Consider the following 72,089-nt stretch of genomic DNA (forward strand, 5'->3'; position numbering starts at 1 on the left):
CCTCTCTTCTCCCTCTCCCGTTCGTGTTCTACCCCAAGGGAGCTCTCCCTTCCCCGTCCAAGGGAGCTCTCTCTCCTTCAGTGTTTTCCTTTTGTTCTCTCTCCTCACCTTTAGCTTTCTCATTCTAATACCTAATAACCCGTGTACTTAAGTTAAGTCACTTTCCTTTCGCTCCGCCTCTCTGCATATAATTAACAAGGCACGTGCGGATACATATGTACCTGATCATTGCCCTCTCTCAGTTACCATATATTATTGTCATCGAGGCCTACGTCACTGAGCTCTGTATCAGGGTCTACACACAACCTGTCAATCACAGGTGTTATTTTCCCCAGTCGAGTATTCCATGCCTTTTGACCTGCTGTCTGTGATAATTACTTATTTTAAAGAATGTATTAAACTTATACATATTCTAAGCCTATTTTATTACCATCACGCTCCCCAAAATATTGCATGTACTAAATATGTGAGTCATTCGCTTTTGTGTCATTCGACCGATTCACAGTGATAAGTGAACTAATTCATACGGGATAAGTAAACGTTTTATCAAACGTTAGATAACGTCTGATGAATGTATAATTACACCTAAATTGTTTAATGTCAAGTGACCGATACGTTACCACTGGAAACGGACATACTGCTGTGATTTAAGGTGTTTTACAAAACAAATCAGGACCTACCTGGCGAAATTCTTGAGCTTCCTTAAGTTTCAAGATCATTTCAAATGCGACAGTGTGATCTATATACAGTTGGGATAAAACAAAACTTAATAGTCTACTGCACTGGAGTGCATAGGAAAAGTGAACTAGCTTGTGTACTGGAATTAACACTGCTGCGCATGTGAGTTTAGACCGTAATGAACTAGAATGATTTTGATTATACACTAGAGCTGTTGTATACTAGTACGTCTATACATTCGTTAATTATATATGAATGTATATTGAACAGTTTTATACATTATAGTAACACCAATATTTCAAATGAATACAACATACGAACAATGTTACTTAAAAGTACATACTATCACAGAATATATGATGAACTACAGACCCGTGTACGTTCGCTGTTCCGTCTTAAACGCAAACGCTACGGAAATGCTACGGTAATGCTACGGAAGTGCTACGGAAATGCTACGGTAATGCTACGGTAATGCTACGGAAATGGCTACGGTAATGCTACGGAAATGCTACGGATATGGTACGGTAATGCTACGGAAAGTGCTACGGTAATGCTACGGTAATGCTACGGAAATGCTACGGTTGACGCTCACAAATAATCGACCGTTTCTGAATAAATTGTCTGGTTCTTATGGTTCTTGCAGTGAAATGGTGTCTGATGGAGTGAATGTTGTATCGGGAAGTGGAAGAACGTTTTATCAAGCTGTACTACTATAGAAAACCTCAGTATGCGAAAATTTGTACAACTTTTAGAAACCGGAAATATTAAGGTCATATAAGGATCTTTCAAATTTAGGAAAATTTATTATTCTCGGCAACAAAAAACGATAGCATTTAATTTTAAAATAAAATCACTCTCTACACTAGCGCTGCGTGTTGTCTCTGTGTGTCCGAACTTTATTGTTTTGTTTTTATGTATTTATCTATATTTTCACTGCATTTATTCACTGCATTTGTACTGATAAACCGTAAGTTTTAAGTAATAAACTAATTTAATTGAAAAACTTGTATCAAAGTGTTAATTTAGATACAGGTACACAGATCAAGATTTCTGAACACAGATTGACCAGGCTATGAATAGACCCCCTATAGGGCTAATTGTAAAAAGGAGAAACTGACCAGGTGTGATGATGACTTACACACCTGAGCCCGATGACTCCTAATCAAGTGTATATCCATGGCCATCAGGTGAAGTTGATGGTGGTGGGGAGGGGGGATTAGTACCCATGGCAACAAGTTAGGGGGACAATTTAGTCAAGTACATGTACATGTCTGGCAAGTCTATATATAACAATCACTGGTACATATTACTGGTGTGTAAGCATTGACGATTTGTTTAAAAGTCTGATGTCGGATCAGAGGAAGCTCTGGCTGGGGAGGGATAAAAACTAAAAACAAGACATCAATAATTATATAATTACACAATGTACACGTGCAATCAGATACGTGAACATCACACGTCTGCAATGGAGCAGACTCTGTGTGTTTACGTGATAATGGATAACACTCTGAAAATCTTTATTAATGGACTTGTTTTGTGATCTAACCTTCAGTAGAGTGACAATCAGTTAACCTTTGCACCCTAGGAGAAGTGAGGAGTGCACGAGATTTAAGGTACTGAAGTAAACGTATAATTAGCGCACAACAGTTTGTTTTAAAACTTATTATCACAAAGGACATAACCCGGTAATACATTGTTTCAATATATATAGACTTCAACAGTGTAGAGTGAAGAATCTACTTTTGAAATTAATTTTGATGCTGTTGCGATCATTTTAATCATTTACATGCTTCTATTACAACACATCAGTTTGTCTCAGAGGCCTAATAATGGCTGACTCAGGTGTACATGTACTTCATGTAAATATTTTGTCAGACAAAATATTAATATTTTAAATTTTTATTGAATGTTAATTTACTAAAGTTTCTTTTACATTGTTATTCTAAACTTAAAATTGTCTTTTACAGTACATGTCATCTGTATGATATCATACATTGTATGTTCTGTCGACAGATCTTGAGACATGTACATGTCCAGACTACATGTACATTACATTGAAGCCAAACATCTAGGAAAGGCCTGTTGCCAATGGCCAACTGGGCGCAATATGCAACCCCACAGCCTTGATGACATGCATCCTATCACACCTTACCTGTAAGATGCTGACCAGTCTAGCTCTTTTGTGTCTGGCACATGGTATACCTGGCCGGATGACCTGTCCCCAATTAACCCCGCGGGGTCCAATTATGGCCCATTCTCACTTAGCCAACGTACCGAAATTTACCTGTATTACCTGGCCAACATGTCAAATTTTACACCTGAGTGAGTTTAAACTATAGCAGTAGCCTGTTCTTACTTTCATGAAAGAAAATATAAAAATGTCAAGTTGAATATGACTTATAAAATAATGATTCAAATGAATTTATGTAGGCTACTTATCATAACAAATCTTAGATATTCACGGTAAAAACCGAAATTTATTAAGTCTACATATATCATGAAACCATCGTCTCAAGAGTTTAAATTACAAATGTATGCTTTTAATAATAGAAGTATTAACAAGTGTCTTCAATGACTGTTATTTAAATCTGTGTATATGTGTGAGGGTGTGTGTGTTATTTTTTTTTTAATTTTTTTTTTGTACAAAATACCAATTTTAGAAAAGACACCAAAGGAAATATTTTTTTGTGCATACAAATAATTATAAAATTATATCAACTAGCAGCGGATGTGTTTCTTAATGAAGTAAAGCAACGTTGCCACGAAGAAACAAATTTGCTATTCCAACTTTGACGAGGTATTCGGCGAACTCCGCGATAGAGACTTTGATGATGATGTTAGTGTGATGATACAAAAAATACCTGTATAATATCAGTCCTGAAACTACGCGATTCCAATGATTCAGCCTCTCTTTTACATTTTTTCAAAAATTTTCCTTTTTGCCGATGATTTGTCGATAAATTTTGTAAAGCAGCACGTTATATTCAAGACCGTGGTGAACTCCTATCCGATATTGACAGAGTCTACGACTGGTGTAAAACTTTAAAATGTACGTTTTATATAACGAAATATTGTTATATAACGTTTAGCAACAAAAGATATACAACTGAGTATCCCGACAGCTTGGGTGAGGAATCTCAAAAGAAAGAAACACATGCTAGAGACTTGGGTGTATGGCTCACTCCGAATCTTCACTTGTTATTACATATTAGATAAGTGGTTGGTAAGGTCATGCCAATCTACATATTTGGATTTTCAAGATGTTATTCGCTCTCTGGACATTAGTGCAGTCAGTTAGATTACTGCTCTGAAATATGGTCACCATAGCAAGCAACACTCGTACACCAGATTGAAGTTGTGCATTTTTTTTTATTTCTATGTTTTAAATAAAAAATAAACGATAATAGTCTATATTACATGTAAATTTGTACACAATTAAACTTACATAGTCTGGTATGTAGGCATTAATACATATATTTTTATTCAAATCTGTACATAGCCTGCTTGATCGAACTTTTACAGGATAATTTGACTTTTTAGTTCAACATCTTTTTTTGACTAGGTCGAGTAGCTCAACCTTGCTTTATCCCTGTAAATGCTGGATTATTATAAGAAATTGGAATGTTCTTAAAAGAGTCCGAATTATTTCTAACTACCTTCGTCATGTTCCTGACAGCTTTTTAACGTTTCACTTGAGAAATTTATGTCGGACGAAGATTTGTTTTCAGAATTAGGTCTCTTTTTTACTGTTCATAACAAGACTTACTTGATTGTCTGGATGATTTCTATTTAGTACATCAGTTCTATTTCACATGTGTATGCACTTCATATACCGTATTTGCTCTTACTATGTAATTAATTTACTCTTGTTATACTTTATCAGAGACATATATATATATATATATATATATATCACATATGTGATATATACGTCTCTGATTTTATCAATTTGTTATCAATTCTGTGATTAGACCTTTGGGTTTTAAAATTGAAATAAATAATGAATAACTCCATAGATCACGATGACATTCTCATTACAGTTGGACGTGTTATGAAGCAGTCTTTAGCCTTACCTGTAGGCTATAATTATCTCTTATTGTTCTACCTTTCACACCTAGTATCACTTGGTCCTCAAAATACTTACCTTTAGTTTACCTGTATACAACATGCTGTGTTGTTTGTATCATTGCTGGCAATTAAGTCTAAGTACCCTAGTTTACCTGTGTGATACTGTCTAGACCATTTGTACCCTATACATGTAGCCTGACCAGTGCATAATATATGTAACTGTTTTAAAGGTTAGACTATAGCACAGTAAAGGTAATATTGTTTATTTGACACGATCTTCATCTTGGTTTCTACGTAATGCGTCGACTACTACTAGGATCCGCCATTTTTTATTACACTAAAGATCGATGGACCATGTGACTTGACTTGTTTTTTGTGAGAGTGTTATTTTTTCTATACAAAGATACAGACAGATTTATAGCCGTATCTATGTAATTCTCACCTCCTTATAAAATTATTTGCTGTCGCTAAATTTCTTTTTTGACGTTCGGTAAGTATATCTAACTAAATTTCGTTTCGATAAAAATACACTCCGCAAAATTTTCTACCGAACGGTTATGAGACGGTCTGCGAGTGAAAATAGGTAGACGCAAATGCTACGGTAATGCTACGTTGAGTGAACGCAAACGGTACGGAAAATGGTAATACTATGGAAGTGCTACGGAAATGGTACGGTTATGCTACGGTAATGCTACGGAAATGGTACGGTAATGCTACGGAAACGCTACGCTTAAATCGGAACTACGAACGTACACGGGTCTGTACATGCCTAATATCAAGTCTCTGGGCCTCTGGGTTATTGTGAGGAAGTCGTTTAAATATTTTAGACTGTTTGACCCCTTTGACCTTGAATATCACTACCAAATTTCTAGCAAAAGAGTCTCTCAGCTATCCATTTCATTTTTATTTATATTTCTTCATTTTAAGTTTTTACCAAAAATACTTATAACATTCTGAAAGATCGTACCCAGTTTTGGCAAACTGTAAGTTTGCACGCAATATTGCTTTACTTTGATGGTTATGTGATTAACGAATTAATAATTTGCCAACAAAAATGACGTAACTTGATTGACGTTTGAAATGGCCATGATTAAACTTTAAACATCCGAGAAAAAGAAGTTTTTTCAACAATACTTTGAAAAAGCAGAGAAGAAATCAGTTTTCATGTACTTTGATTTGCACCTCGACATATTTTATCATTTTATCGAACATACTGTACTTTTTGTTGCCAGGTCACATTTTCATACAAAACTAATTCACTGCATGACGTTACGACTGTCACTGAAATATCATTAATTGTTCAAGGCTATTAGAAGTGATATTGCTCTCCACCGCCATAACATGGCGTTGGTTCGTGGTTTGCAATATTTACGGTGATCCATGAAAGTCTTGTATGAACTAGCGAACAATGACTCGATACGAGTAATCGATTTTATTTTCTTACTTGAATGACGATGGTAGGTCCGCAGATAACGACGATTATATTGGATGAATGGGATAACAGTTAGTTTTACTCTACACATATATAGTGTTGTGGTGTTGTAATTAATAAATATTTTCTTATATGAACATCGAAGAGTGTTATTTTAACCAAATCCTGGTTATTGTAGGAGCCTGAAAACGTCTGAACAATTCTAAATACACAGGTAACTGAGTATGCCTAGAGTTAACAAAATTTAAGACCCCTGTGCTGAGGTAGACGGAACCATTTAATTGGTTGAGGTGTTTAACATTTTCTTGTTTGCAGGTTATTAATGGCAAATGATAAGCCTGGAGGGTGGCAAATCTGCTACATTGTTACAAAAGGCCTGTAAGCCTAGTCTACAGTACAGTAACGGAGTGCTCAGACGATTAGGACTGTCAGGTCTGTAAACACGAGCAGGAGACGTTGTAAGAGCTGTACCTCTTGAATGCATATAACACCGCGCGCGCAAAATACTAGATTGATCTTACATAGCTTTCTTAAATTGGCAAATTCTATCAAACCTGCCGAGATATGACAGAATAATAATGTTGTTTACGGACGTGTTGCTAGGATATCCAAACAAGTACACTACATTAATCATTTGAAGTTCCTATATTCAACTTTAATACAGAAATGTACCCGTCTCAAAGCGGTTCACTAACTATTATCTGTTGTAAGTGTTCCTTAGAAACAGACATTTTCTTTATCGATTATCTTGTGAACGTACAAGTGGAGTGGGGCATAAACGCTATATTACATGCGCTATTATCGCACTACTATAGCATTTAAAGCTGAGTCGACACAGCAAGTGAAAAAATAACGATCCGACCATAAAATACCACCTATAATGATATTGCATATGCTTAATATGTCAGTCTTTATTATTATTTTTTCTGTCATTTGACCGATACACGTCTGATAGGTGATAGGTGAACTAATTCGTACGGGATAAGTAAAGGTTTTATAAGACACTAGATAACGTCTGATGAATGTATAATTATACCTAAATTGTCTTTGTGTCTTGTGGCCGATACGTGTACACTAAAAACAGACACACGGTCGCTCTGTTAGGGCTATTTTACAAAAGCAAAAGGACCTACACATCAGCTAACATCTAGTGCACTCGGTGTACTTCTATGATTAGTATATAGTATGGTGTTTACTACAAGTGCATTACCAAGTACCAAGTTTAGCTTGCTCCGAACTGCATGCTTAACCATACATTATTAACATGCCAGTTGGTTAGTGATACCCGATTCCAACAATATCCACCTGTCGTGTAGTTAGTGATTACCGAACAGAATATGGGCAATAATACCTGAAACATGCTGTAACACTATATCGAACACATTTTCAATAAATTTTTGATCACATCGTGTTCTGGTAAATATGACATTTTGCTTACTTCACATAATCTATCAATATCTACGTGAGCAACATGTAAGTTGATTGCCTCATATTTTCAGTAACACTTTATGCCAACAGTGTAGTCTATCCAGGCATACTTATAAAACGGAAACATCGGGGCTGAAATTTCATTCTGCATATTTTTATATTTCCTTTAAGGGATGATGTTGTTCTTTTTTACTCGAACCCCTTACGTAATTTATTAAAGGTTTAAACACCGATATGTTATATTTGTGACAATGTAACTCTCAGTCTGAATACCATTGAACATATATAAACAGATAGTTGTTCCACTTCAATTTATGATAAAACATACATTTTCCCCAAGTGGAGCGAAGGAATCTCAATCAGTACGTTATGATGCATATATGTTCACACGTTATGTCGGTGCGAAATCCCCGATCAGTTAATTATTAAGCATTCATTGTTAACGTAAGTCACGTTGTTATTTATCTCCGAAGTGTCTATAATGAGGAATAAAAGCAGCATGCTGTGTCGTGGTATCGGACAAATGCTCAATTTTGATCTCAAAGAATTTAATTGAAACTGGCCTTACTGTTAATTCAAATAATTGCGCTGTATCTAAGTTGGCAGCGTCGTAACTGGGTGTCTTTCGTTTCTATTTTAAATCCAGCGGTAAAGTCGAGTTTGACTTGTTATAACAAATTTTAATTCGAAAAATTATTTGTTGAATGTAAAATAACCGTTATCAGATAAAAGCATTTCCATAAACTAGCAAAAATGAAAGCACGATAATGAACTGAAGTGGTTATAGACCACTGTTTTAAATATTTCCATTTAAACATTGAATGATATAATTTGCCGAAAAACGAAATGTGACGAGTTTGAAATTATTGAAGTTTTCACATGTTGTGAGCAAGTTACAATTAAACGAAGGGGTTCTGGACGTGTTTCTCTTATCCTGATGATGCATGTTTCTTTAAATATATTGATTTACAGCAATCTTCAGACTTAAGTAGTTTAGTAAATTTGTATGGATATTGCATTTCCCCCGATTTTTTTTCGAAACTATTTATGGATTTACTGTTGTTAATAATGCCATACATAAAATGTAAATTTTCATAACTCATGCTTTCTTAAAGATAACTTTTCCATCAATGTTAATTAAATAATTATTGGATTTCCAATGGTATTTGTCTTGTGTATATTACACATACATAAAAATGTATGTGTACTTGCAATGGTAGTTTTATACCACGATTCCTTTGTTAAAATGTGATTCAATAATATCATTTATAATCATTTAAAGGAGTTATTGGTGGACGATTACTAATTTGTTACGAGGCTTATTACATGTTCGGATGCAAATTAGAATTCCTTTTTTGGAGATATTTAACGTTCTGATACACTGAAATTTTAATTTGATTGTTTTAAGATAAACTTACCAAATTTTCCCCAACATATTTGTTTTTAAAATCAACCATGAACCAATTTTAACCAGGACCTTTATCATTTTTTTTTCAATTTTGAAAGTGTATATGTTAATTTAAAGTTATTGGACTTTCAGTATTCAACGATGCATATGCATCTTATTTGGTATTATAATTAAACATACGTTATTCACATACCAGGAGGTTAGTGCTCCCCGACTGATTTATGGTTAACAATTGCCAAATCATGCTTTAACACTATTTCCATTGTTCGCTCTCCCCTCACCTCCGCGTGTCCTCTCTTCTCCCTCTCCCGTTCGTGTTCTACCCCAAGGGAGCTCTCCCTTCCCCGTCCAAGGGAGCTCTCTCTCCTTCAGTGTTTTCCTTTTGTTCTCTCTCCTCACCTTTAGCTTTCTCATTCTAATACCTAATAACCCGTGTACTTAAGTCAAGTCACTTTCCTTTCGCCCCGCCTCTCTGCATATAATTAACAAGGCACGTGCGGACACATATGTACCTGATCATTGCCCTCCCCCAGTAATCTATTATTGTCATCGCGACCTACGCCCCTGAGCTCTGTATCAGGTTCTACACACAACCTGTCAATCACAGGTGTTATTTTCCCCAGTCGAGTATTCCATGACGTTTGACCTGCTGTCTGTGATAATTACTATTTTAAAGAATGTATTAAACTTATACATATTCTAAGCCTATTTTGTTACCATCACGCTACCTATGATATTGCATGTACTAAATATGTGAGTCATTCGCTTTTGTGTCATTCGACCGATTCACAGTAATAAGTGAACTAATTCATACGGGATAAGTAAACGTTTTATCAAACGTTAGATAACGTCTGATGAATGTATAATTACACCTCAATTGTTTAATGTCAAGTGACCGATACGTTACCACTGGAAACGGACATACTGCTGTGATTTAAGGTGTTTTACAAAACAAATCAGGACCTACCTGCCCATATTATTGAGCTTCCTTAAGTTTCAAGATCATTTCAAATGCGACAGTGTGATCAGTATACAGTTGGGAGAAAACAAAACTTGATAATCTAATGCGCTGGAGTGCATAGGAAAAGTGAACTAGCTTGTGTACTGGAGTTAACACTGCTGCGCATGTGAGTTTAGACCGTAATGAACTAGAATGACTTTGATTATACACTAGAGCTGATGTATACTAGTACGTCTATACATTCGTTAATCATATATGAATGTATATTGAACAGTTTTATACATTTTGGTAACACCAATATTTCAAATAAATACAACATACGACAAATGTTACTTAAAAGTACATACTATCACAGAATAAATGATGGACGATTACCTTACATTTACCTGTATATATTTATTATTGGTGTAATTATCGTTTCTTTTGAGTTTTACGTTACTCAAAGTAAATTATTTACTATCTGAAATATTGATCGCATTATGGCTTATTTGTTTCATTAAAATCACACCCGGCCCCTTCCGGAAATTCCGCATTTTTTTCTCCAAACAGAAATTCCTGTGGAGGTAAATTTCATAGAATCAAGCTTTTTAATTTGCCTGATTTCGGAGGTGGATGAAAGCCGGAGTACCCGGAGAAAAACCACCGACCTATGCTATGTACCAGGCAACTGCCCCACGTGGGTTGCGAACTCGAAATACATGGCAAGAGGTGGAGGGATAGTGATTAAATTACAAATTAAGCAGGAATTTATTTTGTTCCCCAATCAGGAATATGATGTTCATACTTTTCTATGTGAATAATATCTATAATTGTACGTAAAGAGTGTGAATCATCTATTTACTTTACACGACTCACATAAGGATTCATTTGCAGTTCAAGGTAACCTAAGTGTCTTAGTAGCACTGACTATACAATTGTATAGGATCATCTAAATGTCACTAATTTGCCTTGAAAAAATGTTTTATTGGTGTACACAGAGGAAGTGTTACAATCTGGTATGGGACAGACTCAGGGTCTACCTGAACTAAATTTTGATAGTCTCTTGATAGTCATTAACCTTCAACGATAATAATATTTATTAGAATAAAAACAGAAAACAATAGAAAATTAAAGATATTTATAATACTTTTAAATAAGATCTTTAGCCACTAATACATGTAATATTTGTTATCGTCAGAATAAGGGCGTTAGTGCGCCATAGATATCGAACTGTTTTACTTATGTTAAACTCGGCCTTTCTTAAAAAAACGTATGTTCTTTCTGATCATCTTTTTTCCTTGTATGTCCATTGAAAGAATAGCTTTTTTAAATCAACTTCCTTTCTGTGATTGAGTTGCAATTAATCTAAAACACTATATAAAGCCTTGATTATCAACATTTGGCCAGAATGACGTCATAGTAACGCAATTAATGTCAATCATAATCTCGGCGCTGCGTTTGATTACAACTTAGTGATAGAGGCAAGATAGATATAGGAACCGAAGGGTCCATTACTCCGGAACCTATACCTGCCGGTACCCCTGATGGGGCCCGGATCGCATGATTGGTCTTTTCAGTGGCTATTCCACTAGCAGAAATGGTTCCTATGATAAATGGAACAAATTACAAATGCAAAGAGAAGGAAAAAACCCACTGCAATGCAAAAAAAACACTTAAAAAACGAAGCTCAAGTCCAAAACCCTTCTGGAATAATGGCTGCTATAAGCGGAAATGAGGTTTGTGGTCACGTGCTGAGCAAACGTGTCGGGCATTAGTGGGCCTCTTACGGGATATTCAGTTTCTTTTCTGTAGTGTTATGGTCTGCCGGAGGCGATACACTATTGTCTATATAGCGGTGGGCTTCTATTGAAATAATCAATATCATTCGCAAGACAACAAAAGTACATACATTTAAGCATTGAACTGTTTTTGTGTGGTATTTATGATCTATTTGCAAGCCACAGCTTTGCATGCAAACAACACAATGTGCGTAAGCTTATATAAACAATCATTTAAATTTTTACTATAAGTGGTATTCTATACAGTCAGCAGATTTTTTTGTCAATCGAACAGCCGGAACATGGTTGCGTGCTTTTTCGGAAACAAAATAGTACATGGAAAATTAAAAAAACAATTCAATTTTGTTAATCATTTTATTGTCAACGTAACGCACAAATGGCGTAATTTTCCGGTCTGTGTTGTATTAATACGCTGATAAGTGTAGCGCGTGATGATGGATTGCATTTAAACGTACATCAATACCAGAGCTCTCGAACAGAGTATATAGTGACAATGCCAGAAACATGTAAATATAATAATTATTTGAAAAGTTTGAAAATTACCGACTTACTGCACTAAGTTGTAGTTACGGTAATTATTTGTAATATTCAAGAGGGAAACATTACAAAAACTTTAAAACTGAAATGGAAGTTACTAATGTATTCTAGTTTTAAGAAAATAATTACGGAATTGCAATCGTATATCAATTATTAATGGATAGTGTCATTATCATTCGGATAAAATAATTACGTCGTTGTCGTAAGCCTAAGTATTCCCCGCCCAGTTTATGACTAAACATATAATTTAAATGGGTCGTGTGAGTAAATTGACGAGGCTGTTTTATGATTTGTTTTATATAAAATCGGTCAGTATGTACGTGGGGAACATCATTGTTGAGTGTCTTAGAGTTTCAATTTAATTTTGTAATTTGACAGGTTATACTGGGAAAGATGACGATCGAACAAAAGGGTGTCCTGAAGGGGATTATTGACCAACGTTTGACCTGTCTCCATTTCAACATTGAAAAATATCATTTCCCAGACAACTAGATACGTTAGTACATGTATCATTTCGCTTTGACGAGATAAGAGACAGGTTGCGATCAAGATATTGTTGTACCAATGAGTACTAGACGTGACCCTCTCGTAGCCTGATTCGGTCTGTTTGTGATGATTATTTTATCAGTAGTAAAGCATCATGATCACAAATGAAAAAAAAAATCAAACTTGAACTCGTGATCTTTAACTAAACAAAATACCTCGAATGCCTCTTCTCCGTAATTTAAGCCAGAGTTTATCACGGGAAACATTAGCAAATGACTTATTTAAATCACCGATACACAGTAAAGCTTTTCATTCGCTTGTAAAGTATTTGTAATTATCCATGATATGCAAAGATTGCATCACGTGGACCAAACCCAGACTTAAACCTACATTGTGCGTCTGTAATGACCTGTTCAGATTCGCTTCATTCTGACAATGTTTGTTTAAAAGACTACTAGATAACTTAGCCATATTACTAACAAAGGTAATACCCTTGTAATTATTTACATTAGTTTATCTTCCTTTCGCTGCAAGCAAATGTTTACACCCTGTGTCTTACCTTGAGGGAAATATCCAGCTTCAATAATAATATTGAATAACTTAAATAAAACATGGGGGAACATTTATTTTTATTCAGTTAAATCCTTATCAACTGACTTGTTTCTAGACATAATTTTAATAACATAATTACATCTAAACTGAATTCCAAATTAATTTCAGGAAATACACCTCTCCTGAAGTTGGCCAAATATCTTTAATTACTAGTTACCAGCTTTTTTGTTTTCTGTTGAAGTTCCTCATTTGTAACATTGTTGGGATACATATTAAAATAGGTAAATTATTGAATTTTCTTTTAAAATAAAACAACTGTGAAACACTTTACATCTGATTCTATTGCAATTTGAATAATGAATCAATTCTAAATAATAAAATTATAAAAATTTCTTAAAATTACCATCAATTATATCATATACATAATTTTTCTTTTCATTTATCTATTTATTTACTTTTTGATAACTGATGTAGTCATTAAAAACACCTTAATTTTCCTGTACAGGTAACAGGGACAATGCTTTAAAAGTACAGGTAATGTAGGTATACTGTTAAAACAACACTCCATCTTTATTATTTACGTTTTTTGGGACCACCTAGATAAGTTTTGTTCCCAGTTTTTGGAGAAACATAATTACAACGTAAAATATAGCTATATGACTGGTCACAGGGCAGAACTCTTAGTTTACCTGAACAAAATTGAGGTAAAGTATATTTCAATACAAAGTATACAACGTCATCAACCTTCAACCAACGAAATATTAATTCAACAAAAAATATTTATCATCAGAGTAATAAATTTATTTATAGTTATATTAAATTTTAGAAATAAGTTTTCCCAATGAACAAAGTGCATTTATGTTCTATTTGTGGCTATTTATTTGTATTCATTCTTCTTACACCGCTTGTGAATTGTTGCTATTCTGTAATATTAAATGGTGCACGGTTTAATTGCAAGGATATATAACTTGCTCTGGCAAGGTCATATCATGGCAGTGTCATGTAGTGGTAAATATTAAATCATAAACTGAATGCAAGGTTATAAGATCTGGTCTGAATTTGAAAGTTGAAGACATTGCTTTCCTGTATTGGATAACGATATGTTAACAGTACACCAAGGATCAGTGCTACGACTGTCATTGTTTCATTTCTGTAAAACATTTAAACACATATGAAGATAATCCTAACTGTAGGTATAGTTGCCCTTCAAAGAGGATGCTTTTAAGTGTCTCTACCTCTAAGAGCACTGATCAGACCATAACATAATTTTCCATCGAGTTGTTATCGTTCAAGCAATATTATAATACAACATCACCATACAGCTTTCGTTAAAAATGTTCAGTTAACTAACCTGATTAACGTCGGCTCCCTTATCCAGGAGTATCTTAACAATTTCTGTATGACCACCTATAGTTGCATGCCACAGAGCATCTGACTGAAATAAATGTAAACATCACAAATTAGAAGTACCGAAGAATGAAACTAAACATGAATGACAGTATCATGCATACATTTTCAACGAATTTGGTTCAGTCAAAAGCAGATTGTGGTGGGGTTGTTTTACATTACGAACAATTTGAACATATTGCAAACACTTCATATGTAGTCATATCTTTTGATGTCCCTTTAGAAAAAAGTCCTTGTACAATTATTGGTAATTGAAGAAATTATTTGTAATATTCGGGATGGAAGCAGTATACCAACATTTAAACTGAAATGTAATTTTACTTCATTCTTATTTAAGAATAGAATCACAATCGTATTTTAATTCTTTATCGGAAATTATGACGTCATGGGAGTGACGCAAAGTAATCCCGTCATATATATGACTAAACCTACACTGCTAACGTATTTTGTGTTTAAGTCAAACCAGACCATTATCATGATTAAACATACATTGTTCACATGTTGTGAGGCTAGTCATCCCCGACCACTTGATGATTTTTAATAATACACAAATGCTGCAACACTACATGCAACACATTTCCAAAATATCTTTATAATATCGAGTTCTGTCGACGCTGATGTTACGGTGGTTTCACATAATCGATCAGTATATTTGTGTGCAAACCTGATTAAAATGAATTTGTATTTAAATTTGATTCATAATACGAAAATATAAAACATGTTGATTTACAACACCGAATTATGAATTCATATTTGTTGAATGTACAATGACACCAAATCAAGAACTTCAGAAAATACTATCTCAACATCATCAACATAACATATCGATGTCATGGTGATTACTTTTTATCTGCTCTTCGAAATGTCTTAATGGTAAACAATAAATACAAAGATTAAACAGCGGTTCATGTTGACGTGAAAACCGTATCAGTGGTTAGTATTTGTTAAAGATGCAAGGCAGATTTATATCAACCCAGTGGTATACAATTAGCTATATCAATTGATAGCATGCTATTCTGTTAGCATACTCGGGTCTGTTTCCGATGATGTATTGTTTCCGAATAAAAAAAAAGTTTTTAATTGTGATCAAAAACAGATTTGAAAAGTCGGCTTAACCACGGTAAACACAGATATTTGAACAATTAATTGATATATCTATCCATGTCTGGTGTAACGTTAATAATATAAAATCAACATACAATTTCAAAAAGAAAATTGTTTGGTAGAGTGACCAGTAACAAAATCAGCAATAAAACAATTTCATTGACAAACATTATCGCAACCTTATATGTGTCCACATGTCACGTGGCGTGGTTGTTGTCGATCATTATATAAAAAAAAGAATAATTAAAACATACCCAACGGTATAATGTACGTATCTTATACAGATAGTGTAGTGTTATATATATATTTAGTAGTTTCAGAACTTGACATTTGTCTATCTAATACTTTATTCAATAGAAACTTATGATTTTCTTTTGACTGTTTCTTTCAAGTTACGATGTCTCAAAACCCAAATGAAAATATGTAAGTTTGTGTTTTTCGTAATTGTATAAAATGTTGTCTTTCACCGTCTCGGTAAACTCTGAAACACTTACAACTAATTAAGTCATTGAATCGTGAGTAAAGTCAATAATTCCATTTTGTAATCTGATCATGTTCTGCTTCGGTCAAAAGATCTGACTTTCACCAAAGGAAACATAAAGAAAAGTATGGACCGACAATATAACATTAACATTGTTATGTAACATATAAACTATATTATTTGCACTGTTTTTCCTTTATCGGGTTTAGTACTATAAAAAATATTAATGATTTTCTTAATACTGTTACTTGTTATTCCAAAGAATAGAATGAAAGAAAGTGTAATGTGATCGATTGAAATTTAACATATGAAAAGAAATGTAATGCTACAATACTGCAAGTAAAATATTTTAACAAACACTGCATATGATGTATATTCAATTGACGTTATATAGTAATCATTTTGCGGGATACTTAAAGTACCTATGTGTAAGTATGCGTTCTGCGGCGTTTACATCACTGTCTATATGTTACGTTTATAAAACATTAGTTAAATAATAACACTTTGTTTTCTATCAAAATTATGATTAATAGAGTGAAGACTAACCAATAGAATCCAAGATTGATATTTAACATAGCTCCATAAATCACCATATCTTTCGAAAACAAAGTGCCATGCTATTTGTTTTGTATTTCGTTATCAAAATAAGAGCATATAATGCGTAAGCGCAATGCATAATGTAGAAGGTCATGCCATTCAAATCACATCTGATTCCAAAATATTTAGAACAGCTTCAGAAAAAATGTATCTTTGATAAAACGTCATAATACATTAACGGCTACATAACAGACAAATCTGATTGGCTGAAATTACGCGACGTCACAGAACACTCACACTGACTGACAATAATGTCACAGGGTACATTTCGATGTAAAATGAGATATCACGTGATAAGATTATACAAATTAGTATATGATGCAAAAAAAAATGTACATATTCCGAGTTATTTTAGTAAACAATATTATGGAAAAGTATAATGTAACCAAATGAAATATTTGACATAGAAAGTATATAAATAGCGGGTATACAGAAAAATTATTTAACCTGAATTGTTCACGTGTCGAGTGAAGATGTAATTACCAATGAATTCATGACTGAATATATATTTTTCAAAGTCGTGTGGCTAAATAATTCCTGATCTGTATATTACATTAATAATTTGAAGTTATTATATACTACTTCATTTCATCAATCAACCTTCCTCAAACGGTTTACTAATTTTTCATTAACAATTGAGTATATCAACTAGGTCTTCTTATTGGTTGCAATTTAGATAGTGAGCGATTTTGATGAAAACTGCTGGAACAGAATTATCGCCCCTTACTACACTTCATTCCATCTGTGACATCCTTCAGGTGTCACCCTCTAGTATGGAATGAAGTGCAGTAAGGAGGAGAATTTTTGTGTGGAGGTAAAACAAAATGTGAAATTTCCAGAAGGGCTCCCCGGTACGATTTTAATGTAACAAAGAATCCATTACGCAATCAATATTGTAGATCAGAAATAATGGAATTTGATTAGGATGTCCACAAGAAACCATAACACACAGCAATCAAAACATATATACAGGTAAATATAAGGTAATCGTTCATTATACATTCTGTGATAATATGTACTTTCAAATAAAATGTGCCGTATGTTGTATGTATTTGAAATATTCAAACTCCAGTACACTAGGCTACCTTGTCTAGTTTACACTCAACTGTATAATGATATCATATATATCTATATATATAACAAAGCTGAGTATTACCAAAACAGATTTACCATTTATCGTGTTACTTGTATTATTTTTGAATGACAAGCTTGATGGGTTTCAGAATGATAATCTGCATTTGATCTACTGTATCAAATGTAATCATTCTTGTGTTCATAGTGTATTTGATATGATTGTTGTATTTTAAAATTTGTATGTGCCTTAAGTTTGGATTTCTTGAATATTGTAGAAGTAATAAATAATTACTAAAGTTTAATACAATTCTTTTTAAATTACTGAAATTAATATCATTTGAAATGCAGCTTAATAACTTGTATTTCTGTATGTGAATTTTTTTTACCCATACTATTAGGTCTGCATCCTTGTATTTGTCTTCCAGGAATGCGCAGCTGGAGGGTAGCTATAGGTATGATGGAGACTTGGTGTTGTGTGAGGGAGGTTTTCTTGCAGATTTACTCGTTTTTTTATATATAGTTTTCTGTATATTCATGTCATGTAATCAGATATCTCACGACCAGTTGTTAATTTCACAGGGTTCAATTTTTTAAGGGGGGCATGTTATGTATATGGTGTTACTGGTCTGTGAGATATCTTATAATTGTACAATCTAGGGGAGATAATCTAACTCCATATGTATTTCAGTTATTCTCCTTTGTTGTAATTCTTTTCGTTTGTAAGATACATTCTGATTATTCATATAAAAGACTTGGAACTGGAAAGACGTGTCTGGTTTTGCTTGCGATAATGTAACGTACAGCGAGTTCCCCATATCCCACAATATTACACATTGTACTCAAATAAAATCAAGAATATGCAAGGATCAGATTAAGATCAAGCACACGGGTGAATGGAAGAGGATAACTGACCCAGGTTTGAGCTATCACCATCTGAACAATGAACAATATCATTTGCCAGACAACAAAATAACTGAGTAAATGTACAATGATGTGACGACAGTGTGACGAGTTTGAATTTATTTAGGTTTTAAGACGGGTTGTGCGTTATTGTTATACGAAAGGGAACTGGACGTGCTACTATCTTTACTTGTTCAGACTGTTTTTCTTTTAATGACCCCCACAAGCTATGAAGGATTGTAATCCCAAAGGAAAAAATGGGGTTTTTTTTTGTTCAATTTCTCAATATACTACTATTAATATCTAGTGTATAATATGTGTTTCACTGAAATTTTGAAATCTTTCTCTCCAGTGTATGGTCATGGTAAAAGAAATACATATGTTTATGTATAACTGTGAACTTGGCCATATACGCGGAGATTTTATGCTTGTTATTGGGAAAATTTTCCCCGCGCGTATTTGAAGTCAATTTGCGTTATCTCGAACAACAAACGAAGCTGGATCGATCGCGAAAATTACACTCACGTGTATAGTTTACATATAAAACACCTGCAAAAATAACTATATTTATGGTATATCAACTTTGTACCTCGTGATTTCCATTAAACCAATGTTGACATGTATATATGTATCCTAAATCCTTGTCATGTCCCCGGCGCAGTTTCAACAGTTATTATAGTTACTAAAGAAAGTTACCCATGTACATCTCTAACGACTTGTTATTTAGAAGTAGAGTCTGACATGCATATATGCTGTCAGAATGGTTAGGGAGCATATCTCTGGTAGTTGTATAATTAAAGCACTCTGTTTTGATAATACCAACAAAACACTCATTATCGCTAAAACAATTAAATCGGAGACATGCGTTTGTCTTCAGTTTTCACCAGTACATGTGTCTCGTACATGCACCTATGTTGGTGTTCCTTCTAATTTTTCGAGCTGTGTTTATGTCCATAGTGCTATAAATACCAGCTATTTTTACTGTTTTACATCTCTAATTGCAGACGCACAAGAGCATCAGATCTGTTTCCGTGTCATTTGATCGATACCTATCTGATAGGTAATAAGAGAACGAATTCATACGGGACAAGTTAATATTTCAACAGTAGTACCTTAGCCATTTTACGTTAGACAACTTCTGATTAATGTCGTTATATCCACGTTTGTCTTTATTTTGTTTGGCCGATACGTTTTGACTAAAAACGGACACAAGTTCGGGGTGTTTAGGGATTGTTTCACAAATCCAATCCGGACCTACCTTGCTAAAATCTTAGTTCAGCTTCTAGGATTGATAAAACCATTTCAAATGCAAGAATATGATCAGTATACAGTTGATAATAAACTAGACTTGATAGTCTAGTTCACTGGAGTTCACAAGAAAAATGAACTCCACTTTACTGGCTTGTGTACTATAGTTAACACTGAAATACACTGTGAACGTGATTAACAAAAGTCAATATGCTTGTGCATTAGAACTGATGTACATGATATTAATATCATATATGCATCAATATTGAAAACGTGTTTAGTAAGTTAGTAACCCAGATATCTCAAATAAATACAGGATACGACACATTTTACTTAAAAGAACATATTATCACAGAATACATAATAATCGATAACATTACATTGACCTGTATATATTTATTATTGGTGTATATTTTGTTTTCTTTTGGACATTTTTTCAGATTTCATTATTTCTAATCAAAATAGTTATTGCATGATGGATTCTTTGTTACATTAAAATCATACCGGGCAACCCACTGGGAAAGTTTTTACCTCCACACAGTTATTCCTATCGGAAGTAATTTTCCTGGAATCTACTTTTTTTTAAAGTTCAATGCAACCACAAGAATCGGAAAAAAATCATTTGAAAAACACGAACTATTCTTTTACTTATATATGTTTATATATATTGTCTGTATACGGTTCACATTATGATTCTTTCGCAGTAGCCGGTATTCCTACTTTATATAGCAGTCCTGACTACAAAATTGTATAAGATCATCTAAATATCACTAATTGGCCTTGATAACTTTTAATTGGTGTATACACATAAGGTGTGAACCATCTGGTACAATAGGATTTAAATCGTTTCTCGAAAAACTGGAAATCCAGGTATACTTTTGCTTCGGACAAACAAGATGTATTTACACAGGGGTCAGTTTTTAAGTTACTATAGAAGGCTTTTGTATCGCTCATTCATTTTTGCAAAATCCAGGTAAATACAAATAAAACATGTAGATGAATGTACACTACAAAACGTTCAATTTCATTTTCATTTTGCATAAGCGCGACATAGAAGTATACAATTCAACAAATCTTTATTTTTTTTTTTTTTAACCGCATTACAGCGCTCGGACTCAATATAAAGAGTCTGTGCCCGTATACGAAATCTAATTAGTATTTTTTCTGTTTTCGCTTTAAGACATTTATCAGATAATATTGAATTTTAAAACTATCAGCAAGGTATTTATGAATTTGGCATTTTGAAGAATTATCGAATGCATTGTGTAATTCCGGAAAAGATATGTCGTGCAAGCATTGCATAAACGTTTCAAATAAAGGCTTTTGTTATGAACTTTTAAAGATATTGTAAATTCTTTTAAAAACTCTTAGACCCAGTCCAAAATGTTGGATACAGATAATTTTTAAAGAGGTAATGTATAGTTAGAAGTTTTTGGTTGTACATGCAAATTTGCAGATTCAAAAATGTGGTAAAACCACCGTCCTCGTCGTTGCCATGACAGCCGATCAAAGCTGCGATCACGAATGCACTGACAAAGTGAAAGTGGAAGTCTTATGCACAACATGCCGTTTGTTTAATACTTTACATTTACACCTCATATTGAATAGGGTTGTTTTACCATACCTGATCAATTGAAATATAGGAAAACTAACAAAAACACTGAAAAACACAGAATGAGGCCTTCGTGTCAGGCAGTGCAGACGTATTGCAGGATTTGTAGACAATGTGATGTCATCGGAATGTACAAGTTGCAACAATGTGCACAGTGTATATTTTACATGAATCCACTAATGAGCAGCAAAACGGGACGCAACATTAACACACATGCGCATACAATGAACGAACACACAAATGATACAGTGCATTCCTATGTACATTTGTATGTCATGTTGCATTTGTCAGACAGAAAGATGATATTAACAGGTATGTGACATTAATAGAAACGTGTTTTTTTCAATCAAATCTAGTGCATTCAAATCTCCATAACTACAAGTAAGCAGTTCAATAGTAACAGTGACCTTGACATTTTATCTTTTAACATCGAACCTGATAGCAATCCTAAGGAAGAATGTCCTGTAAGAAAGCAATGCATGAAGTTTGCGTTTAACGATTTAACGATGATTTTTTTTCTAAATAGTGAAATATATCCGTGTAACTTTCTGCTCGAGAGAGGTAACATGTGTTTCTTGTAGGGAATTTTAAATTTCAAAAATTGTTTGGGACAATTTTAAATTCCCTAATAACGTGAACGCTTTAGCTTCATTATATCATGATATATTGAACGGTAGCCTATTTGTAAACTATTTGGCCTGTTTCTTATGATTATCTTACAAATTAAAAAGTATCATGATCCCGAATGAAAATTGCTATATTAAAATGGAGCATCAACATTAAGCTGTCTTTAAATGTTTGGTTAACCAACCTGATTTACGTCGGCTCCTTTTTCCAGAAGTATCTTCACAATGTCTGTGTGACCTTCCCCAGCTGCACCGTACAAGGTATCATACTAAAACAAAAGTAAACGTCACAAATTACATGTACATTCGACAATGTCATTGTCATGCTACAAGTACAGGTATTGTAATGTGGTTAATTTATTTCCGATCGGTATATTAAGAGTGAAGCAAATCATTAATGACCGTAAAATGTATATATTTTTGATATCTTTGGTTTAGTCGGAGCCAGATTGTAGGTTGTTTCACAATATGATCATATTGAAAACATGTATTATGCAGTCAGCATTGAGAGGTTCAGAATAATCAAAGCATGCTATACCACTCTATCCAACAAATCCGATCAGTATTATAACTGGAAATCTATTTACTTATTTTGCGTGATTATTTGACTCGTTATCAATATATTATCGTGTTCTGTCAAAGCTTGTAATATGATTGTTTAATATAAGTGAACAGTATCTACGTAGGAGTGTCCAAGGGGTTTCAATTAAGTTTTTTTATCTGACATTGCAGTAGAAAAAGTCGGCTTAGCTGAATGAGTTAAGAGTTAAGAAACTTCTTGATGAAAAAATGTCGGTTTAGCTTAATAAGTTCTGAGTTAAGAAACGTATTGATGATTGTCAAAATCATTGTACTCAGATAAAATCAACAGCATATACAAGGATCAGATTAAGATCAAGCACACGTGTGAATGGAAGAGGATAACTGACCCAGGTTTGAGCTAGCACCATCTGAACGATCAACAATATAATTTGCCAGACATCAAAACAACTGAGTAAATGTATAATGATGTGAAGACAGTGTGACGAGTTTGAATCTATTTACGTTTTAAGACGGGATGTGCGTTATTATTATACGAAAGGGAACTGGACTAGCTACTCTCTTTACCTGTTTATACCTGTTTCTTTTAATGACCCCACAAGCTATGAAGGATTATAATTCCAAAGGAAAAATAGTTGTTTTGTTCAATTTCTCAATATATTACTATTAATATCTAGTGTATATTAATATGTGTTTCACTGAAATTTTGAAATCTTTCTCTCCAGTGTATGGGCAGGGTAAAAGAAAAACATATGTTTATGTATAACTGTGAACTTTGACATTTATCCGGGGGGAATTTAATGCTAGTTACACGGATAATTTACCCAACACGTCTTATTTGAAGTCAATTTGCGTTATATCGAACTACGAACGAAGCTGGATCGATCGCGAAAATTATACTCACGTGTATAGTTTCCATATCAAACCCCTACGACAGTAACTATATTTGCGGTATATTAACTTTGAACCTCGTGATTTCCATTTAACCAATGTTGACATGTATATATGTATCCTGAATCATCGTCATGTCCCCAGCGCAGTTTCAACAGTTATTATGGTTACTAAAAGGAAAGCTGCTCATGTACATCTCTAACGACTTGTATTTATAAGTAGAGTCTGACATGTATATACACTGTCGGAATGACTAATGCACTCTGCTTTGATAATTCCAGCAAAACACTCATTATCGCTAAAACTATTAAATCGGAGACATGCGTTTGTCTACGATTTTCACAAGAACATGCGTCGCGTACCTACATCTATGTTGCTGTTCCTTCTGATTTATCAAACTGCATACTTTGTTCATAGTGCTACAAATTCCAGCCATTTGTACCGTTTAGCATCTCTAATTGAAGACGCACAAAAGCATCAGGTATGTTTAAGTGTAATTTTGTCGACACACAGCTCATTAGGTATTATGTGAAGTGATCCATACAAGATAAGTAAATGTTTTATCAGTAGTACCTTAACCATTTAACGCTAGATAACTTCTGAGTAAAGCATCCTTAAACCTACATTGTCTTTATGTCGTGTGACCGATACCGATAGACTGAAATGAACGCAAGTATGAGGTGTTTAGGACTGTTTTATATATCCAATCAGGCCCTACCTGGCCTGGCCAAAATCTTATTAGAGCGTCTAGTAGTTTCAAAACCATTTCAAATTTGATACTGAGATCAGTATACAGTTGAGAGTAAACTACACTAGAGTTTTTTTCTGTGACATACTCAAACCAATTTAAAGAGACCTTGAACTGCAGCCTATTACCTCATGGTTATCTTACAAATTAAAAAGTATCATGATCCCGAATGAAAACTGCTGCTTTTGTTCAATTCATGTTTGAATTGTTTCTACTTCAGTAAACGCTGATCTGACAATAATTTATTAATTCTTTGAATTATGACTGATCAAGCAATATTAAAATGGAGCATCAACATTAATCTGTCTTTAAATATTTGGTTAACCAACCTTATTTACGTCGGCTCCTTTTTCCAGAAGTATCTTCACAATGTCTGTGTGACCTCTCAAAACTGCGCTGCCCAAGGTATCATACTAAAACAAAAGTAAACGTCACAAATTACATGCACATTCGACATTGTCATTGTCATGCTACAAGTACGGGTATTGTAATGTGGTTGATTTATTTCCAATCTTTATATTAAGAGTGAAGCAAATCATTGATGACCGTAAAATGTATATATTTTTGATATATTTTGTTTAGTCGGAGCCAGAGTGTAGGTTGTTTCACAATATGGTCATATTGAAAACATTTAGTATGCAGTCAGCATTGAGAGGTTCAGAATAATCAAATCATGCTATAACACTATATCCAACAAATCCGATCAGTATTATAACTAGACATCTATTTTCATATGTGAAAAATATAAGTGAACAGTATCTACGTAGGAGTGTCCAAGGGGTTTCAATTTACCTTTTTTTTTTTTATCTGACATTGCAGTAGAAAAAGTCGGCTTAAATGAGTGAGTTAAGAGTTAAGAAACTTCTTGATAAAAAAAATTTCGGCTTAGCTTAATAAGTTCTGAGTTAATATTGATGATTGTCAAAATCATTGTACACAGATATATCAACAGCATATACAAGGATCAGATTAAGATCAAGCACACAGGTTAATGGAAGAGGATAACTGACCCAGGTTTGAGCTAGCACCATCTGAACAATCAACAATACCATTTGCCAGACAACAAAACAGCTGAGTAAATATATAATGATGTGAAGACAATGTGACGAGGTTGAATTTATTTACGTTTTAAGACGGGTTAAGTGTTATTATTATACGAAAGGGAACTGGACTAGCTACTCTCTTTACCTGTTTATTACCTGTTTCTTTTAATGACCCCACAAGCTATGAAGGATTATAATTCCAAAGGAAAAATAGTTGTTTTGTTCAATTTCTCAATATATTACTATTAATATCAAGTGTATATTAATATGTGTTTCACTGAAATTTTGAAATCTTTCTCTCCAGTGTATGGGCAGGGTAAAAGAAAAACATATGTTTATGTATAACTGTGAACTTTGACATTTATCCGGGGGGAATTTAATGCTAGTTACACGGATAAGTTACCCAACACGTCTTATTTGAAGTCAATTTGCGTTATATCGAACTACGAACGAAGCTGGATCGATCGCGAAAATTATACTCACGTGAATAGTTTCCATATCAAACCCCTACGACAGTAACTATATTTGCGGTATATTAACTTTGAACCTCGTGATTTCCATTTACCAATGTTGACATGTATATATGTATCCTGAATCATCGTCATGTCCCCAGCGCAGTTTCAACAGTTATTATGGTTACTAAAAGGAAAGCTGCTCATGTACATCTCTAACGACTTGTATTTAGAAGTAGAGTCTGACATGTATATACACTGTCGGAATGACTAATGCACTCTGCTTTGATAATTCCAACAAAACACTCATTATCGCTAAAACTATTAAATCGGAGACATGCGTTTGTCTACGATTTTCACAAGAACATGCGTCGCGTACCTACATCTATGTTGCTGTTCCTTCTGATTTATCAAACTGCATACTTTGTTCATAGTGCTACAAATTCCAGCCATTTGTACCGTTTAGCATCTCTAATTGAAGACGCACAAAAGCATCAGGTATGTTTAAGTGTAATTTTGTCGACACACAGCTCATTAGGTATTATGTGAAGTGATCCATACAAGATCAGTAAATGTTTTATCAGTAGTACCTTAACCATTTAACGCTAGATAACTTCTGATTAAAGCATCTTTAAACCTACATTGTCTTTATGTCGTGTGGCCGATACCGATAGACTGAAATGAACGCAAGTATGAGGTGTTTAGGGCTGTTTTATATTTCCAATCAGGCCCTACCTGGCCTGGCCAAAATCTTATTAGAGCTTCTAGGAGTTTCAAAACCATTTCAAATTTGATACTGAGATCAGTATACAGCTGAGAGTAAACTAGTCTAGTCCACTGGAGTTCACAAGCATTAGAGCTGATGTAAATGATACTAATATCAAATATGCATTCATATTGAAAACTCGTTTAGTAAGTTTGTAACCCAAATATCTCAAATAAATACAGGATACGACACATTTTACTTAAAAGAACATATTATCACAGAATATATATTAATCGATAACCTTATATTTACCTCTATATATTCATTATTGGTGAATGTTTTGGTTTCTTTTCGACATTTTGTTCAGATTTCATTATTTCTGATCTAAAATATTGATTGCATGATGGATGTTTCGTTACCTTAAAATCATGGAACTCTTCTGGGAATTTCGCATTTTTTACCACAACATATACATTCCCGTCCGAAATAAATTTCATAAAAATATGTTAAGTTATATGTAACCACATGAAACGGAAAAATCTTCATTTGAATCACATTATTTATTCAGATAAATACTTATTGGTGTATATATTCTATTCACACTTTCACATGACGATTTCTACGCAGTACCCGGTACACCATGTTTATATTAGTCTTGACTATAAAATGGTATTAGTTAATCTAAATGTCACTAATTGGCTTTGATAACTTTGTTTAATTAGTGAACACTAAGGAGGTGAAAACCATCTGGTCAATAGGATTGATCTTGTTTCTCGAAAAGACTGAAAATCCGGATACTGTTTTTAGGACAAACAAGATTTGTTTACAGAGGGGTCTAACTTGTTTAAGTTAACATAGAGGGCTGTTGTCTCGCTCATCCCTTTATTGCAAAATCCAGGTAAATACAAATAAAACATGTAGATAGGTGTAACCCTAAAAGTTTTTGTTTGAGTTGTTTATTTGATCGCATACTTCATTCCCTTGAAGCCCCATATGAGTGTCGTGTTAGTTTAATTATCTCACTTAAAAAAAGACTGACTGGGTTTAAGTAAATGTCATCTCTTAACCAACTTTGATCTTTCCGGTTACGATGTTTTATACCCTAAATGAAAAAAAATGTAACTGTATAAAATGCCGTCCTTTACTCTGACTGTAAACATTGAAACATTTAAAACTCATTGAATCATTGAATAGTGAATGATGTCAATGTTTGAATTAACGATATATATAATGCATATTCAATTAAAGCTTTATATTAATTACTTTGCAGGGTAATTAATGTACAAATATGTAAAGATGCATTGGGCGGTACAATACTGTTTAGATCCTACGGTTATACAATATTAGTGGCATATTTTTCTATTGAAATGACAAAGATTGATAATGTGATCCTAGTTCCGTAAATTATAATATCCATCAAAACAAAGAACCATAATTATTATTATTTTTAAATTCGTTATCAAAACTAGAGCACATAATACGTAAGCGTAATGCATAATGTAGACTGTCATAACATTTAAATCATATCTGATTCCAAAATATTCACCGTAGCCAAAACAAGGGCTCAATAGGCCCAAACCGTTCACCTGTTACCTTGAATGACGGTCAACATCATTCATTTCAACAAACTGTGTAGCCCGTCATCATAACATGCTACAGGCCTTATACCAGGTCTCTGGGCCTTTTGGGTATCAGAAGAAGTCTTTTAAAGATTTAAGTACATTTGTCCGTTGTGACCTTGAATGTAAGTCAAGGTCATGCATTTGAACAAACTTGGTAGCCCTTTACGCGAGCATGTCACACACTCAACTCATGGGACTGTATACATGTTGAACAAATTTGGTTTTGTCAAAAGCAGATTTTTTTCTGCGTTGTATCACATTACGAACAAATTGAACACATTGCAAACACTTCACCTGTAATCATTAGAAGTCAATATTGATTTTGATGCCCCTTTATAAACAAACCGTCCTACTACAATTATCGGTAATTAACGGAATTATTTGTAATATTCAAGAAGAGAGCATTAAACAACATTGAAACTGAAATGCAATTTTATTTATTCCTATTTAAGAAAATAGTCATAATCATATATTTAAGGTAAGGGAAATGATGACGTCGTGGTAGTGAGGCTAAGTAATCAACGTCCAGTATATAACTAAACCTACACTGCTGACGTATTGTGTGATTGAGTCAAAACCAGATCAGTAGTACGATTAAATTTACATTGATGATATGTCGGGAGGTTAGTGACCCCCGACCACTTCATGATTTTTAGTAATAAAACCATGCTGCAACACTATATGCAATACATTTTCAATATATTTCTATATTTTCGATTTCTGCCGAAGCTGGTATTATGGTGGTTAACATACTCGACCAGTATATAAACCTTATTAAAATGACTTTAAATTCAAATTTTACTTATAATACGACAAACTAAACAATGTTGATTTACAAAAACGACACAATTAATTGTGATAAAAAATTGTTTGAAACGTCGGCTTAACTACGGTAAACACTGATATCGGAACAGCGCTAAATTCCGTCAATTGCCTTTTCACTGTAGCAAATGGAGGGACATATTTCTCTATTGATGCTACCATATCATGATGGGTATCCTCAAGGTGTTAAACCCTTTTTGATCATTACTCTTAAACCGGTTTTGTCCATTTTGCAAAAGCCGCTGTCTTGTTTATTTTAGGGTGCAACCTAGTCGATATTAACTAACAAATCATCCCTATCTCTATTATATTTCTTATTCAATGTGAACCATATATTCCATATACACAGTTTAACAGAATGATTCCTAAACAGTACCCGGTAACCTAAGTTTACATAGAAGTCTTGAAAACAGATATTGGTTCACATGAATACAATTTAGGAAGTATATTTTAACACAATTATACAAAGTCACCAGCCATCAACCATAGTAGTTTTTATTAAGACAAAGAAAAATTAAATAAGAAAAAAGCAAAAACAAAAATCGCATATTTACAATAGGGCGCCATGTATATATATATATCTTTAACACACCGCCTTTCTTGAATAAATGTATTCTTTCATTTCATCCATTTCCTTGTAAATTCATTTGAAAGAATATAATTTTAAAATCACCCTCCTTTCTGTGATTGAACTGCAACCTCTCTAACTTACTATACAAAGCCTCGCCGTGAAGATGATCAACATAGCGTTTGTATAGTAACACAATTGTTCTAAATAATTAACTAGCTGCTTTTGATTCATTCTAAGTGCATAGCAAAGCATTTCCATCACGTTGATCAAAATGACGCAACAATCACGTCGTGCGATCTTTACTGCATCTATACGTTCATTGATGCAACCAAGATTAAAACTGAGACAATGCGAAACTCGGGTGCTAAATGTGAATATTTCCCGTTAAAGCTAAGACCGATCATATCATAGGTCTTTGGTTTAAGTGTTTAACGCGACGATAACTTTGGATTTCATACTCATTTAACGATGATTTTTTATAAATAGTGAAATACGTCCGTGTAACTTTCTGCACGAGAGCGGTAACATGTGTTGAAGGGACTTTTAAATTCTAATGTTTTTCAAAAATTGTTTCGGGCAATTTTAAATTTCGTAAGTACGTGAACGCTTTAGTTTCATGATATCATGATATATCAAAAGGCATTTTTTTTCCGACAGTGATTGTTTACACATATAGTCGATTAAAGGATTTGTATCGTATGTGATTTTCGATAATAATATAATGTTATAGGTTTTCTGTTGGTATATAAAAGATACCCTTGATATGAATAAACAAAGATAAGTAATCACTGAAGAATCGCCGTTCACCAGTATGTTGGCTATCCTACACTACTGACATCATGTCAATGGTGTGTCAGTCACAACACCTGCAAGTTCTCTCTATGTTTTTGAAGTTAACATTTGGTTATGATTTCAAGGATATGATGTATGATGTTTATCTTTTGAAATATAAATTGTCATTTGAACCAACTTTCCAACTCAACAAATAAATAAAAATCACATTAGATGATTTTTTTTATATGAATGAAACCATTCAATTTCATTTTTTTGTAACATATTCAAACCAATTTAAAGAGACCTTGAACTGTAGCCTATTTGTAAACTATTTGGTCTGTTTCTTATGATTATCTTACAAATTAAAAAGTATCATGATCCCAAATGAAAATTGCTGCTTTTGTTCAATTCATGTTTCAAACTGTTTCTACTTAAGTAAACATTGATCAGACAATAATTTATTAATTCTTTGAATTGTGACTGATCAAGCAATATTAAAATGGAGCATCAACATTAAGCTGTCTTTAAATGTTTGGTTAACCAACCTTATTTACGTCGGCTCCTTTTTCCAGAAGTATCTTCACAATGTCTGTGTGACCTTCCCAAACTGCATCTGAGCAAGACATTATCCTAAAACAAAAGTAAACGTCACAGATTATATGTACATTCGACAATGTCATTGTCATGCTACAAGTACGGGTATTGTAATGTGGTTAATTTATTTCCGATCGGTATATTAAGAGTGAAGCAAATCATTTATGACCGTAAAATGGATATATTTTTGATATATTTGGTTTAGTCGGAGCCAGATTGTAGGTTGTTTCACAATATGGTCATACTGAAAATATGTATTATGAAGTCAGCATCCAGAGGTTCAGAACAATCAAAGCATGCTTTAACACTATATCTAACACATCCTATCAGTATTATAACTACACAACTATTTCCATATGTCGCGTGATTATTTGACTCTTTGTTAATATATTATCGTGTTCTGTCAAAGCTTGTAATATGATTGTTTAATATAAGTGAACAGTATCTACGTAGGAGTGTCCAAGGGGTTTCAATTTAGTTTGTTTTTTATCTGACATTGCAGTAGAAAAAGTCGGCTTAGCTGAATGAGTTAAGACTTAAGAAACTTCTTGATGAAAAAATGTGGGCTTGGCTTAATAAGTTCTGAGTTAATATTGATGATTGTCAAAATCATTGTACTCAGATAAATCAACAGCATATACAAGGATAAGATTAAGATCAAGCACACGTGTGAATGGAAGAGGATAACTGACCCAGGTTTGAGCTATCACCATCTGAACAATGAACAATATCATTTGCCAGACAACAAAACAACTGAGTAAATGTATAATGATGTGAAGACAGTGTGACGAGTTTGAATCTATTTACGCTTTAAGACGGGTTGTGCGTTATTGTTATACGAAAGGGAAAAGGACGTGCTACGCTCTTTACCTGTTTAGACTTGTTTCTTTTAATGACCCAACAAGCTATGAAGGATTATAATCCCAAAGGAAAACATGGGTTATTTTGTTCAATTCATCAATACACTACTATTAATATCTAGTGTATATTAATATGTGTTTAACTGAAATTTTGAAATCTTTCTCTCCAGTGTATGGCCAGGGTAAAAGAAATACATATGTTTATGTATAACTGTGAACTTGGACATTTACGCGAGGGGGAATTTATTGCTAATTACACGGAAAATTTTCCCCATGCGTATTATTTGAAGTCAATTTGCGTTATCTCGAACTTCAAACGAAGCTGGATCGATCGCGAAAATTACACCCACGTGTATTGTTTACATATCGAACCCTTGCGAAAATAACTATATATACGGTATATCAACTTTGTACATCGTGATCTCCATTAAACCAAAGTTCACATGTATATATGCATCCTTAATCCTCGTCATGTCCCCAGCGCAGTTTCAACAGTTATTATGGTTACTAAAGAAAGTTGCTCATGTACATATCTAACGACTTGTTATTTAGAAGTAGAGTCTGACATACATATATGCTGTCAGAATGATTAGAGAGCATATCTCTGGTAGTTGTATAACTAAGGCACTCTGTTTTGATAATTCCAACAAAACACTCATTATCGCTAAAACAATTAAATCGGAGACATGCGTTTGTCTACAGTTTTCACCAGTACATGTGTCGTGTAATTGCACCTATGTTGGTGTTCCTTCTAATTTTTCGAGCTGCATTTATGTCCATAGTGCTATAAATACCAGCTATTTTTACTGTTTTACATCTCTAATTGCAGACGCACAAAGGCATCAGATCTGTTTCCGTGTCATTTGATCGATATCTATCTGATAGGTAATAAGAGAACGAAGTCATACGGGACAAGTAATTATTTAAACAGTAGTACCTTAGCCATTTTACGTTAGACAACTTCTGATTAACATCATTATATCCACGTTTGTCTTTATTTTGTTTGGCCGATACGTTTTGACTAAAAACAGACACAAGTTCGGGGTGTTTAGGATTGTTTCTCAAATCCAATCCGGATCTACCTTGCTAAAATCTTAGTTCAGTTTCTAGGATTTAGTAAACCATTTCAAATGCAAGAATGTGATCAGTAACAGTTGATAGTAAACTAGACTTGATAGTCTAGTTCACTGGAGTTCACAAGAAAACTCCACGTTACTAGCTTGTGCACTATAGTTAACACTGAACTACACTGTGAACGTAATTAACAAAAGTCAATAAGCTTGTGCATTATAACTGATGTATATGATATTAATATCATATGTGCATCAATATTGAAAACTTGTTAAGTAAATTAGTAACCCAAATATCTCAAATAAATACAGGATACGACACATTTTACTTAAAAGAACATATTATCACAGAATATATAATAATCGTTTACCTTTCATTTACCTGTATATATTTATTATTGGTGTATGTTTTGGTTTCTTTTGGACATTTTTTTTCAGATTTCATTATTTCTGATCTAAAATATTTATTGCATGATGGATTCTTTGTTACATTAAAATCATATCGGGCAACCCTTCAGGAACGTTTTTACCTCCACACAGTTATTCCTATCGGAAGTAATTTTCCTGGAATCTACCTTTGTTTTTAAGTTCCATGTAACCACATGAATCGGAAAAAAATCATTTGAAACACACGAAGTATTATTTTACTTATATATGTTTATATACATTTTCTGTATACACTTTCACATTGTGATTCTTTCGCAGTACCCGGTAACCCTACTTTATATAGCAGTCCTGACTATACAATTGTATAAGATTATCTAAATATCACTAATTGGCCTTGATAACTTTTAATTGGTGTACACAAAGAAGGTGTGAACCATCTAGTACAATAGGATTAATTTCGTTTCTCGAAAAACTGGAAATCCAGGTAAAATTTGTTTCGGAAAAACAAGGTTGTTTACACAGGGGTCAATTCTTTAAAGTTACTATAGAAGGCTTTTGTCTCGCTCAACCATTTTTGCAAAATCCAGGTAAATACAAATAAAACATGCAGATCAATGTACACTACAAAACGTTCAATTTCATTTTCATTTTACATAAGCGCGACATAGAAGTATAAAATTCAACAGATCTTCTACATTATTTTTGTTGTTTTGAACGGCATTACAGCGCTCGGACTCAATATAAAGAATTTGTGTCCGTATACGAAATCTACTTAGTATTCGTTCTGTTTTCGCTTTAAGACAATTTATCAGATCTTATTGATTTTTTAGAGCTATCAGCAAGGTATTGATCAATTTGACATTTTGAAGAATTATCGAATGCATTGTGTAATTTCGGAAAAGATATGTCGAGCAAGCATTGCATAAACGTTTCAAATAAAGACTTTTATTATGAACTTATAGATACAGTATATTGTAAATTCTTTTAAAAACTCTTAGACCCAGTCCAAAATGTTGAATAAATATAATTTTTAAAGACGTAATGTATAGTTGGAAGTTTTTGGTCGTACATGCAAGTTTGCAGATTCAAAAATGTGGTAAAACCACCGTCCTCGTCGTTGCTATGACAGCAGATCAAAGTTGCGATCACGAATGCACTGACAAAGTGAAAGTGGAAGTCTTATGCATAGCATGCCGTTTTTTCTTAATTCTTTACATTTACACCTCCTATTGAATGAGGTTGTTTTACCATACCTGATCAATTGAAATATAGGAAAACTAACAAAAACACTGAAAAACACAGAATGACGCAATGCGGGATTTGTAGACACGTCATCGGAATGTACAAGTTGAAACAATGTGCGCAGTGTATATTTTACATGAATCCACTAATGAGCAGCAATATGGGACGCAACATTAACCCACATGCGCATGCAATGAACGAACTCACAAATGATACAGTGCATTCCTATTGATGTCATGTTGAGAACTTTTAATTTGTGTACACAAAGGAGGTGTGAACCATCTGGCACAATATGATAAAAACTTGAAATCCAGGTAAAATTTGTTTAAGACAATATTTATTTACTTGGGGGTCTGATGTTTTAAGTTAACATAGAAGGCTATTGTCTCGCTCATTCATTTTTGCAAAATCCAGATAAATACAAATAAAACATGTAGCTAGATGTACGCTACAAAACGTTCAATTTAAAGAACTATTTTGATATGTGAAACAACATATTTAATTTGATATATTTAATAATATTCATGGCGAAATATTTAAAAAAAAATTACACTTTTTGCATGCTGATAGTTTTATTTGCTTATAAACGCTCGGATGTCTATAATAATGTTGTTTTATAAACTTCTTTTTGCATAAGCGCGATATAGTAGTATAAAATGCAACAGATATTCTACATCATTTTTGCTGTTTTTAATGCCATTACAGCGCCCCGACTCAATATAAAGAGTTTGTGTCCGTTTACGAAATCTACTTTGTATTTGTTATGTTTTAGATTTAACAGATTTTGACAAATAATATTTAAATTCAAAGCTATCAGCAAGGTATTTATAAACTTGGCATTTTGGAGAATTATCGAATGCATTGTGTAATTCCGGAAAAAAAATGTCGTGCAAGCATTGAATAAACGTTTCAAATAAAGGTTTTTATTGTGATCTTGTTGAGATATCCTTCTGAAATTCTTGAAAGCCGAATACATTTTGATTGATTTTGTTGTCTTATTACAGAACGTATTTGCGTGAATACCGTTAAAACACGGGTAGCCTACGCCATTCCCTTATCCAAATCAGTAGCGTGTGTACCTATCCCTCGCATCAGTCGCTGCGCTTACTCTCCGTAACAATGACCCCAGCAAACGTGAACTTGTGAACATGTAACGAATCAACACACTCCGAATTCCTCACCACAGTAATCTAAGCCAGAGTTTACCGAGGGTAACACTATCGCATGACTTACTATAATGAAGATATACACAGTAAAGCTTTTTATTTTCTTGTAACGTATTATACTATATAATGTAAATAGTTGATAACGTGGAGCTAAACCAGGCTTATATCCAAATTGCGCATCTGTGATGACCTTTTCAAATTCGCTCCATTCTAACAATATCTATTCAGAAGAGTAGTTAATACATTTGCTATATTACTAATAAAAGTAATGTATCTGTAGTTATTTACATTATTTCATCTTGCTTTTTATGCAAGAAAAAAAAAGTCACACGGTGTCTTAGCTTGAAGGAAGTATCCAACTTCCAAAATGATATTGAATATCTTTAATAAGATAGGTGAAAATAATCTTTATAGTCAAGTGAAACTTTAATCATCTTATTAAGTTGCACATTTTCTTTTACTTCAAATTGCGTATATGGATCAATATAAAAGAAGTCAATTATAATCCAGTTTTGGATTTATCATGAATTATATTATATATATATATTATGTTTTTACTTTTTTTTACCTGTGCATGTAACGGGTAGCTTAACTGTAAACACCCGACCTTATATAATTTTTTGGGACCACCTATATATATATATTTTCTTCAGTTTTGAGAGAAACAGTATGACACCGCGCATTATAGCTATAGGTCTGTCCCCAGGTTAAAAACCTTTGTTTACCTGAACAAAATTGTGGTAAATAATCAACCTTCATCCAAAGTTATACTTGAAACAATATAGATATTTATTAAACTTTTGAAGTAGATGTAATATTTATTGTCCTCAAAGTAATTCATTTATTTAGTTTGAGTTATATAAGGTTTTAGAAATATTGTTGAAAAGTCATGCCAATTAACTAAATCCATCTATTTACTTTTTCTTTATTTATTTATTCTAAAACGGATTGTACATTATTGTTGTTCTGTAACATTACACTATGCACGGTTTTGTTGCAAAGATATGCAACTTACTCTAGTAAGGTCGTATCTTGGTATTACCAGGAAGTGGAAAATATGAAATCATAAACTGAATGTCATGTTAAGGGAATGAGTGTGAAAGTTGAGTACATTGCTTTCTAATCGAAGAAAGGTATGTGTATAGCAAATCCATGATCAGTGCTAGGACTTTCATGATCCAATTTAAGTTAAATATTCAAACCAATATAAAAAGACCTTAAACCGTACGTCTCTCAATATGACCTTCAGGAGGAGACGTACAATATACAATGTTTATGTTGATACTAGAAATATTGATTGATATAAGTAAGGAGTTGTACATTGTAAGATAGAGACCTGGCGTGTTGTGTCACGATGAATATCATATATTTATTACAATTGTAAAGATGTTTTTTTCCCGTTAAAGAAAAGAACATTTACATTATAGGTATCTGGTTGAATAGACTAAACTGTAAAAATGTTCTGTAAATATATGTCTTCGGATTCAAAATACTGTTTATTAACTAAACTGTAAAAATAATATGTAAATATATGTCTTCTGCTTTTAAATACTGTATATTCAGTTTGAATGTAAAAATGATCGATGATTGTATACAATGTTACACGGGAAAATCAATGCGTGAATTGGGTGCATGTGACGAGTCCGTGCACCGTTCTGATCATAAGCGGTGTTACACAACACCCACGACTATCATCACATTAATATATGTTTTTCCAGAGTCGTCTTTACTAGCGTTTATTACAATGTGTGTAACCGAGCCAACCCTCGTCTATGACTGCCTAAACTGAGCTCTAGCGTTTGCTTTTACTGTTCCTATCAGATTAATTACTTATAAAAAATTGGCGTCCTGGGAAGGTCAACTCTGAGGTACACTGGTCCGTAGCACATGCCACATCAATTTGATAAGGCCCCTTACTTCTCCAGTATACACTAATTAGATGTTAACAGACCCCACCGGTTATCTATTGATATATGGAGACTGTCTCCGCATCACTTCTACACATAGTCTCTACTGGCTATACCGTTACATTAAGATTAAATTCCTGTATTAAATCTAACACAGAAAATTTTCTAATTTCTAACCTTTAACAGCAATATATGTTTTTTGTAAGACCTATTGATTTATAATGTTATTTGTTTATACTGACTCATGTGTTGCAAAAAACATGGTTTCGGACTCTTAATTTTTGTAATTAAGTGAATGAATAAGTTTTATGAAACATTATCAACGTATTTTGCAAGATAATGTTTCCAACAGTTATTTTTTAGGGTAAAGCCGCTTTAAGTATTTATATTATATTATTGTGATTTATAATGGCTATATAAGATATCTCCAAAAAACGCATTTCCACTTCCACATTAGAAATAAATATACTTTATGCGAATCACACACCTAACAAGATAACATGTGTCAGTCCTGTCAGTTCTTTCTGTCTTTTTGGGTTTACCTGTTTACCTTAGATATATCATGAAAATATATTCAGATAAATAAAATTTACCAGCTGAAATTTTGAATGTTTTTTTTTCATTGTAATGAAGAAGTTTTATAACATGGAAAAAAAAGATAAACAAATGTAAAAACCGATTACAAATAATCATGTTAAAATTTCAGCAACAATTGGTCAATTAAATTTGGTTTTCAATATCATATGTATATCGTAATATCGGTTAATCAGTTTCTGTTTTAAGACGGAGTTTTGTTCATGTCTAAATAATGAATTGAAATATATACCAATATATCAATACCCCGATATCATAATGGATAATAACATAAATATTGCATTAAATCTTAAAAAAGAATATTGTTTAAGTGCAAATATTTTTAATCTCAAAACTTTAGTTGTGAAATAAAGTGCACGTCGTAGTACACTGTGGCTAACCTGTAGTGCACTCGGTGTACTATGATAATAGTGCACTACCGTGTTTACAGATAAGTTTGCTCCGAACTGCATTATTAAACATACATTGTTTACATGCCCAGTAAGTTTCCACGAATGTTGTGAGCAAGTTACACTTAAATGAGACGTGCTCCTCTTATGCTGATCATGCCTGTCTCCAATAACCAGTTATAAAGAATCAAAATCTTACCAATGGTTTATTTCTTCAATAAATGATTCAAATTGTCTCAATCTAAATAAACACTGATAAAATAATGATTCATTTATTCATTTAATCGTGACCGATAAAGTAAAATAACTGGTATAAGTTATCTTTACAATGTTTCGTTAACCAACATAATTTACATCGGCTCTCTTATTCAGAAATATTTCAACAACTGTTGTATGACCACCGCTAACTGCTTACATTATAAACAAGAATTCCAGGAAAGTGGATGTGTCGCCTCCGCATCAAGCAATGATATGAGTTTAAAAACAAAAACAGTTTGGATATTCATTGTTTCTATTTCAAGTGTAATTTTATGCATTTATAATTAAACAAAACCAAAAACGTAATGTTTTTAGATTACTGTATTATTTGATACTTTCCCACTGATTTCTGTTGGTTTTCTCGACAGGATTTTAATGTTAGGTGTCTAACGTCCTTATCGGAATGTTTTCGTCGGTCCTCGTGTTCTTGCGTGGTCATGTGACCGGCATGAAAGACTACATTGACACTCGGTAGGTAAATATGGCCAGAACACCCGACTTACGTATTTTACAGTTCAAACAAACGTGATATGCATGTTCATTGTACTTGAAAACAAGGAAAAGTGCTGTACATTCTTCTATGTATTCACGTACAGTTACATAACGGCGTTATAAACTGGCCTCGAATTGCCGATGAATTGAATATGTTTTAAATCATTTTGACGATGTTTGTCATTTTCGAAAGCACTTTTCGTTGTTCTCGTACAAATACCTTCGCGCTCTTAAATGTTCATAAGTATTGATTTTGGGTACTCCGGTGCTCTACGACGATTTACAGAGCAAGTGTTAATGTTCATGTTTCATTATTAGAACTCTTCAGTGTTTGAAGTATCGAAATCGGCATATAGTAACAAACAAAATTTGATAGATGAATACAATGGATCGTAATGAAATTAATTAATAATTTAAATGTGCTTTTTAAAGACATAAGGTATAGTTGGAAGTTTTCAGTTGTACATGCAAGTTTGTAGATTCAAAAATGTGGTAAAACCAACGTCCTCGTCGTTGCCATGACAGCCGATCAATGCTGCGATCGTGAATGTACTGAAAACCTGAAAATTTAAGTCTTATGCGCCTCATGCCGTTTTTTCTTAATGCTACATTTACACCTCATATTGAAGGAGATTGTTTTACCATACCTGATCGATTGAAATATATATGTATAAAAAACACTGAAAAAAACACAGAATGGAGCCTTCGTGTCAGGCAGTGCAGGGTTAGGAAATGATATAGATAAATGATTGAACTGCGGTATTTTTGAATTTTTTATAACAACTATTTGACCAAGTGATTTAAGTATTACTCTATTCCACATAGATATTAAAGACTTTAGTTTTGCAAGTTTTTGTCAAAAGTCAGTTAAGTAATTAGCTATCTATACTACCTGGGACCTGGGACCTGGCGAACATTTCAAACCAGATATATTTGTAAAGTAAGTGAGATCATTTAATGTTATCTCTTGCATTTTGTTTAACCATTTAAAATAACGGTCGTTTCATCAGCAAATGGCGATAGCAATATTTCGTTGTTTTTTTCTCCAACAATGATTCCTTAGATATCATTATTATTTTAAAAAAAAATATAGATAAATTGTCGGTACATAGGTTAAAGATGAAAGAGGAAATAGGATCGCCCTAACAACAATCAAGCTCGATATTGTTTCCAATATTTTTTCTGCTGACTGTGTTTTGTTTCCATTCTCCAGGCCTAGACCTACGTACTAATGTGACTGCAGCCGCAATCGGAAGTGACAGCGGTTTGGGCAAATTATCCAGGAAGATGGCACATTTTTTGCTACAATGCCAAAGTGACAATACGGCCAAGGCATATTACTACAGTTTTAAAAGGTGGGAATCTTTTATCAAAGGACATGGCTTTAATCCTTTACCGGCGCAGCCCATACACGTAGCGTTATATATCACGCATTAATTAGACAATAATTTTTCGTATCATTCCATTAAATCTGCTTTTTATGGGATCAAATGGGCAAAGATTCAAACAATCTGGTTGTTATCAGCGATTAGTGTATGGTACTGCTGAGTTTTGCAGGTTTTTTGAGATATGACGAAGTAAGTGCATTGCGCGGTGTCGATATAAAAGTTAGCGATAGTCATTTATTGTTGTATATTGAAAAAAAGCAAAACCGATCAATACGGGAACGGTATCGAAGTTCTCATAGGCAAAGGGCATACTTTAGCCTGTCCTTACCAAATGTTTCAGAAATATATGGAGCGATCTGGCTTTACTCTCGATAATGAGTTTTATATTTTCCGTCCAATTTTCAGATCAAAAGACATTTGCAAATTGGTTTATAAAAAACGATTAAGTTACACGAGAGCCAGGGAAACGATTATTACCAGGCTACGTTTGGTCGGACCAAACTTTAATCTTGGTTTACACTCTCTGAGATCAGGCGGCGCTAGCGCGGCGGCTAACTCTAGAGTGAACGAGATATGCTGGGAGAGACACGGGCGCTGGAAGAGCGAGGGTAGTAAAGACGGTTATGTGGTGGACACGGTAGAGAAAAGGTTAGATGTGTCTAGGTCCTTAGAGCTGTAGAGTTTACCATTTGGTCCCAGCTTCACATGTCCGGAACCCCCAATTGTTGCGTTTTCTACTCTACGCGACAGGCTAGTCGGCAAAATGTAGTATTTGTGTCGGTGTTGTTTATAATGGAGTAGATAGTGGAGTTTTATGCTTAAATTTTCCAGCGTTTCGCTAGTATAAGCCGGGGAAATGTTGTATAAACGGCTCGTGCTACGCGCTCCGAACGTGTAATAGATCACGTGATACAGGTGAAATAGGGTATTGTAGAAAGGTGAAATATTATTATCTAGCTGCCCACAGTACGGTTAACACCAAAACTTGATAGGTCTTCAATGCACTTGTATTCGTTATATATATATATATAAAAAAAAAAAAAAAAAAAATATTCTGAAGAGTCACCTAGACGTGACGAAAGCGCTAGCTGCTGTGACGTGTTTTTTTATTCTTTTTAAATGCATATTTTTCGTCCGTAAGGTTCACCTTAAACTTTTTAACTTATAAATATATATATATATTGTATCGTGTACTGGTATAATTACCGAATATTTTTGTATATGTGCTGTACATCTTGATGATTAGGGGTAAAACATTTTGTTTCCTTAATTTTGTCCATCCCGGATCAGTCCAAGGTTTTCCAGAGTTTTTTATATACATATTTCGAAAAGGACGATTTATTTTGAAGCATACTATTGAGAAAAATATGTTTTTATCTCTGGTTTCTAGCCAAGGACTCGATCTTTAATTTCAACTTCTACCATAAACGTCATATACAAGGATAGGAGTGGAAGTGGGGGACGGGTTTATATATACGTGCGGGGTCATGTTACATGTACATTTGTAATTTGCTCAAAATGCAAAATTAAAATAAACTCTGGCTACCGTACTCTTCGCGACAGGCTAGTCGGTAAAATATAGTATTTGTGTCGGTGTTGTTTATAATGGAGTAGAAAGAGGAATTTTATACAAAGTGTTTAACGCGACTATAACTGTCGATTACCAGCTCATCAAACGGCGATTTCTTCTTATAAGCATTGAAAAATGTTAAAGATATATCGATACACGATTCTATAGTGTAAACCTTTACTCTACATATATATATATACTTTCGGGCTTTAAACAATGTTTATTTCGATCGATGCTTCTATAAAAAAAAAAATACTAGGAAAATCATAATGTCATTGTTTTGTCATACATGTATTATTGTATTTCAAAAACATGGTTTCGGACTCTACGTTAGATTTGATTGATTCCACTTTGGCTCTCTTGTATCTAACATTGAATTTGTTTTGAAATGCGCTAATGTGTTTGTCATTTGTGGCGTTCTGCGTTATGTATCTTATGATTTTTCAGGACGACTGATAAAATTTATATATTTTTTATATTTTAATTTCTGCTGAAATCATAACATTATTGAGTAAGAAATACAAGTGATACCTTCAAATATGAACAGTTATCGAAAGTAACAACCTAAAAGAACGTGGGAGGGGGGAATTGCTAAGGTGCAAAAATAAAGCAGTCAGTTTCTTCTTGACTACGTGTTATTATACAAAAGGTGGGTGACATCATCAGAATATACAATGATTCGTATTAAGGGATCCCGGGTTAGTATACTCATATTACCAATACATTTAAGAAATAATTAACGATGATTCGTGTATTGTTGCAGGATATACAACGAGGACGAGGATATTTTGCAATTAAATGAACGAAGGCCGCAGGCCTGAGTTATTAATTAAAATTGCAAAATACCCGAATCCGAGTTGTATATCCTGCAACAATACACGAGTCAAAGTTGACTATTTCTATTCTACCATGTACTGTTTAGTTCACAGTTCTACCTCTTTCTAATAGAAAAACGGCAAAGAAACCCCAGGAAAACCTTGTAATTTATTTCTTCAGTATTGCAGTATTTGTTGATAAAATATACATTTCTTTACAGGCACTACAGTACTAGGATCACGAACATTTATCATATCATGATTTTGAAAATTTCAAAAAAAAAGATGAAAAAGCAACTTTCGTGGTATTCGAACTCGCGTCGTGATAAAAAAGTTGATAAGAGGCTAACCCATTAGCCCACTCGGCTAAAGTAATCGTATTGTAAAATGATGAATATTAGATGCATAACATTGTAACACCGTGACTCACGAGCGTGTATTATTGACACGAGCGTGTATTATTGGAAAATAATACATGGTTTTAAACAAATCAAAATTGTCGTTGCATAGCAAACATGGTAGAATTTTAAATAAACCAGTAGATGATATTGTAACAGGACAGCAGTGTTTCAAATGATTGTATTTTGAGCTAAAAAGAAGATTAATAAACAACACAATATGAAGTGTGTAGGAAGACATGAAGAATAAATCACCACCTTCGGACAATTTAGTTTTCGGATATTCAAATAAGATAACATTTTACAATGCATTGTTTATGTACCAAAATATATTATTAATGAATGAAATATTCTACATGTTTGTTAACTAACTTTGCAGTGCTAAAATTGAATGGGATATGTACGTAGCAAAGTAATCTGCTTAGGCAGGAGTTGTGACAACTTCTCTGATAACTCAATATAGAGGAAATCCACAGGATGTGTTGAATCATTTGTCAAATTATCAATTATGTGATAAAGATTGCAATATATAGCTATAATATAACTTACACCTTTGTGGCAGTTACAAATGTTACACACCGAGTGGTTGTTGGATATGACATCGATATAGAATTTTTCATCAATATTTGAAACATTACGAAAGACACATCTTGTTGTCCTTGGGAATCAGATCGGTTTAAAGTAAACATTAAATCTTTGGAAATGCTCTATGAACGTAGATGTTTGAAACGACGGAATGTTTATAGCAGTAACCGGAACGTTATGTTAAAAATGCTAAAACGTATAAAACAAATCTTATTTATCATAGTAATTAAGATGAAGATGGTAACAACAGTAATTAGATGACAACAGACTGGGTGGGGTTAATCTTCAAATAAACAACGGTAGGCATAAATGTTGTAAAAAAATAGTTTTGTTCTACTAAACAAAAAACTTAAAAATATTAAATTGTTACCTATCTTTATTTATGACAATGCCACTTTATCTTTCTCAAAACTGATGGTAGGAAAGACGTGACTTTAATTTAGACGTTATTGGCTACCAAGTCTCCGCAGAATTAAGTTTTTACCTCGTTTGGGTCTGCTCCTTTTTCCAAAAGTTTTCGAACTTGGGATATATCTCCAGATATTGCAGCTCTCCGCAATTGCCAAATCGACCTGAATAATAACAAATAACCGACTGTATACATTCAGATAATACAATATACAATGCAATAATTGAAATAAATCAAGTGGTCACAGATAAAGGAGTCTGAATTTTAACAGTAAGTCAATACAAAACAGACTGGTATCAGCAATGTGCTATATCGAGCGCATTGACACATAACTATCGCAAGGCGTCCAACTTTTAATCTATGACAATGGAGGACAGGTTCCAGGCTGTCAAATACAGATAATTTTCAGAATCATTGTTTCTTTACTTTTTTTCAGAATTATCATCCTAAAACGCAAGAACTACACATATTTCCAGAACAACTGATTGATCCATGATTAAATTTCACATTGTTACACTTGTTTTTGGGCTTTTAACATCGCGTGTAAATGCACAGGGGTTCGAATTTAGATTGTGAGTAACGTATAACTTTGGTGAGTAACTGAAAAAAATCAAGCATTTATTTACATTATAAAACCTTATAAAATCGAGTTTTGAAAGGTTTTAGAGTGCAGATCAATACTAGATTTCTAGGTGTCGTAGTATTTCTCTGTATTCGCAACTTAGGCCTTATACTTAAGCTCTTTGAAACCAAGCCCCTGTGTCTCCAGTGACAAAATCACACATTCTATACTTATAACACTTCGCATAAAATTTGTTAAGTTTTTATTATAAAATAACATAGAACTTATAATACTCAATTTATCATGAGCATGTCATAGTTATATAGATCAACATCGTAATAATCAAAACATTGCTTTACAATACATTTTGTGTTGCCTTGCCACGAGAGTAGCTAACTAACTGCTGTAACGATACTTTGTACAAACGCACGATAAGTAGAACGACGTTACAAAGTGACACACTTACGGCATACCGTTGTGACTTAATTTTGCAATCTGTCGGCGCGAATTTTGAAATGGTTAACGTAAGTATAATGGTTATTCGTCAATTTTGTTGCCTGCATGAACTGAGTAAAAGAATCGATCCTCGTGCAAATGGTACACAATTAATCCTTCATAAATTGACAACAATGTGTGCACGAATGCCATACACAGGTTACAGGCTTAGGTAAAGTACATGTGGTATGCACTACTGAATAACGCTAGCTTATATAACTTTTTTTTAAATGTTGCGTCGTGATTTTAAGAATCATTTCAAAAATATGTTTAATTCCCAGTTTCGGCCTCGGATATGAATTGAGCTACTCCAATCAGTCTAATGAAAATACTGTTTTTTCCATAAAATCAAAAAGAGTCAAGTTTTTTTTGTTTTTGTTTTTTTTTTTTTGTTTGGTGGTGAATATCAAGGTGTAGAGAACACTAATAAAATGTGATCGTGCATTGACCCCTCTTGGAGATATTGACAAATATCCACTCTCTCTCTCTACATAAATGTATGTGTCTTAGTAGGAGCTGCAACTTTGAAGCCATTGAAGCTAATCTAATTCAGATAAAAAAAAATGACATATTAATGCTGAATATATCGTCAGCTCAACTTCATGAACTACTGTATTGTGCTTCAAATATTTTGCGTTTTCCTATATTGGAACGCATACCACTTCCTATAGTTTGCGGATCTCATATATAACTATATCCTGTTCGGTCATTGTTTTTCTAGTTTAATTTGCAATGTACTTGTCATTTTACTCTAAAGAATGCAAAAAGTACCTATAAAGTACTAGCATACTCGATATGAGTGAGTTGTAATCAATTGTGATCGGTCTTCTTTTCATTTTATCTAGCTTATTATTTGAACATGTGTAATTTGGTCAGTTTTCGGTTATTCTTACGACAAACCTTAACTAAGAAATCAGCACTGTATTAAATGAATTAATTTATTTTAAAAAGAGAATAAAGGTCACAAGGCTATCGGCCGGCAGAAAGTTTCTTGTCAGTTATTTGCTTAGTATGTTTACTTATTTTGATTTACTATAGGTAAACTGTAGTCTGCTTCGATTTTCCTGACTCTGTTGTAAATTACAACTGAGCATGTAATATCAAGAGGAGAAATGGGCGATTGTCTGATTATTTTCAATAAGCTGTACATGGAAATAATACTTAAATGATAAGAGATATAATTCACTAGATTTCTTGGATGTGACTTGGCTACCGAAACATCCTAAGAGGACTGGCTGTGCAATTCATTAACTATGTAATTTATTATCTTTCTCTTTATAACTGTGTACACCAGTAAAAGCTTAATAGCACATATATACATAACATATGTGGTTTTAGCACCAGTATATATGTAATACAATTTTGTAATTTTCTGGATGCAATTTAGTATAATTACATTCTTGTGACTATATCACTGTTAGTGATTATCTCCCTTCTCACAGTTCATTATATCAGAGATGTCTGATTAAATACATCAGATATATATATTCTGTTATCTATGTAGCGTAAATGAACATAATTCTTTATTTACCTTTTTTATTTATACTTGAAATTTGTTTGGTACGATGTACACATGGAGGAGACCGGTGATACCATCTATACCTACCCTTTGTTTGTGTATTATATGTTACTACTGTTTTGCTATTGTTTTGTATTATTTAAATCTTTGTAAATATGAATGTGTATGAATGTTATAGACATATAACTTGCCTTTAACCCTATGTTACTACCAACTTAATGTGTTATCTTTTTGTAATCGAAATACTACATATTATGTCAGGTAACATACGTATCAACCCAGGTCCATCCTCAACCTCTTCTGAACAAAAACACTACTTTTGTGATTTGTCAATATTACATTTAATTGTTAGATCTCTTCTGAATAGAATTGATCTGATTAATAGTAAATTCTATGATAATGATATTTTATGTCTTACTGAAACCCATCTGAACCCTGATATATCTTATATTGATTTACAAATAAATTCCCATCCTAACCTATATCGTAGAGACAGACACATCAAGGTGGTGGCATTTGATTTACACTAAAAATAATCTTTTTATTAATCGTAGAAACGATCTAGAAACTGAAAACATTGAACATGTGATTTTATAATCAACACATTAAACAAGAAAAATATTTCTTTGTTGCTTGTACAGACCCCCAAATACAATGGTAGACTATTCGAACAAACTTGTACAGACCCCCGAATACAACAGTAGAATATTGGAACAAACTTGTACAGACCCCCGAATACAACAGTAGAATATTGGAACAAACTTGTACAGACCCCCGAATACAACAGTAGAATATTGGAACAAACTTAACAATATATTAGATAATCTCACCAATACTTATCATGACATTATTATTACTGATGATGTTAATGTTGATATGTTAACAATAAAATCTACTTCTCATCGTTCTAAACTCCTAGCTAAATATCAACTAAGAAACCCCATTCAAAATCCAACACGAATTACATATACTACTGCTACATAGATAGATGTTTTTATTACCAACAATGTGTAAATATCTTTAATTCAACAAAGGTCTCTCTATGATGTTGGTAGCAAACATACTATATAATATATACATGTATATATATTTCTATCTCTAGCAAGTTTTGGTTTTTGTGTATTGTAACAACATTCTAGTATGAATGTGTGAATGAATGTGTGAATGAATGTGTGAGTGAATCCCTGTTGATTATTTTATTACAAACAAGTCATCATTTGTAGGCCTGACAGAAAGATGCTGTGCTTTTACTTCACTTAAAAGTAATGCTACTGTTATGAATCTTAACAATGACCCTGGACTATTTAATCAATTATACCTTCTACTTTTGTATTGGAAGGAGGTATGTGGTTCCTCCCACCTTAATCTTGTATAAATACATTTACCTTCCATACTTTTACAATTATACTTTAGCATCAAAAGAGGGAGTCTAACATCTTTCTGTCAGGTCTAACCTGAACTTTTTCTGGAAGAAGACTTATATAGGCTTAGCCTGTTGTCTGATTCTTTTTATAACAATGCTGTATTTGCATGCATAAATATTTGTATATAATATATATGTATTGTAAGTAAAATATTTTGAAATATAAATTCACTAGATCCGCTACAAATGCATGCTATATATACTTGTCTGTTTTAGTTTTATTTCTATATATCGAGGTCTAGTGATCTGGTGTGTTTTTAAATTTCTGAATTTAACGGTCACATATATACAGTATTGCACATACATACACATGTAAGGCTGTAGCTCCGAAAAATCCGGTGCAGAATAATACTTAATACGAGCTGTAACATGAATAGTTAGCGGGGCATGTTACCCCCTCCTCACTAGGCCAGCATAAGATGTATGATGCTGTGCTTAACGACAGGTTTCCTAAAGTCTAGATTAGACAACTGTACCTTTATACTTGTTACATTTCTTTATGATAATGATAGACGTTAGCATGACAGAGGCGTGTTGTATTTTTAAATACACAAAGACATGTATACGAAACACCGAGTACAAACTAATACTTAATACGAGCGGTAACGGGAGGGGATGATAGGACATGCTACCCCGTCTTTACTAGTATATCTAAGCATCTATATAGCAGTACCCCCTCTTTACTAGTATATCTAAGCATCTATATAGAAGTCTTTAACCAATTAATCTGGGTTTAAATAAAAAAAAAACCGCATTCTTCAAAAGTAGCACGCAATGTTAGAACTTGTCAATTACACAATTTTCTACGTGTAATAGTTTTGCTGGGAAATACAGCCGTTATGAAGTATAACATTTTACCGAATATATGTGAGTTGTACATTAAAAACAAAATAAAACACAATGTGTCTTCTCAGATAATAGAAAAAATGTTGTCAGAGACCTAAGTGGCCATTGACCTCTTGTTTTTATATTGGAATGATTGCACCTTGAACGTAATCCCCAAAACATACTGACGATCATTCGTTGTCCTATCAATAACCTGTTAAATGAGGATGTTGTCGGAGGTATTTCTATGCTTATTTCAGATTAACGCCACACCTCACAGATTACCGGTTCTAAATAACTGACATCCATTTTTGTACTACTAGTATTTTGTATTCATGCCATTTAGAAAACATGTATTAATGCGATTATTTCATGTCGATAATATATGGACATTTGAAATATTCATGGACTCATTCAATATAACCAGATATGGCATTCTCAATAGAAGTGCATGTAATTAAAACAGGATCTAAAAGTAAAAACAACCAACTCACGTCGTCTTTCTCCATAGTTCTGCTCCGTAGTGATACAACCTCTCTAGTGTTAGATAGATGGTCACTGGGTCACCTGCAAATAAAACATTGATGAATACGAGTTTATGTATCGTGGCATCGTTCTAACACACCAATGCTTTGGAACTCTCCACACAGGTGGTGAGAAATTAGTATACAGGTAGATCTTTTATCCGTATAAAAGAGTTTAACATTTCAGTATTACACAGTTTGCACAAATAATGTTGCCTAGTCGAAAAATATTGACATCTTTTTTGTAGACTAACTAAACGTACTGTTTTTCTTTCTCTGTTGGAAATATTGCAGCTAAATATTGCAATTGCATGTTTATACTTGCTGATGTGAACGGACGATACACAGTTCTATAAGAACATTTGACATGTTAATGATAACCACTTTGCAGCAGGTCCTAACATCAGAATAGTAAATCAGTGCCTGACTTAAACAATAAGTGTGAACTTGTATCTAAATTGAAAGTAGAAAAAAATTGTAGATAATGCAGTTAAGTTTTCAATACGACACAGAGCATTTCGTGGATTGCTATTTAGAGGCTCAGTGCAAATGACTTGTTCTCTCATAAAAGACCCAAGCCGGTCCTGGGTGACGTCTCAACCAGCATGGAAGTACAGATATGCATCAAGACACTGATGTATGCATTCCATCAATGATTTATAAAGCAGGCAAACTTGAATTCAAATTTCAGCATATGTTATCAATTTTGTAGATTGAAATAGATAAACTGATCATGAATAGGGTATTGATTTCGTAATTTCGTAAATGTGTAGTACAGTGTCATGTAATGAAAATTAGTGTACGAAATAACTTCGTAGCGATAAAATGTTACCATACCAGATCCCAACATTTGATAATAGACGGATTTATCCAATGTAACATATATTTTGACATGTTTATTGTCGCGGTTTATAGATAAATAGAAATGAAAGTACAAGTTATTTCCTTTTTTTAATTCAATGTGTAGTGCCAAACGGCTCAAAACATTCGCGAAAAACTTGATGATTTCAATTTCAAGTAATTAATTGAAGTTATACAGGTAGCAGTGTACAGTAAAAATGCCCAATTCTGAAAAATATTACACAGTTAACCCTACATATAACGTCTAATAAAGTATATATATTTGTAATCTGTACAACCTTTGCAAGTTTGATACAGCTCTGAAGGATAAGTAAACTGATATTTTCTATGATTTTAGAGCTGTGAATACCATGGTAACAGCTTAAAAATGCTCAAAAAATGAATCCTATTTAAAATTAAATATCTCTATCCCATAGACAGAATTGATCTGGTTTTGACATAATTTTTTTTTATGTTGTAAATTGAATTTCCCCGTTATGTCACCTTTCTGTGGGCTTCGATTTTTCGCTGTAGGCAAAACTAAATTTCCTGTGTAAACACACTTGCGGAAAATCCGGAACCAATTTATCAATTTTTGTTTTAACAAATGTGAAGCCTGTATATACTACTTCATACTGAATATACCAATTATAGTATACATTTTTTTTTTTTTCATTTTTTTATGCATATCATAATACAGGAGTTATTTGCTTAACAAAAAAATCGCCCATGGCCAGCTTGTCCTACTGTAGTGTGCTACCTCAGAGGTAATGTCAATAGTACATATCGAGACTTAGCGACATAATCTAACAATGACCTTGTGAAAAGATCCTCCATAGGTGCCTTCCCACAGAAAAGTGAGTCCCCGTGATACACCAGGTCCAACCATCTAGTTAAATAATGACTCACCAATATGTCACTAACTATCCCCTTTGCTCCTAAGTAAAAATCGGCTTTATGTGGTGCAGAGTACAATATTGTCGTTTAAGTCGGTCGAGATCCTGTCACCGTTTAAATGTACGGCGTGGTTACCTTGTGCTATCAGTACTCTGCCTGTATCTAATCACAAAGGTAAAAACTGTTCCACCCAGCAGTTAGACATGACACCCATATCGAAGCCATAATGTGCATAGATATCAAGGCCAGCTTTTTTTGTTTAAAATTTATTTATTTTTTTGCCTCTTTTACTTGATGTTTAAATGATCCTGATCTGATTATAAATACGTATTGTTAAAACTCAACATGGAAATATGACATTATTTTTTTTATCTAAATCTAAACAATACTCATCATAATTAAGTGCATGTCTGATAGGCAAATTTTACCATCGCAAATCTTTAACTGTGGATCGCTCAGGGAAGATACATTATTGTATCATAGATCAATGTAATCATTGCATGGTGTAAATACAATATTATGTAGTCTACATTTAGAATTATTCATTTGAAATGCTATATTACTAACAAAATATATGACGCTAGTTAGGTCTGATTAAATAAAAGAGACATTTAACGTAGCCAGGATTTACGCGTACTTTGATCAGTGCTTTCACGGTAGCCATTAATTGTTTGTCCAGCATATCTTAATCATGAATCCTGCAATTACAAAGTGTACTTAAATTAAAATCAAAATTAAAACCATCTGTAAATCAGCATTAACACTATCAGACTGTTTTGGATTATGTGATCGCCTACGTCCTATCAGTGCAAAACGATGGTACCACAAATATTGGAGGTACTGACGTCCGATCTTACAGTGTAATCGGACTGATGGGCCAATTTTCGAACTTGACACCTTTACTTGTTAGATTAAAGTCGCATCAAAACACTAGCGTGACATTTGTGTTAGACTTTATGCCCCACAAGCATGTTTGGAGGACGAAAGGCAGGAATATACTGGACCATTAAACCATCAGAAAAATCGCACATCACACAAAAAGGACACATTTACCATAGCGACAGGTAAAGGACACATACAACAATACGTCAGTATAATGACACCTTTATCATAGCGTCAGGTAAAGGACACAACAAGAAAACATCATCATAACGACACATTAGCCATAGCGACAGGTAAAGGGCGCATACAACAAAACGTCATCATAATAATACATTTATCACGGCGACAAGTAAGGGACGCATACCACAAAACCTCATCATAGGAATACATGTATCACAGCGTCAGTTTAAGGACACATAAAAGAAAACGCCACCAAAAAGACGCATTTACTTCATGGTCGAGTAAAGAACACGTAACACAAAACGTCAATATAAGGACACATTTACCACAGCGTCAGGTGAAGGACACATGACACAGACGTCAATATATGGAAACACTTACCACGGCGTCAGGTTAAGGACACATAACACAGACGTCAATATAAGGACACATTTAGCACAGTCATGTTAAGGACACATCAAGCAAAACGGTATGGTATTGATACATTTATAACAGCTCAGGTGAAGGACAAGTCAAACAAGACGTTAATATAATGATATATCAAATAAAATGTCATCACAACGATACATCAACCAAAACGGGATAAATAAGGATACATTTGCCACAGCGTCAAGGGAAGGACACCTAACACAGTGTCAACAAAGAAATACATGATATCAACATGTACCACAGTGTTAACATACAAATACTGTATATACCACTCTGTCAACGCACAAATATACCATATACCACAGTGCCAATACACAACTGTACCATATACCACAGTGTCAATACCAAAATATATCATTTACTATAGAGTCAATACACAAATACCGCATGTACCATTTTCTTAACACACAAATACAGTATATACCACAGTGTCAACACATACATATAGCATACATCACAGTTTCACCTCAAATATATCATATATACCCTAGTGTCATCACACAAATACAGTATATACCACATTATCAACACAAATATACCATATACAACAGTGTCAACACACAAATACAGTATATACCATAGTGTCAACACACAAATACAGCATATACCAGAGACCAACCAAACCAATTGTTTTCCCATAGACTTTAGTGTTAACGTTTTGGATTATTTCATTCAAATTCTTGAATTGAATATGACGATTATGGTTTTTAACAAAAGTTTAGGGTCTGATATAACACCTAATCAAAAAAAAGTTGGGTTCTTCAGCTTAAATTTTCTCCAGGGTAGCCATTTTGAAAATAGGTGAATTTCGCAGTAAAAATTCTCAAAAATCTTAAATGTTTACCTGTTAATTGTTATTACGTGAACTTTTGGGAAAAAAATCAATCGGACTTACGAAATTTATATCAACATTTCTTATTGATAGTTACCTATCAGGCTTCATATCTATTTTCTCACTTCATAACATACTGGCCAATCAGTGGCTGCCAGACATTTTATCCTTGGCTCAATGTTCTATACACAGGGGCTGTTTCAAAAATATATTTTTTCAATTGGTTGGTTGTTCCCTACCACAGTGTCAACACGCAAATACAGCATATACCATAGTGTCAACACGCAAATACAGCATATACCACAGTGCCAACACACAAATACAGCATATACCAGTGTCAACACACAAATACACCATATACCAGTGTCAACACACAATTACAGCATATACCAGTGTCGACCCACAAGTATAGCATATATCACAGTGCCAACACACAATTACAGCATATACCAGTGTCGACCCACAAGTATAGCATATATCACAGTGCCAACACACAAATACAGTATATACCACATTCTCAACACAAAAATATTGCATATACCACAGTATCAACACACAAACATACCATAAACCACAGTGTCAACACACAAACATACCTTATACCACAGTGTCAATACACTAATACACCATATACCACAGTGTCAAAACTAAATTACCATCAATATATACCACAGCGTTAACACTAAATCACCGTCAATATATACTACAGTGTCAACACTAAATCACCATCAATATATAACACAGCGTCATCACTTAATCACCATCAATATATACTACAGTGTCAACACTAAATTACCATCAATATATACCACAGTGTCAGCAAACAAATACAACATATACCATATTATCAACACACAAATACAGTATAAATACTGTATTTACAAAAGAACCGATGTATAACATACCTATAGAGAATTATTACACATGCGGTAATAAATAATATATCAGTAGATAGCATCATCCGTATTATAATAACCAGTTTCGGTCACAAGCCAGTCACTGTCCATTATTCAAAATAATGCCGTGACAACAGGGTAGCTATCAACCTATTAGAGACCAACCAACCAATTGTTTTCCCATAGACCTTAGTGTTAACGTTTTGGATTATTTCATTCAAATTCTTGAAATGAATATGACGATTATGGTTTATAACAAAAGTTTAGGGTCTGATATAACACCTAATCAAAAAAAAATTTGGGTCCTTCAGCTCTAATTTTCTCCAGGGTAGCCATTTTGAAAATAGGTGAATTTCGCAGTAAAAATTCTCAAAAATCTTAAATGTTTACCTGTTTACTATTATTACGTGAACTTTTGGGAAAAAAACCAATCGGACTTAAGAAATTTATATCAACATTTCTTATTGATAGTTACCTATCAGGCTACATATCTATTTTCTCACTTCATAACATACTGGCCAATCAGTGGCTGCCAGACATTTTATCCTTGGCTCAACGTTCTATACACAGGGGCTGTTTCAAAAATATATTTTTTCAATTGGTTGGTTGTTCCCTATAGCATCTTTCACATTTTTCGAAGATAACTTTTCTGGAACAGGATAGAACCATAGGATATGCTATCAAAATATGCAGTGCCTGACTGCAAGTCTTAGGCTGGTAGGTTGATTCTTCTATTGGTACCGGATATGAAATTCTTAAGAGAAAACCACATTAAAATTGAGTTAATTTTGAAATGTAAATTTTAATATCTTGATAAGCTTTGAATTTAAAGTGATGGCTTTTGGTTAATAGCCAAGTATAGAAATCGTGCTACTCAGAAATATAAACAAATAAGATATAGAATAAAGATCAGGGGGAGATAACTCAATGTTATCTCCTCCACCCCCTAATTTCTGGTCATTTTGTAAAAAATGAAGAAAAAAGGCCGAACGAGAAAAAAAATTAGGAGTGGAGCCATTATTTAGATAAAAGAGTCGAAACACAGACACAGAACACGGAACCGGGCAAGTGACAACAAAAAATAACCAGATATATCACCAAACACTGAACTGGGGTAGTGACAACAGAACAACCAAACATATCACCGAATACCGAATCGGGGTAGTGACAACAGAACAACCAGACACACACCCACACATTGAACCGGGGTAGTGCCAGCAGTACAACCAGCATACCACCGTACCCCGAGCCACGATATATACCGCTACAATTGAAATATAGAATGTATGTCCGTATCTGTCCGGTCTATGGTCCTCCTTGTAACACTACATGTGTCATATTTTCATCATCAATCCCCCCTGAATCTCAATTTCTCTCTAAATTATGCTACAATGCCTCCAAGATGAGAATCCCGTCCGAAAATGTGCTAGTCGGTCCCATCATCTGGTTTCCAGGGACGCTAGATGGCACAAAATGTCATATGCGGTAGCTATATGTAGAGACCAACCAACCAATTGTTTTCCCATAGACCTTAGTGTTAACGTTTTGGATTATTTCATTCAAATTCTTGAAATGAATATGACGATTATGGTTTATAACAAAAGTTTAGGGTCTGATATAACACCTAATAAAAAAAAAAAAAGTTGGGTTCTTCAGCTCTAATTTTCTCCAGGGTAGCCATTTTGAAAATAGGTGAATTTCGCAGTAAAAATTCTCAAAAATCTTAAATGTTTACCTGTTTACTATTATTACGTGAACTTTTGGGAAAAAAACCAATCGGACTTAAGAAATTTATATCAACATTTCTTATTGATAGTTACCTATCGGGCTACATATCTATTTTCTCACTTCATAACATACTGGCCAATCAGTGGCTGCCAGACATTTTATCCTTGGCTCAACGTTCTTTACACAGGGGCTGTTTCAAAAATATATTTTTTCAATTGGTTGGTTGTTCCCTATAGCGTAACAATAATTTGCTACAATGCATGTTGGTAGCCATTGTGAGTGAAGTTATCATCGACCACATAAAGCCTAACTCTTTTGTCAGCAATGATTTACACTCATTCGAGGGAGATTGACCACACCTCAATTAAGACTGATCCATGAGTGGTAGGATTCTATTCAGCAGGGAAGATGTAATCAGCTCATTGAGGTTCATGCAAATAACATATCACGTGGTATTTTACAATCATATACATCACTATACTGGTGATCAAATAACACATGATATTTCACAAGCCTATACATCGCTTCTCTAGTGATCAAATAACATATCACGTGGTATTTTACAATCCTATACATCACCTTACTGGTGATCAAGTAATATATCACGTGGTATTTTTCAATCCTATAATCACTATACTGGTGATTAAGTAATATATCACGTGATATTTGACAAGCCTATGCATCACTACTCTGGTCATCAAATATCATATCACGTGATATTTTTCAATCCTATACATCACTTTTCTGGTGATCAAATAACATATCACGATGTATTTACAATCCTATAATCACTATACTGGTGATTAAGTAATATATCACGTGATATTTGACAAGCCTATGCATCACTACTCTGGTCATCAAATATCATATCACGTGATATTTTTCAATCCTATACATCACTTTTCTGGTGATCAAATAACATATCAAGTGGTATTTTTTAATCGTATACATCACTACTCTGGTGATCAGATAACATATCACGTGGTATTTGACAAGCCTATACATCACTACTCTGGTGATAACATAACCCAGTTGTAGTAATTTTCAGACAAATTAATTAACAAAGTAATATTAAACATACTTTGAGATTATATATTTTTAATATTAGATTTCTAACTTGTTCAAGTATTGTGTCCTTTATCTTGTATAGCCTGTAATAATCACTGAAAATAAAATGAAACGTGTATCCAAACTAACGTTTTAATGGTACGTGTAGGTTACTACCTGAAGTACATTGCTTAATCTTTAGGTTTATATATTAGCCCATTACGTGAATAAAAGTCCATATATATAAGCCAGTCATTTTTGTCCAAACCGACAAAAGACAGTGTGGGGAAAGTCTCCCTGTCATGAATCCCGATATAATAACTAACTTCATAATGGTGATAAGAGTTATTGCAAACGCTTTAGCTTATGTATAGCGTCATTACCAAGCTATAAAACACGGTGACTGAAGACGGACAGAAATATCGATTGATTTACCGAGAGTCAGACGTAAGAGACACTCCATGATAGGTTGTATAAGTACATAGGTATGGTAGCTTCGTCAGCCTCATTACACTTATTCAAACCACATGTTCTTCGTTTTAATACTCGTTAGTTTTAAATATCGGGCGATGAATGTTTAAAATAGTAATTGGTATTTGTAAAACTTAATATATTTGAAAATATATACATGGACTTAATGAAAATATAAGTCTGAAATATAAAACCATATTTTAACAAATTATTGAATTTCGAAGTTCCTTTCTGACAGAGAATATACAACATAAATAGAAAACAAACAGTTTATTGTTTTTTTGTTTTTTTGTTTGTTTTTTTTCGTTTGTTTGTTTGTTTGTTTGTTTGTTTCTTCGCATTGAAATTATTTTAGATTGAAGCTTACTGCTTTCATAATAAAATTGGTGATATTGGTTCGATACTACAGGTGTCCTTTTAAATTTGGATATTGATATATTTAGTTGAAACGTGTAAGTGTAGTAAAATTTCACAGGTAAGTTCTATACACAAGATAAATTCCTCTGAATATTAGATCCTTAACGGCTGTGTTTTATATCATGCGATACATAGTTGTAGTGATTTAAGAATGCAGAACGAGTTTTCAGGTTTATTACAAACACTACAAATAAGATGTTATAATTTAATGCATTTTGCTGTAGTAATCAGGACAACTAAAGAAGATAATCTGCTGATTTTAACATCTTCGTTCTCAATGAAAACCACTGCTTACACAAATTTTAAATGAACCAATGCATATCTGTTCTCCGTATATCAAAAGCAAACCAAACCAGGTTTAAAAGATTTAGAATATATTGAATTGATTATAATTCGTTCTCTGAAGGACAATACTGAATATGATGCTCAACACAAACTGTACATTGACTGTTTGGAATACTCCTGCAGTTTTTATATTAAAATGAGACTAGATTCTTCTCCGTCCTATTTCACTCATGTGTTATGCATGCAGTTGATTAAAACATGCGTGATTGTTTGCACACACTCAACATATATTTAAAATGCCCTATATTATCACAAATGGTGTGTGTTTAAGTAAAATCTAAGCCCTAACTGACTAAATGAAATAATACATATTCATTTCTTCGCGCCTCAGACTGTCAATTATTTTACATAATAACAAGTTTGAGACTTAAATTCTTATCTTGATTATAAAAACGAAAATGTAAGTCACATTTCATGGTTCAATTTCTCATTATTTACAGATAGTATGATAAAATAATATATTAAGCATGCGACATACACTAAGCTAGTAAACTTTATACAGAAACCAGTGATGAACTTTGTTTTAACCACACTGTGCACACATATATGCATATACGGGTACATGTATGTTCTTGTCGACAACTGTTTGAACACGATGTTTCTGCATGTTAATGCAGATAACTGTTTAAACATAAAATATGTCCTCCCATTTGTACAAGGTCACAGTATTAATAGGAACATAAACCCCTAGTTCTCCTGATAATATATTTACCGTAGTAATCTTATCACGCCTTTTTGAATTAGATAGCCGACCAGGTGCTGAAGTAGGATATGTTACCTTGGCTCTGTGTTCTGTGGTCGGACTATCTCCTGATAAGACTCACACCCGACAGTGTCTGAGCCAGACGTACTGTAGGTGAAGGTCAAGTTGGGTTTTTCCAGGTAAAATGAGACATATCCCAGTCGTGCAGGTTATCCAGAAAACTCAATCGTATGGTGTATATAATTTAAAATGCCGTTGATAGATAGGGCTTCTACCGTAAATGTCTGGATAGTGATCATGTCGTAAACGTAATCAGTGTTATAGAGGTTCTACACTAATTATACGTCATAGCAGTTATACAGCGAATATCTGTCATATAGATTATACACGGTTAAAGAATAAAGGATGGTCATAGCGGTAAATGATTAAGTTTGCGTAACTTATGAAACATATTTTCTACACAAATGTATTAAAAACATAATAGGGGTACCCAAGTATATAGGTTTAACGATGGATGGAATTCTGTTTTCAAAAATTACACTTAAACGACTTCTTAACAAATGAAACATAATGGTGATATTGCCGTGTTCTAAACAGCGTTATAATGTTGTAAAAAAAGCCACAAAGAAATGCATAGCTTACAAAACAAACACTAGTCCTAAGGACTTATGAATCACGTTCAGTCTGAGGAAAGGCCGAGGTGCTGCCAACATTCTTCACTTCTGTATTAACAATAGAACCAATTGATAATAAACGTATACAGAAAGTAACATACAAACAGTTGCAAATAATGTCTCAGTAGATAACATTATTCGTATTCTATTAACCTCAGAGGATTTGAAGTAAGTAAACAGAAATATGATTAAGACATGAGACTGGATGATAGCCAGCAGCTATCAACCTATTAGCTGAAAGCTACATACTCTAAAAGAAATGCTTACACTTCGAGCTCTTCACAGTTTTCAGACTTAACATACATGTTTACCTAACAAATTATCGCAAATAAAAAAAACAGGAGGAAAATGTGTATTTATAAAAGTATACGTGCAATTAAAACTGGGTCCGACAGACCTAGTTTCTACACGAATTAGTCCAATAATGAAACGGGCGAGTTATTAGTCTATACAAAATGGAGTACTGCAAAAAGCGTGAGCCTGCCAGTATACGATCCTACCAAAAAGGAACACAAAAGGGACTAGAATCGGCAAAACCCGAGTATTTCCTAAGGAAAAGAAATGATTCCTTAGAACTCAGCGAGAAATGAAAAGGGAATAGACACGAATTCCGATTTCGCTGGAAATCTATTGGATAGCTGTTTAACTTTTGAACACTGTCAACTTAACCTCTCTTAAGATTTATCGATGTTTTCTTGTATGTATATATTTTGCTACATTTTAAAATTAAGTATTAAGATGTATATTTGTTTATTATATTTAGTTATTACGTGAATTTTATGCTATTGTGTTAAATTGGAAGCATTATAGGCAAAGTTCACGTATACTCGATATTTATGTGCACTGCAAGTTGTTCTCGGCTCAGTGACAAATCTCGCGATAAAAATAAATACGGCAAGTTATTTGTATACACTGATGTCTCAAGGATTGATTCCTCCGGCCAAGCATCAAGGTCGGTGGTCATTTTAATGTTAAGAGAGCGTCAGTGAGCATATGGGATTGCCATTGATACGTGTGTGACTAGAATTTTAAGTTATTTGGAAGTATGTGGCTTTAACAGGCGTTTGCTGGAAAGGGTGCTGGGAACCAGTGTGAGTGAAGTAATCATCGTCAACATGAGTCTTCAATTTGAATTCACTCAAGGAATATCGATCGTACTTAATTTAAAACAGGTGATTGATGAGTGGTTGAATCTCACTGATTGGAAAAGATTTAATCTAATTCGATCTCATTGAGGTTCATGGAAATAACATTTCCAGTGATATTTTATAATCCTATAAATCACTTATCTGACGATAAAACCTTCAATTTTTAGAAGTTTTCAAATAATGTCATAATCAAAACATCATTTGAGGGTGTGTTTTTTTTCAATTCTTTGTTTAAATTGTAAAAACAATTTACAGCACAAATATTATTTTATTTTATTTCCTTTCATAGCCTGAAATACTCACTAACAATAAAACGTCTAGCCGTAGGAACGTTTTGATGGTGGTTGTATGTTACCACCTAAAGTACATAATTGCATTTATTACGTTTTTATCAATAATCAAACATTTGCTATTATTTAGATATTTATATGTATATATATTTATATACAGATACATATATGCTGATGTAGACAACTCTTCAAATATTTAATTATATCCCATACATTTGTACAAGGACATACAAATACAATGTAATATAAACATAAAATATGTTATAGAGTTTCTACGCTAAATATAAGTCATACCGGTTAGATATTAAGTATCTGTCAAAGTGGTTAGTAAGTGAATGTCTGTCATACCGGTAAATGATCAAAGGTCTGTCATAGCGTGTAATGATCAAGGGTCTGTCAAAGTCGTCAATGATTAAAGAACTGTCGTATCGATTTTTTTTTTTTTTTTGCGAGGGTCTCGGGGCCAAAATTTCGGAAAATGAAATGATTATATCTTTCGAGGATAAGATTTTCGATAAGCAGAAGGGGTGGTGTGTGTGTTTGGCATGGGTTTTTTTTTTAAAGACTATGAAACAATTTTAAGTACTAGGTAGCATTTGTTGTACAATGAAAACCAATAGTGCTGTTACATGATATCATGCAAGCCAAAAGCTTACCATAGAATATAATATAGCAGATTTTGGGATTTAACAAAGTATTCTTTAAAATGTATTTAGATTTCTGTCTCTTTGATTTTATGTTCAAACGATCCTGCTTTAATTACAAATACGTGTTGTTTATACTAAACATGAAAATATAGCACCATCGTTTTGTTTAAATCTAATCAATTCTCAGTATAAATAAACATAGGTCTGATAAATAACAGTTTTCTATTGCATATCTTTACCTGTGAATTTGTGAAAAAAAACCACAACAATTTGGCTAATCATTACATTGTGTAAATATAATTTCAAACGTTTGGCAGGTAGGAATTAGGTTGAAATTATTTTCTCTATGTTATTCAGCACAAATAGGTTGCGTGATGATATGTGATTTGCATGTGTGTTGCCTGCACGTGTACGTGTCATTCACGCAACACATGTAGCGGCAGGCAGGAACAAATTCAATTTTTTCAAATGATGAAAAATTGAGAGTGAGTTTAGGCGGAAATAGAATACAAATATTTTTTTTATAAATTATATACATATATTGGAAATTAGTGATTTGGGGAGTAGTATGGAAGTTGATAAAGATTCTGATCAATGCATACTAAATATCAAAGTGTAACAATGTAGGGCTTTGATAAATGTACTTAGTTCAAGTCTTACCGCGCGTCTCATGTTATAGCGAGTAAGACAGCTATATGATAAAAATATGAAGATGGTCAGATAATTCGTTGTCTCGGACACAGTGTCAATACACAAATAAAGTATACACAACAGTGTCAATACACAAATAAAGTATACACCACAGTGTCAATACACAAAGACAAAATATATCACAGTGTCAACACACAAACACACCATATACCACAATGTCAACACACAAATACAGTATATACCACAGTGTCAACACACAAATACACCATCGCCACAATGTCAACACACAAATACAGTATATACCACAATGTCAACACACAAATACATCATCTACCACAGCGTTAACTAATCATTCTGTACGTAATACTATATTACTTTTGTCACTATAAGAACATCCTGGTAGAATTTTCGGGGTGTGGAAATAAAGTCAATAAAACATAACAGATATCATAGATCCATTGTAAACAAAGTAAACAAAACATCGGTAAGAACAGAAGTGTCTAATGCGCATTTTATAAAGACAATGACTTGTATTGAATATATGATACACTGGTCCCTAGACATCATTCTACTATAATGCAATTTTCTTCCACACAAAGGTGTGAGATAAACAACATATTCAGAGGAAAGTAGAAAGAAGAAGAACGTTGCATGGTACCGATGTTCGAAACCAGGTAATTATGAATGTCGAATTTTTTTTTCTTAAATAAAAAAAAAAAGCAGCAGTCAAACTGAAACGGAAGAGAAAACTAATCCTAAGGACTTAGGAATCACGTTCAATCTAAATAAAAAAACAATGTGTCAGATTTATAAGGGCCAAGTTATTTTATATTCAAGTTATACAGAATGTATCATGCATGCGGTGTCTCAGTAGATAACACCATCCGTATTATAATAACAAGTTTCGGTAATCAGCCAGCTACTGTCCATTATACAAAATAATCCCGTGACAACAGGAATATTCTTAAGAAATGAGAATGGATCTTGGCTATCAGCTATCAATCTACTCTGACGATAAAATATTCGATTTTATGTCAAACACGCAGGTTTATATCCATAAATAAACATTTGAAATTATTATAAATTGAAGCTTACTTTTGTCATTAGATATTTGATATCGATTCAATAATACAAGCGTCTTTTTAATTGTGGATATTATTGTATTTAGTTAAGATGCTTAAATCTATTATAAATTGATTTTATACTATATATACGATAGCATAAGTCTGATAACACATTTTGCTTGGAGGAAACTACTGAAACTAGTACTCAAAATCAACTGCATAGACTGTGATGGGAACGCGTCTTCACTGTGTGTAGCCATTATTCAAATCAACATTCTACCCCGTCATATTTCACTCACCTGTGATGCATGCAGTTGTACTATATGAACACAAAATATAGCAGACGACATACACTAAACGAGGAGACCTAACACACCAACTCTGTTTTAACCACAGCCGTGTGTACGTATATGTATATACGGATACATGTATGCTCATGCAGACAACTGTTCAAATATAATATGTCTGAATCTCATACATTTGTACAAGGACATATTAATAACATAAACAAACTCAGCCCCCACCCACCCTTTTTGTCTTATGTTTCACAATAGAAATCATACCATACCTTCTTAATTAAGGTAAACATCCCTGTGCAGTTGTAGGGTGTGTCAAACCGACTCTTTGTTCTGTAGTCGATCTTTTACGGTGAATCACGCCCAATATTGGAGTTCACGATCTCTTTATACGACACATCAAGTCATTATTTGGTAAAACACAACCTGGCCAGAAGCAGGTGAGGAATGTGCCAGGATAAATTGGATTTAAAACTTACATCTTGCTCTTTATTGTGACCAAGTCTGAGCCGGACGTACTGTAAGGTAGGCAAGGTCAAGTTGGGTTTTTCCTGGTATAAAGAGACATCTTCCAGTCGTGACGGTTACGCAAAACAAATCTATTATGTTGTTTCTGTAAGTGTAAATGTAGACAGGGCTTCTATCGTCTGTCATAGTGATCAATGGTTAAAGGTCTATCATACCGGTAAATGAGTACATGTCTGTCAAACCGGTACCGGATCTACGGTAATTGTCTACCATAACGGTTCTATGATAAAGTATATCCATTGCGGTCCTACGGTAAATGTTTGTCAGAACGTTTATTCACTAAATGTATGCCATGGTTTCTACAATAATTCTACAATAATTCTACAGAAAGGCGTGTCCTATCGGTTCTATAGTTAGCTTGTTACTACTTCCCTTTCTATGCAGTGTACAAATAAAACTGAGAAATGATTAACTATAAATATATGCACATCAAAAAGTGAAATTAAAATTTCACTTATTGGAAGAATATGGTACATTTTGTTGAGAAATTTCACAAAATTGTCATACCATTTGACTTTCGTGGGTTCATGTTAATGGATTAGAGATACGCGTCGTGTCGGAAAACGTAAATAAAGATATATGAATAACGTCACGTGTAGGTCATTTCTCAATGTATTTAACATTTGAAATGCGTTGTATCCTGGATTTCCCGGGGGAACTAAATAGGAAATATCGAGCTAGCATAACAATGACGAATTTTCAAATATGAAGACATCACAATGCCCCACTTTAACGTAGAATTGGTGTTAGCAATATTGTATCGTTTACAAGACATTTATGTTACACCAGATATCTATGATAAAAGTATTTATGGTAGCTTCTGATTAATCTGATAATAAATATACAACTAACTCATTATCTCATCCCCAAATCATAGACTTGCGACAACACGTACTACTTGGCGAGGTCATGTACATTTCTACAGAAACTAATGTGACAGATATCCAGTATGTTGCAATATATAACAGCTAGATCGAAGTCTTCATTATAGCATCAATTTGAGACATTTTATTTAAAGCATTACATTAGCTGCATGAGATGATTTGTCACAGGTACTAACCTGTTTTCGTGGGCGCCAACTTATATCGGACCCCAAAGCCTTCTTTTTCGTGTCACAACAGAAGGCAATGAGTAAATAAGCGACAAAGTATCTGCCAGAGGATCAGAAGTAAGTAAACGGTAGTGAGACCCGATTTTAATAACTACTTTGGAGATTTTCTGACAAATTCATGATTGAAAATGATCTAATTTTTCTTTCTCCTTTAAAGGTATTATAATTTACTTTACAAATACTGTTTTCATTTCCTTTCATAACCTGAAATAATCACTGAAAATAAAATGAAAAATGTCTATCCATAGGAACGTGTTTTCGTAGGTGTGGGCTACCGTCTTAAGAATATAATTGCATTTGTTAAGTCTATAAATGCACAATGTGTTAATATGCGTGCAGACATGTATAAACATATCTCTTTTTCTCCGACCGACAAAAGACTGTGTAGAAATATTATACCAGTCACGAATCCTGATACACTATCTACAACATACATTGTAATAATAATGGCGATAATAATTCTCGTGATCGTTCAAGCGAGTGCAGTGGCGTCAGTACATAGTTATGAATATATACATTTTATTTGTTAGCCCAAAAATATTAATCAAGTTGCATAGAGTCAGAGGTAAGAGACACTCCTTGATAATTTGTACAAGTATATAGATATTGTAGCTTTGTCAGCTTCATCGGGTATTTTCAAACCACATGTTGTTCGTTTCAATACTCATGAACTTTAAAACTAGGACGATGATTTTTTTTATGAATATTCATTGGCATGTTAAAACTGAATATATTTGAACAAATTTACACAAGCAGCATGTATGTCTGTAACGATGTAACAGAAAAGAAAACAAAAGAATATATTGTTTAAATTCAATAGACCTATTGTTCGATTTATATAGGCTATTGTTATAGACAATACATCAAAGGGAATCTATTGTTATTGATTTAAATGTCAATTGTTATCGAATTGTAAAGGTATTGTTAGCGATTAGTATGGTCTATTGAATTTGTGGTGTTGGGGGAGAGCAGAGGTGTTCGAGGTCATTGACCGAGAATGTGGTCACTGGGACAGAAACAGCGTGTGAAGAATTAAGGGTATGATAAAAATAGAATGAGGTCACAGGGGAAAAAACCAAGTGACCAGCATAGTGTTATAAATATAGAACAAAAGTCCAGGAATGCGGTCAGTGGGGAAGCACCCCGCTGCTGTGTGGATCACGTGGGAAACATATACCTGTGATAAAATAGAACGTGTTTTAACGAAATAGAACGAAATTTTAAATATAAAAAGCCATTGACCAATCATCTCGGTCGTAGCATGACCTCTTTCTGTCAAATACGCAGATTTGTATCGATAATGAAACATTAGAAATTATTTAAAATTTAAACTTACTTTTGTCATTAGATATTTGATATTGATTAAATAATACAAGCGTCCTTTTCATTGTGGATATTATTATATTTAGTTTAAAGGTGTAAATATATTATAATTTCAAAGGTTAGTTCCATATACAATATTGAATCCTCTGAGGATTAGATCATTAACATCTGCGTTTTATATAGACTGTGATGGGAACGCGTCTTCACTCTGTGTAGTCATTATTCAAAACAACATTCTACCCCGTCATATTTCACTCACATGTGATGTATGCAGTTGTCCTATATGAACACAAAATATAGCAGACGACATACACTAAATGAGGAAACCTAACACACCAACTCTGTTTTAACCACAGCCGTGTGTACGTATATGTATATACGGATACATTTATGCTTATGCAAACAACTGTTCAAATATAATATGTCTGAATCTCATACATGTGTACAAGAACATATTAATAACATAAACAAACCCACCCACCCACCATTTTTGTCTTATGTTTCACAATAGAAATCATACCATACCTTCTTAATTCAGGTAAACATCCATGTGTAGTTGTAGGGTGTGTCAGATCGACTCTTTGTTCTGTAGTCGATCTTTTACGGTGAATCACGCCCAATAGTGGAGTTCACGATCTCTCTATACAACACATCGAGTCATTATTTGGTAAAACACAACCTGGCCAGAAGAAGGTGAGGAATGTGCCAGGATAAAATTGGATTTAAAACTTACATCTTGCTCTTTACTTTGGTCACATTGTGACCAAGTCTGAGCCGGACGTACTATAAGGTAGGCAAGGTCAAGTTGGGGTTTTCCTGGTATAAAGAGACCTTCAAGCCGTGACGGTTGCGCAAAACAAATCTATTATGTTGTTTCTATAAGTTTAAATATAGACAGGGTTTCTATCGTCTGTCATAGTGATCAATGGTTAAAGGTCTATCATACCGGTACCGGATCTATGGTAATTGTCTACCATAACGGTTCTATGATAAAGTATATCAATAGCGGTCCCACGGTAAATGTTGTCAGAACGTTTATAACTAAATGTATGCCATGATTAATTTCATATTAAATGGTTTCTATAATAATTCTACAGAAAGGCGTGTCCTATCGGTTATATAGTTAGCTTGTTACTACTTTCCTTTCTATGCAGTGTACAAATAAAACTGAGAAATTATTAACTATCAATCTATGCACATCAAAAAGTGAAATTAAAATTTCACTTTTGGAAGAATATGGTACATTTTGTTGAGAAATTTCACAAAATTGTCATACAATTTGACTTTCATGGGTTCATGTTAATGGATAAGAGATACGCGTCGTGTCGGAAAACGTAAATAAAAATATATAAATAACGTCACGTGTAGGTCATTTCTCAATGTATTTAACATTTGGAATGTGTTGTATCATGGATTTCCCGGGGGAACTAAATAGGAAATATCGAGCTAGCATAACAATGACGAATTTTCAAATATTAAGACATAAAAATGTCCCACTTTAACGTAGAATTGGTGTTAGCAATATTGTATCGTTTACAAGACATGTATGTTACACCAGATATCTATGATAAAAGTATTTATAGTAGCTTCTGATTAATCTGATAATAAATATACAACTAACTCATAATCTCATCCCCAAATCATAGACTTGCGACAACACGTACTAACTTGGCGAGGTCATGTACATTTCTACAGAAACTAATGTGACAGATATCCAGTATGTTGCAATATATAACAGCTAGATCGAAGTCTTCATTATAGCATCAAATTGAGACATTTTATTTAAAGCATTACATTAGCTGCATGAGATGTTTGGTCGAAGGTACTAACCTGTTTTCGTGGGCACCAACTTATATCGGACCCGAAAGCCTTCCTTTTCGTGTCACAACAGAAGGCAATGAGTAAATAAGCAACAAAGTATCTGCCAGAGGATTAGAAGTAAGTAAAAGGGAGTGAGACCCGATTTTAATAACTACTTTGGAGATTTTCTGACAAATTCATGATTGAAAACGATTTAATTTTTTTTCCTTTAAAGGTATAATAATTTACTTTACAAACACTGTTTTCATTTCCTTTCATAACCTGAAATAATCACTGAAAAAAAAAAGAAAAATGTCTATCCATAGGAACGTGTTTTCGTAGGCTTGGGCTACAATCTTAAGAATATAATTGCATTTGTTAGGTTTATAAATGCACAATGTGTTAATATGCGTGCAGACATGTAAAAACATATCTCTTTTTCTCGACCGACAAAAGACTGTGTAGAAATATTATACCAGTCACGAATCCCGATACACTATCTTCAACATACATTGTAATAATAATGGCGATAATAAGTCTCGTCATTGTTCAAGCGAGTGCAATGGCGTCAGTACATAGCTATGAATATATACATTTTCTTTGTTAGCCCAAAAAATATTAATCAATTTGCCCAGAGTTCAGACGTAAGAGACACTCCTTGGTAATTTGTACAAGTATATAGATATTGTAGCTTTGTCAGCTTCATCGGGTATTTTCAAACCACATGTTGTTCGTTTCAATACTCATGAACTTTAAAACTAGGACGATGATTTTTTTTATGAATAGTCATTGGCATGTTAAAACTGAATATATTTGAACAAATTTACACAGTTTAATAAAATAAGAGTTGAAGTTTGGAATATAAAGCCATATCCTGACAGATAAATGGATTTTGAAGTTCATTTCTTACAGGGAATATAAATCATACATATAGATTACCTGAATGCTGTTTGTTTATAGGGGGAGGTGTTGGGGAGGGGGGAGGGGTAGCATGACCACTTTTTGTCAAATACGCAGATTTTTTATCGATAATTAAACATTAGAAATTATTTAAAATTAAAACTTACTTTTGTCATTAGATAGTTGATATTGATTTAATAATGAAAGCGTCCTTTTAATTGCGGATATTAACATGTTAAGTTAAAAGATGTAAATATATTGTAATTTCATAGGTTATTTCCACATACAATATTGAATCCTCTGAGGATTTGATCATTAACAGCTGTGTTTATATCAGGCCGTATATAATTCAGTGATTTAAGAACGCAAAACGAGTTTTCAGGTTATTACAAACCTACATATAAGTCAGATATGGATATATATATATATCATAAGTCTGATAACACACTTTCCTTGGAGGACAATACTGAATCTAGTGCTCAAATTAACTGTGGACTGTGTTGGAAAAGCCTCGTCACTGTTGGGCGACGTCATTCAAATGAAACAATCCGTCTCCGAGTGTCCAATATTTTACATGATAGACAATTTGAGACTTACACACTTAAATTATTCATTAGAAAAGAAGCCTGTTGTTGAACCATGTTTTAACCACAGTCGTGTACACATACGTATATAGGTTACATGTATGCTCATGCAGACAAAACCTTATGTATATATGTATATATTATGATATGTATGAATCCCATACATTTGTACAAGGACATAATAATAATATTAACATAAACTCAAAGTCTCCCCTTATGTTTTACAGTAGAAATCATACAATATCTGCTTAATTAAGGTAAACATCCATGTGCAGTTGGAAGTTGTGTCATATCGGCTCTTTGTAACTGGAATATCTTTTTGGAAGACTCATCCCCGACAGTCGAATTCTCGATCTATTGATACAACACAGCAAGTCATCGTTTGGTAGAACACAACCTGACCAGAAGCAGGTGCAGGTGTTTCCTGGTATATCTAGACCCCTTCCTGTCGTGACGGTTACGCAGAAAACTCTATCGTTTTGTTTTTATAAAAGTAAATGTGTGTTTAGACAGGGATTTTACCCTAAATGTCTGAATAGTGGTTCTTTGCGTAAATGTCTCCCATCGCAGTTCTACAGTAAATGTGTGTTTTAGAGTTTCTACACCAAATGTAATTCATACCGTTGAGACAATAAATATCTGTCAAAGTGGTTAAAATTAAACTATGTCAGACAGGTCAATGATTTAAGGTCTGTTATAGTGGTAAAAAGGTCTGTCAGAGCGTTAAATGATTAAAAGTATGTCATAGCAGTTTACGATTTAATACTGCGATAGCTGTAAATAATTAAAGGTTTGTCATAGCGGTAATTATTAAGCTCTGTCAAAGCAATATATGATCTTTTATAAGTGTTAATGATATTGCTCTGTCACAGCGGTAAATAGTTTAATGTCTGTCATAGCGGTTAATGATTAAAGGGTTGTCTTAGCGGTTAATTAGTATAGGTCTATCGTAGGTGTTGATGATGAAAGGTCTATCCGATCGGTTGGTGGTTAAATAACTATCATAGCGGTTGATGGTTCAAAGTATGCCAAAGCGATAAATGATTAAAAGTCTGTCACAGCGTGTAAATGATTAAAAGGTCTGTCATAGCGGTTAATGAAAAAGGTTGGCCATAGCGGTAAATAATTAAAGATCTATCAAAACGATTAAATGTATGTCATAGTGGTTAGTGATTAAAGGTCTGTTTTAGCGTATAATGATTGCAGGTATGTCGTAGCTGTTGATACTTAAAAAAATGTCATAGCGGTTGTCTGGTCACAATATCACTAGGTTATCCTTGAAGATTGCGGGGTATTAGTCAGCCATCCTGGTGACAGTTTTAGTCTATGGACGTACTATTTAGGTTGTATGTCTATTTTCTATGGACGTACTGTTTGTATGACTATTT

The 72,089-nt window shown here is 33.5% G+C and overlaps 1 long non-coding RNA gene across 1 annotated transcript; it reads right to left on the bottom strand.

Moving 5' to 3' along the window:
* Positions 1 to 13,381: 13,381 nt before the first annotated feature.
* Positions 13,382 to 44,833, bottom strand: LOC117319214. The gene is made up of 4 exons (XR_004530622.1): positions 44,746 to 44,833; positions 24,886 to 24,969; positions 22,563 to 22,646; positions 13,382 to 14,763 (listed from the first exon to the last, which is right to left on the bottom strand). It is a non-coding gene; the product is annotated as an uncharacterized LOC117319214 (long non-coding RNA).
* Between the last annotated feature and the right edge of the window lie 27,256 nt (positions 44,834 to 72,089).

The sequence above is a fragment of the Pecten maximus genome, unplaced genomic scaffold (genome assembly GCF_902652985.1).
Source record: "Pecten maximus unplaced genomic scaffold, xPecMax1.1, whole genome shotgun sequence".
NCBI lineage: Eukaryota > Metazoa > Mollusca > Bivalvia > Pectinida > Pectinidae > Pecten > Pecten maximus.